Source organism: Vicia villosa, unplaced genomic scaffold (assembly GCF_029867415.1).
Source record: "Vicia villosa cultivar HV-30 ecotype Madison, WI unplaced genomic scaffold, Vvil1.0 ctg.001408F_1_1, whole genome shotgun sequence".
NCBI classification, from domain to species: Eukaryota; Viridiplantae; Streptophyta; class Magnoliopsida; order Fabales; family Fabaceae; genus Vicia; species Vicia villosa.
This window is the reverse complement of record NW_026705606.1, coordinates 314,211-386,299: the sequence shown is the minus strand read 5'-3', so window position 1 is coordinate 386,299 and position 72,089 is coordinate 314,211. Positions and strand designations below refer to the sequence as shown.

At 37.3% G+C, this 72,089-nt stretch overlaps 1 protein-coding gene and 5 non-coding genes across 6 annotated transcripts; 1 reads left to right on the top strand and 5 right to left on the bottom strand.

Moving 5' to 3' along the window:
- Positions 1-19,354: 19,354 nt before the first annotated feature.
- LOC131635001 (small nucleolar RNA R71) lies at positions 19,355-19,461 on the bottom strand. Its single transcript, XR_009293702.1, has one exon. It is a non-coding gene; the product is annotated as a small nucleolar RNA R71 (small nucleolar RNA).
- A 15,168-nt stretch (positions 19,462-34,629) lies between these two features.
- On the bottom strand, positions 34,630-34,711 carry TRNAS-GCU (transfer RNA serine (anticodon GCU)). The gene has a single exon. It is a non-coding gene; the product is annotated as a tRNA-Ser (tRNA).
- Positions 34,712-38,542: 3,831 nt separating this feature from the next.
- Positions 38,543-38,624, bottom strand: TRNAC-GCA (transfer RNA cysteine (anticodon GCA)). Its single transcript has one exon. It is a non-coding gene; the product is annotated as a tRNA-Cys (tRNA).
- A 1,914-nt stretch (positions 38,625-40,538) lies between these two features.
- TRNAN-GUU (transfer RNA asparagine (anticodon GUU)) lies at positions 40,539-40,620 on the bottom strand. Its single transcript has one exon. It is a non-coding gene; the product is annotated as a tRNA-Asn (tRNA).
- A 1,912-nt stretch (positions 40,621-42,532) lies between these two features.
- Positions 42,533-42,614, bottom strand: TRNAN-GUU (transfer RNA asparagine (anticodon GUU)). Its single transcript has one exon. It is a non-coding gene; the product is annotated as a tRNA-Asn (tRNA).
- A 22,971-nt stretch (positions 42,615-65,585) lies between these two features.
- LOC131634999 (uncharacterized) lies at positions 65,586-66,467 on the top strand. Its single transcript, XM_058905622.1, has one exon. The coding sequence runs from the start codon at positions 65,586-65,588 to the stop codon at positions 66,465-66,467; it is 882 nt and encodes a 293-aa protein (XP_058761605.1).
- The last annotated feature ends 5,622 nt before the right edge of the window (positions 66,468-72,089 follow it).

Genomic DNA, 72,089 nt, shown 5'->3' with positions numbered 1-72,089 from the left:
AAACAAAATTTCTAGAATGCAATGTGATAAAAACTTTGTGTAAAGCCCTTAGTTCATAGTCACCTTATAGTCTACAAAGCAACAAAATACTTACCTTGGTATGAACATCATCAAGAATATCATCATCACAATCCAAATTTTTTGATGTTGACACACCTTATCACTTTTTCTTCTTTAGAGCATCACTTCTATTTCAAGACAAACACAAAAAATTATATACACCTTAACATATAATATATGTACACTATTCTACTACTAAAACATAATATTATAACAACAAGGACATAAATTGCCCACACAAACACACATTACTTAAACAAAATACTTAATCAACAAAGGCATAATTTGCCTACAAAATATGTTCGGGTGGCACCCACGGCCACCAAAGTACATCAAACCTCATCCTCATACGGATGGCACAAAAGTAGTTACTAACAAAAGCAATAGGAAATTATGCTACTAGTTCAACAACAAAAAGTAAAATCAAAGTATTATAGAACTAAACATAAACTAAATAAACAACAATAAAAATCGACACTGGATATCCTCAATCCTCCTCATCATCCTGCTCCATGCCATCTCCTTCCTCTTCTTCCTCTTCACCATCCCCCTCTCTGAAAAATGGCCTCTCCGCAGGCCATGCACAATGAGCCTCATACTCCTCATTTGTAGGAAAAGAGGGAACATCCGCCGGATTGACTTGGTGGCGATAGAGCTTGCTGAGAGAACCATGAATCATAGCTTGTGATCTTCTGTTGGCATCAAAATACACCCAATTGTACCTGCAAGCTAATTCCTCATTATACCTACCACCAGCAGGAGAAGCCATGTTCTGTGGCTGAGGATGCTGCTGGACACCTAGCTTAGGAGAGCAATGCATGTGCACATAGCCGGTGTCCACAACACTAGTGGATTTCATACTTGCCACATTAGGAAACTCCACACCTGCTTTCCTGCAAAGTCCCATTATCAAACTTGGAAAACTAAGCTGAGCAGAAGGCTTCGTCCCTGACTTGGTACCACTTGAAGCCACGATCCTCATCTCCTCAGAAATGATTTGAGCCACATCCACCTCTCCACCTGTCATAATCCAAAACAAAAGACAAGACATGTCAATGGTCAGGTCAGAAGTGTGGCTCCTCGGCATGACATTGTTCAGGAGGAAAACTGTGTACAGCTGCGCCATTTGAGTCATGTTCTTCCTGTCCATCTTTTGAATATAACCGGAAGGGTTAAGAGTGAACCCTCGGTGCTCAAAGGATAACAGATCAGCAATCTCCTGCATATACAAGTTTTTGCAGCCTTTTTCCTTGCATACTCACACTTGTCACCTGCAGCACGATGAGAAGGTCTTCCCAAAAAAGTGTTAATTGCATCCCTTGAAAAAGAAATTCCCCTACCTCTCACATAGGAGGTGTAAGTGTACACCCTTCCCTCAATCGAAATCGCATTAGCATAGAACTCACGCACGATGTCCGCATTGATTTGAGAATCAGGAGAGATCAAAGCTTCCCACTTGCGTTCCGCAATGTTTTCCAGAAACTGATAAAAGTTACCGCTTTGTGGGAGGTCAAACACCTTTTCAGGCCAAATCTTTCGACCAACCAACTTCTCAAACCTTGCCTGCTGCTCTGAACCTAGAAACCTATGTGAATCGAAGGGTGGTTGCGGAGCATCTCCTGAGCTTGAACCTGTCAATTGCCTAGCTCGCTTTCCCCAATCACTTCTTGACGACATCTACAAAAAAAACAACACAACATCGAACAAACATCGTCAAAAGAAGCAATTATAGAACATTACATGTTCAGTTGTAGCATTACTTGGGCCCTAAACCATTGCATCAAACACAGGGACAACAGAAATAAAATTCTGCATTCTGCAGGGTCCGCTCAGCGGACCTGCGCAAAAAAACAAAAAAACCAGCAGAGCACAGGTTTGCATCAGAACAACCATGGGGTTTCAAACCCCTTTTCCAGCATAAGTAAGCAAGCAAACAAACAATGAAAGAACGAATATTAACATGCAATTGATGAAACCCTAAAATTTAAAATCTAATATAACCTAAATCTGAAATATAAACAGAGTTTCTTACTAAAGTCAAACATAAAACACACTCTAATCTTAATTCTACTACTAAATCACACTAATTTCTAAGAAGAAACATATCTATGCAACCCTACTATACTATAAACACAAGATTGCAACATTTAACACCACATACCTTGTCTAGAACTGAAGAAAAGTAAAATACAACACTTGATTGAAAAGAAATTGAGACTTGAAGGTTTGAAAATGGTGGAGATGGAGAAGAAAGCAAGTGGAGGCAAGAGAGTTTCACAAGTGTGGTGAGTTAGGGTTCTGAACCCGCTCAGCCACAAACCTCTTTCTTAATTGGGCCTTTGGACCAGCTTGGTCCATTGGGCCCTTTTTTATTTTTCTGGTTTTTAGCAGGTCCGCTCAGCGGAGGGGGGTCCGCTCAGCGGATGACAGAAAACCTGGTTTTTCTGGTTTTTCAGCAGTCTGCTCCACCCGATTTTTTCTCCACCGACTTTTCAAACATCCCAAAACACATAAAACAGAGATTACTTACAACGTTGGGGTGCCTCCCAACTAGCGCTTTGTTTAACGTCGGTTAGCTCGACGGTCCGAGGCGGCTTTACGGATCAAAAATCGGAACGGATTCCGAGCTTCGATCGACTTCACCACCAAGATACGGCTTGAGTCTTTGACCATTCACAGTCCAAATTTCATTTGTTGTCGGATTTTCTAACATAACCGCTCCATAGTCTTTTACTTCCTTGATTCGGAACGGACCCGACCACTTCGACTTCAATTTACCCGGAAACAACTTCAACCTTGAATTAAACAATAGAACCATTTGGCCTTCCTTGAACTCCTTCTCCACAATCTTTTTATCATGATACCCCTTCACTTTCTCCTTGTAGATTTTGTTGGATTCATAGGCTTGTAATCGCAATTCTTCCATTTCAAGCAATTGCAATCTTCTCATTTCACCACTTGCCTTAGGATCAAAATTAAGCAACTTCAAGGCCCAAAATGCCTTATGCTCCAATTCTACAGGTAAATGACAACTCTTCCCGTAAACCATTTGAAACGGAGTAAAACCAATCGATGCCTTGTATGCCGTACGGTAAGCCCATAAAGCATCATCCAACTTGTGTGACCAATCCTTTCTTGATGAAGAAACAGTTTTTTCCAAGATTCTTTTAATTTCTCGGTTGGAAACTTTGGCTTGACCATTAGCTTGCGGATGATAGGCCGTTGTTACTTTGTGCTTCACACCATATTGTTGTAAGACTTTTTCAAGTTGTGTGTTGCAAAAGTGTGAGCCACCATCACTAATGAGAATCCTTGGTGTTCCAAATCTTGTAAAAATGTTTTTCTTCAAGAACTTGATCACGGTTTTTCCATCCGCCTTCGGACATGCTATTGCTTCCACCCATTTTGAAACATAATCAGCCGCAACCAAAATATACTCGCAACCAAAAGATGAAGGAAATGGTCCTACAAAGTCTATTCCCCAACAATTGAACACTTCCACTTCTAACATATTTGTCAATGGAATCTCATTCCTCTTGCTCACTCCACCACTTCTTTGACAATTGTCACAACTTTGTGCATGCAAGTAGGCATCTTTGAAAATCGTCGCCCAATAGAACCCGGATTGGAGAACTTTTTGCGCCGTTCTTTGTCCACCATAGTGCCCACCATAAGGTGAGTTATGACAATGCCACAAAATTCTCATTGCTTCTTCCATTGTCACACATCTCCTTAACACACCATCCACACCAATTTTGAACAAGTATGGATCATCCCACACATAAAATTTGGCATCATGAAGGAACTTCTTTGTTGCACTTTTACTCCAATCTTCCGGTATCCATCCCGATGCCTTGTGATTAGCCATGTCAGCAAACCACGGCCTTTCTTCCACCATGAACAACTTTTCATCAGGGAATGATTCCAAAACCTCTTCTTCTTTGTTTGTTACCTCCTCATTTACCAACCTTGACAAATGATCCGCCACCAAGTTTTCCGCTCCTTTCCTGTTTCTAATCTCTAAGTGGAATTCTTGTAGCAACAATATCCACCTGATTAGCCTTTGCTTTGAATCCGGCTTGGTAAGCAAATACTTTATCGCTGCATGGTCAGTGTAAACAACAACTTTCGAACCAATTAAGTAGGACCTAAATTTTTCTAATGCTTATACAATAGCTAGTAGCTCTTTTTCGGTTGTTGCATAATTAATTTGTGCTTCATTAAGAACCTTACTAGCATAGTGTATAGCATGAAAATTTTTTCCTTTTCTTTGACCCAACACCGCTCCTACCGCATAATCACTAGCGTCACACATTAGTTCAAAATCAAGTTTCCAATCGGGCGCTATGATTATGGGTGCGGTAGTCAATCTTTGTTTCAATTCATTGAAAGCTAAAAGACATGCATTATCAAAAACAAAAGACTTATCTTTGTTGAGCAAGTTGCTCAAAGGCTTTGCAATCTTTAAGAAGTCCTGGATAAACTTTCTATAGAATCCCGCATGGCCTAAGAAGCTTCGAATTCCTTTGACATTTGTTGGCGGTGGCAACTTTTCAATAACCTCCACTTTTGCTCGGTCGACTTCAATTCCTTTGGAAGAAACTTTGTGACCAAGAACTATGCCTTCGGTAACCATGAAATTGCATTTTTCCCAATTGAGGACCAAGTTGGTTTCAACACATCTTTTCAACACGGCATCCAAATTCTTCAAACAAAGATCAAATGAAGCTCCAAAAACGGAGAAGTCATCCATGAAAACTTCCATTGTCTTTTCTATGAATTCCGAGAAGATAGCTTGCATACATCTTTGGAAAGTGGCCGGTGCATTACACAATCCAAACGGCATTCGCCTATAAGCAAAAATTCCAAAGGGACAAGTGAACGCCGTTTTCTCTTGATCTTCCGGATTGACCGAAATTTGGTTGTACCCGGAGTAGCCATCCAAGAAACAATAGAACTCTTGACCCGATAACCTTTCCAACATTTGGTCCATAAAAGGTAAAGGGAAGTGATCTTTCCTAGTAGCTTGGTTAAGCTTTCGAGTTTCAATACACATCCTCCAACCCGTCACGGTCCTTGTCGGAATCAACTCATTCTTTTCATTTATGATCACGGTCATTCCTCCTTTCTTTGGTACCACTTGGACTGGACTCACCCATGCACTATCGGAAATAAGATAAATCATTCCGGCTTCCAATAGTTTCACCACTTCCTTTCTTACAACTTCTTTCATTGTAGGATTCAACCGGCGTTGAGGTTGAGCTACCGGTTTAAAATCCTCCTCCATCATAATTTTATGCATACAATAGGCCGGACTAATCCCTTTTAAATCAGAAAGAACCCATCCTATTGCCTCCTTGTTAGCTTTCAACACATGAATTAATTTCTCTTCCTCTTTGTTAGACAATGAACCACTAATGATCACCGGCTTCTTACCACCTTCTTCAAGAAAAACATATTTCAAATGAGGTGGTAACATCTTCAATTCTAATTTAGTTTCCTCCACCTTTGGCTCATCTTTCAACTCCTCCATCTTTGCTTCAAAAGGACTTATCTCTTCAAAAACATCAAGATCTCGCAAACACTCTTCAATCTCTTTTTCTTCTTCTTCGTTGAGAACATCAAGAGCTTTGGTTAATGTTTTCTCAAGAGGATTGAACACATGAGCTCGACTTTCAACTTGCATGATAACTTCCTCCATAGCATCAATTCTAAAACAATCACTTGTATCATTTGGATATTTCATTGCTTCTGAGAGATCAAAACACACTTCCTCATCTTGGAACCTCAATTTCATCAAACCATCATCAATGTCTATCATCATCCTTGCCGTCTTCATAAAAGGTCTTCCTAGTATCAATGGGGTATCAACATCTTCCTCCATATCAATGACAACAAAATCAACTGGAAAGAAGAACTTGTCAACTTTCACAAGCAAATCTTCCGCTATCCCAAAAGGCATAGTTGTAGACTTATCGGCTAATTGAAGTGTCATTCTTGTATTTTTCATATCAACAATGCCTAACCTCTTGACCATGGATAAAGGAATCAAATTGATACTTGAACTCGTGTCAACCAAGCCTCTTCCAATATGAATGTCACCAATAGTAACCGGCAAAGTCACTCTTCCCGGATCTCTTTCCTTTCTTGGTAAAGTACTTTGAATGATTGCACTACATTTAGCATCTAAGACAACCGTTTCGGGCTCAGTGTAACTTCTTTTCTTTGTGAGGATGTCCTTCATAAACTTGGCATATTTTGGCATTTGCTCTAAAGCTTCACCAAAAGGAATATTAATTTGCAACTGCCGAAATATGTCCAGAAAACGTGCATATTGCCTCTCATTATCTTTCTTTGAGGGAGCATGAGGATAAGGTAGATTCCGAACGGGAGGACTCATAACTTTCTTCTTTCCCTCTTGAATCTTTCTCTTTTTCTCTCTATTTTTTTCTTTTTCTTCCTCACTTTTTCTTCACTCTCATTTTCAACTAAAACTCCCTCATTTTTCTTTGGTTCTACTTCACTTTCTACCTCTTTCTCCTTTTCTATCCTAACTTCCTCCTCCTCAACCTCCTTCTCCACTTCACATTCAAGCACCCTCCCACTCCTAGTTACAACCGCTTTGCAATGCTCCTTAGGATTGGTTTGAGTGTTTGCCGTGATTGTTGATAAGGATTTTGTCTTTGTTGATAATTATCTTGTCTCCACCCTTGGCCATATTGTGGTGCATTAGGCCTTTGTTGGTATCCACCTTGATTTTGGTAAGGAGCTTGTCTTTGTTGATAGCCTCCTTGATTTTGATTCGCCATATAATTCACTTCATTCACCGGTGGACAATATCCGGTAGGATGGTATCCACTACAAAGCTCACACGAAGCGACTTGTTTGTTCTTGTTAGGATCTTGTAGCTCTTTGAGTTGTTGAGGTAACCTTGCCATTTGTTTTGTAAGCTCCTCCACTTGTTGAGAAAGAAGCTTATTCTGAGCAAGAATAGCATCATTGGTTCCTAATTCAATAAGCCCCGGTTTCTTTTGAACAACTCCTCGGTTATGTTGCACCTGATGATCATTTCTGGCCATTTTCTCAATTATCTCTATTGCCTCCTCTGCTGTCTTAGCCATCAAGGAACCTCCAGCAGTAGCATCTAACAGAAGCTTAGGTTGTGGTTGTAAGCCATTACGAAAAATGTGAATCTGAGTAAGTTCATCAAATCCATGACTAGGACACTTTCTCAACATTGACTTATACCTTTCCCATGCCTCATTGAGAGTTTCATTCACACCTTGAGAGAACACTGAAATTGCTGTTTTTGCTTCAAGTAACCGTGACTGAGGGAAGAACCTATCAAGAAACTTTTCTTCTAACTCATTCCAATTTGTCATGGTTTGAGTGGGTTGGTCTAGATACCAATCCTTTGCTTTACCAATTAAGGAGTGAGGGAATAATCTCTTAAACACCTGCTCTTCCTCTCTTTCAGGGGCTCCTACTGCTCCAGCAATTTCATAAAACTTTGTCAAGTGTGTATATGGGTCCTCATGATCAAGACCTGCAAAGGGTCTAGCATAAAGTAGCTGAAGAATGCCAGTCTTCATTTCAGAATTTCTTGCATTGTTGTCATTTCGTGCAAACTGGGCTGCTCTTCTTGGACTGTTAGCACATGGTGCTCTTGGCGGCGGTGGTGGTGGTGGTGGTGGATCTTGTTCTCCATGCCCTGCCATCTCTTCTTCTATAACTTATGGTGCTGATGAAGTAGTAGCTTCTTGGGCTAATCTTCATTCTTTGGCTAGTTTCCTTCTTCTTCTGGTTTTACTGTTCAATCTCCTTGCGGTTCTTTCAATTTCTGGATCAAAAAGAAGCTGATCTGCTGGTACACTCCCACGCATAAACCAGAGTTGAAACACTACCCAAAAAGTGAGCAAAGACTAGGCAATAATAATAATATTTATACTCAAAACACACAAAAACTATTGCTATGCTTATAATATCTTAACGCCAATCCCCGGCAACGGCGCCATTTTGTTAGAAAGTATAGGATAAGTATTTTTAGTATCGTCTCCTCAGGGATTGATGCGATATTATCGCCGTTCTACAGCTTAGTGTATTTTGAGTTAAGGTTTTGGATGTTTTTAGTGTCATGAAAGATAAATAGCATGAGAAGAAATTAAAGACAATAACTTAGGATTTAAAAACGGTTTGGTAAAACTGTGTCAAGATTAGTGTTCATTAGTTTGCTTCATATGTACTCTAATGATTATATATATGAACCTATTCATGATTAATACAATCACGTATGCTCTCGATACCGTTTATCTCTAAAGCAAAATCGTGATTATTATCATATTCACCGTCAGATGATCTCTCATGCCGACAATCAACATGATAATCTTAAAAGCTTGATACTTGTGATTATCAACTCACAAATCTATCTCTAGAGTTTGTTTATTGATAGATGAATATCTTTTAGGTCTAGCTTTGAAACATATCTCTCAATAATGATCCAAAACAACAAGTGAAACATAAATAACAAGATATTCACCATGTATTAATCATTAACCAAGTTCATACATAATAGATCAAAGAAAGTACATATTTACAAACTAACTACCTCTAATCTTGACACAAGATGAAACTTAGCCCTCCATATCCATGGAAGCTTCAACAACAAGCAACAAACCAAGATTTAGTGACATCAAACTCAAGAAGATCAAAGAAAGATGTTTAGAAATCTTGATTTTCTCTTAAGGAAAATGGGTTTTTTTTCTCTTCTTCTCTTGCCCTAGCTTTTTCTCCAAGTGTCTATTATGATAAAAACTATGCTAACCACTCTTAATCATCAATTTTATGTGGCTAAGAACAAAAGTTGAAAAAGTAGGTCCGCTGAGCAGAAAAAATATCTAAATTGTCTTCAAGGTCCGCTGAGCGGACTTGCTGGTGGAAAAAACGCTGCCAATCCCTGCCTGGGTCCACTTGGACTCCGCTGAGCGGACCTTCTTGCACAAAACTCCTTCTTTTTGCATTCCACCCTCATTGCAAGCTTGTTTTGATCATTCTTCTCATTCCATCTTGCCCAAAAGTTGTTAAAACCTAAAGAAAAACATTACAAGAGTTAATAAACTAACTTAATTTAGAAAATAAACACAAAGTTATTTATTTACATACTATTATATCAAAAGGTAATCAAATTTGGCACAAGAGTTTAAGAAATACCACAAAACTTATATACAAAATATGCACAAATGGGATTCTAACAATTATGGAAGACATACACGATGGTGCTTTTGGTACTCATTCAAGTGGACATACAATGGCTAAAAAGATCTTAAGAGCAGGTTATTATTGGTCTACCATGGAGACGGATTGCCATCATCACTCTAGAACTTGTCACAAATGCCAGATATATGCCGACAAAGTGCATGTACCTCCAGTCCCGTTAAACGTCCTGACGGCTCCTTGGCCTTTTGCAATGTGGAGTATTGATATGATTGCAGAAATCAAGCCTACTGCCTCCAACGGACATCGCTTTATCCTGGTAGCTATTGATTACTTCACAAAATGGGTAGAAGCAGCTTCATTTGCTTCTGTCACCAAGAATGTTGTGGCTAGGTTTATCAAGCATAATCTCATTTGTCGGTATGGCATCCCTGAAAGGATCATCACAGACAATGGCACAAATCTAAACAACAGAATGATTACTGAACTCTGCATACAATTCAAGATCAAACATCATAATTCCTCTCCATATCGACCAAAGATGAATGGCACGGTGGAAGCTGCCAATAAGAACATCAAGAAAATCATACAAAAGATGACAGTAACCTACAAAGACTGGCACGAGATGTTACCTTTTTCTCTTCATGGTTATCGCACATCAGCGTGTACTTCAACAGGGGCAACTCCATTCTCCTTAGTCTATGGTATGGAGGCCGTTCTTCCAATTGAAATTCAGATTCCTTCCATAAGGATTATGAAAGAAGCCGATCTAGATGAAGACGATTGGATTCACACTCGGTTGGACCAGATAAACTTGATTGATGAGAAGAGGCTCGCAGCTATGTGTCATGGTCAGTTGTACCAGAAACGTATGATCAAAGCCTTCAACAAGAAAGTCAAAAGTCAGGCATATCAAACCGGTGATTTGGTTGTCAAGCGCATCATCTTACCACAAGGTGACCCCAGGGGCAAGTGGACTCCCAATCATGAGGGACAGTTTGTAATCAAGAGAATATTCTCCGGCGTTGCCATGTTGCTTACCACTATGGATGGAGAGGATTTCCAACACCCTGTAAATGCGGACATAGTCAAAAAGTACTTCGCTTAAAGAAAAGCTCGCTAAGTTGAAAACCTGAAAGGGAAACTTAGACAAAAATGAGCGTCTCGGTGGATTGAAAACCTGAAAAGGCGATCCAGGCAAAAATTAGAGACTAAATAAATATTATCCCGGTAGGCTGAAAACCTGAAAAGGCAGCCTAGGCAAAAGTTAGGGAATAAAGCGTACAACTATGTTCCGTTCTGCTACCTACTCACCTTCAAGGTTCAACACATCCAAGACACCGATCAGTCCAATTACTTTCTTCCAACAAGTGAGGGATGAGATGCTCGAAGACAGATTGGCAATAGCAGAGTTGAAACTTGACTGGATTGTTTTCACATAGCTATTTCTCTTTATATATTTTTTTCAAAGCTTTATGACAATTTCCTACTACTAGGATTTTTGTCTCCTTGTACTAATCAGCCTATCTCGACTCTTTTTCAAAATCAATACAGATCATGCTCGAAATCAACATTTTCACTGTTTCTGTTTTGAATACGTAAATGTCCCAAATGATAATTTTGAATGAACATGTGCATTTGAATATGATTGATGTTTACCAGAAAAACAGGAATAGCATTCCGGTAATGTCCCAATCATTTGGACATCATCCCAAAACCAGCATCAGAAGAAAAATCCCCAACAGAGATGCATTTCTCAGCAAATTCCTCAATGAGATTCGAGAAATCTTATTCCCCAGCAGGGCTGTTCAAGAGTGCTATCCCAAGAAAGTGTGGTCTCCACACCAGGACTTGGTCAAATAGTGCATCGGAGGATTATGTATCTTCCTCATTCCCATTTTAAAGGGTATCAAAATCAGAACTTTCAAATTACCTTTCATCCCCAGGCGGTAGTCAAAGATCCTTTAACGGAGCACCTTGGTCCTCAAAGAAGGTCCCCAGCCGATTGTACTCGAACAAGACGGCAAAGATCTTCAACGATCACAATGCCTTCATTTCCAAATGGCTAGCAGGGATTTATTTTCCCAAACAGAAGCTTGATACGCTCAAAACAGCATACATCATGCATCATACATCATACATCATACGCATATTCATACACGGCATATAATGTTTCATGACATACGCATACATAACATGCATATTTCTCCTTTAGTTCAAAAATCTCATACATTACATCATAACATTGCATGTCACTAACTTGATTTTTTCAGGTGGACGGATATCCTCAGAAAAGTTGTTCTCAACCACATGCGGTGTTCCCCTGAACTCTATTCAGACGAACATTCCTCTCAGATATAGTCAAGCCAAAGATTCATTCTGAAGAGATCTCTTTTCAAATCACATATCAACTCAAAACAAGCAACATAGATCTAAGTCGATACCTTGGACGGTTCCTTAATGATCTACCATCAAAGATCTAAAGCTGATACCTCAGACGGTTCTAGAACGATCTATCATCATAGATCTAAGTCGATACCTTGGACGGTTCCTTAATGATCTACCATCAAAGATCTAAAGATGATACCTCAGACGGTTCCAGAACGATCTACCATCAAAGATCTAAAGCTGATACCTCAGACGGTTCCTTAATGATCTACCATCAAAGATCTAAAGCTGATACCTCAGACGGTTCCTGAACGATCTACCATCAAAAATCTAAAGCGAAAAAAACTTTGGACAGTTCCGTAACGATCAGCCTCCAAGACTTAAAGCGGTAACCTCGGACGGTTCCGAAACGGTCAACGCAGAGGCTTTCAAATCCTTCATCAAGATATAATCAATGGATTCATTCTGATGAACAAACCATCAACACATTTGCCAGATGGCATCTGAAAGCCCATCTCAGGTAATGTTTTGATCTGCCAACAACATTTCTCAGACAACATTCAAATGCAATTTCCAACATCACATCCGGTGGAGGTAAGTACAAATTTTCAGGGCATCTAAAATATTCAATCATCTTCTACCTTCATATTCCAAACAGTCTCTTCAGGTTTAAGAAGATTGAATAGGGGCAACTGTTATACCCCAAAATTTGCCCGCATCTTTTTTCAGAAAGAAGGCAATAGACTTCTGTCTAAAAATTGGGAGTTTCATATGATCTTGGATTTTATTTCATAAATATCCTAATTTATGAACACTCGGTTTTTAGAATTTTTTCTTATACGGTATTTTGGCTCGCTGTTGAATTCATTCTTACGCAAACGCCAATTACTGTTTATCATTTCACACACGCTGTTTATTTGAGACTTATTTGCAGATAAATAGTACTGACGCAGTTGGTACAGAATTAAATCTTTTGCAGGCGCAGAGTCCGGGGATTCAGACTGTACTGACAACAAGTAAATTATTATTAACTTTTGTTTCCCACTAATTTTTGTACTATATTCTATTATTTTCAAAATCTTTTTCTTTCTCTTTCTTTCAAAATCAAATCCTAACTTTATTCTACACATCTATCTTTTCAAACCCTACCATACACTTTCTTTCCAATCCTACTACCACTCAATTTTTCCTTTTTTGTACGGAATCACTTCATTCCCCAACGTCTCTATCCTTCTTTTCACTCTATAAATACCTCTCATTTTTTCCATAAAATCTCACATCAAATTCTAACTCATCTCTCAAATTTCTACATCATATTCATTCTCTCTTCTTCCCCGGCAAAAATGGCGAAGCGGATGGATACGTGTTTTCTTATGGTCATCACCGTCGTGGTGGTAATCATGTCCTTCTTCTGTCTGCATAGTCCTGAAAAATGCGGACCTGGGTTGTTTACACTCCCAATCATCTATATGTCATTATTTATAGCATGGGTTATTAATTGTCATTCTTAAAGTTTGTCATATCTTTTATTTTTAAATAATGTACCGTTTACTCGTCGTACTGTTCATTATATTATGTAATATTTGTACTGTCAGTATTAAATGTCGTACTATCTGTCGTACTGTTGTTTAATTATTAAGATAATATTTTGTGTGTTTTCTGCCAGTTAAATATTTATTTTTTGTGCATTAAATGTTTTTCAGGGTTATTATAGGTAATTTCGCTCGCATACAGTATATATTATTTATTTATTATGTCTGTGTTTTTTCTAACAACTCATGTAAATAAATTTTCACCATTAACACAACAAAAAAACAAAAAAAAGAAAAAATTAACTTTGACTGTTGAATTTTTACTTTAACTGTTACATTAATGCCTGAACAGTCAGTTGACAGTCAAACCCACTGACAGTGCAATTCTCCGTGTTTTGTACCATCAATCAAATCAATATTTTGCATTTCAAAATTCCAAGATTTTTGTTCTAGAAGTCTTTTGAATATCACATGATTAGCAGAGACTCAACACTGCACAAAAATCAGGTACGCTTAACTGTCTCCTACACGAACAGTCCCTAACTAGGGTTTTTTGTTTTTTTTTCAGGAGAACAAGTTTTTGAGACTTCAAATGGATTTCATGAACCTCCATATATCTCAAAGTACCACCATACAAATTTTCAAACTTCAATTCGCTCAGACGCACAGTCAGCAGCTCAAACAGTCAACAGACGACCAGTTTGACCAAAAAGTCAACAGACAGTCAAAAATGAAATTTTTTGTCAACATCCATATTTTGTCAAAAGATTCATCATTTGATCATTGGTTGATCATAATTCATCAAGGAAAGATCAAAAATCAGCAAAACCCTAAGTTTCAAAATTAGGGTTTTCTCCTAAAAAGTCAACTGAAATTTGACTGGTCATAATTCTCTCATCCTTCATCCAAAAAATTCCAACCAAAGCTCATTTTGAAGGAAATTCAATTATCTTTCAAATGAAATTGGTCCCATGGTCATTAGATTCACCATTTGGAAAATATGAACCAAGACATTACAGGTCATTTTCAAAGTCAACAAAATGTGGTTTTTTGTCAAAGGCCATAACATCAAGATAACTTCTCCAAATGAAAAAAAGTTTCTAAAGTGGCTTGTAGAGGACATCTTGAGGTTTCTAAAAAGTAGAAGAACTCCTTCATATGATAAAAAGTACAAGAACTCCTTCAATTATGCCTTGTTGAAGTTGGCTAGTTTTTGGAAAATGCATGAAATCAACATTGATCAAAAGTGTTTTTTTTCCAAAAGAGACCAAGTTTCCATGATTCAAACATGCTTCCAACAATGCTAAGGGCCTCCCACGACCAACCTAAGGCCCATAACATTTTATTTCTTTTTTTGGTTTAATTTTATTACATTTAAGATTAATTTGAAAAAGAAATGGAAGGATAATGTTATGTAGCTTGGATCTTAAGCATGAGTCATCAAGAAACATTCAAATTTCTGCCCCAAAGAGATGGTACAGCAGAAGATTGAAGAAAATTGAGCCATGGTTGCTTGAATTCAAAGCTACATATTATTAAAAAAGTCAAAATTCAACAAAAGCACTTGTTGCTTCTTAGCTTAGTTTTTAAGTGCTTCTCTGCCTATAAATGAAGTAGAACACTTCATCAATGAGAGAGGCCACGAAATCAGAACCAAAATCTTGCTTGTATCACTCTTGAATCTAATTGAAATTTTCAAAGAAACTTGAAATTCGAATTTTTAGTTCAAGTCATTTTTAATCCAAACTAAACACTCAAATACAATCCCCAAGCATCACTGAATCTATTCAAATTAGTTTCAAGCTTTGAAACTCAAAGAATCGAGCATTACACCTCACGGCTTGCTCGAACTAAAACTTACAAAAATCTCATCATACATGCATGTTTAACAAGATGTAGACATATATTTGAGTGTAGTATGAGGTTCTGATCATTTATGGAAGTTTAATTGAGATTTGGATGCGTGTACACGAAACCACCATTTTAGGGTTCTTCATCTTAAAATTAGGGCTTTTCAAATTAGGCAAAATTACAGGTTCAAATAGGTCCCATTGAATTCGTATGGACCAGACGAGTTAAACCATGGCATCGCGCCAAATTTATATTGTGTTTTGCTCGTATTCGCTATTTTTGCAGGTGTAATAGGTTGGAGCTTTTTACACCACCTGCAAATGAACGGTGTAAAAGAGTGGTTCTGATGAAGAAGATGATGCGTGGCTCCTTCCCATTGGTTGGAGGGCGCGCGCGTGTTTTTTTAAAATAACTTTGGATTCAGTGCTTTGCAGGTTCTGTACACATCATGTTCCTCAAAATCTGAACCATCAGATCATGCCAGCTGCTCATCCAACGCACCAAGACACGCTAGTCCATGATATAGACTCTTAAGCCAACCACACATAATCATTTGTTTTATATTTTCTATTTTATTTTATTTTCTTTGCAAAATTAATTAAAAATAGTTCTAAAAATCAAAAAAATATAATAAAAATATTTTTAGGCTTATAAAATAATCTATTATTTTTTGACATAAAAATATTTTCTTTTTCTTTATAATTAGAATATTTTGTTTAATTAATTAGTATATATTTATATATTGGCTTTTTAATTATTTCAACCAATCAAAAAATCAGAAAAAATTTTCTTTTTTTTATTAAATTTAGTTTATATATTATAGACTAATTTTGTACATATTTAGAATATTTTTCTCTTTAAGTTTTTATTATTTGTGTAATTATTTGCATAATTATATGATTATTTAACTTAATAGTTTTCAAAACAATTTTAAAAATTCCAAAAAAATTAGTTTTATTTTAAAATTAATTAATAAGCATTTTGAATATATTTTAGACTTAATTTTTAGGTTTAAATTTTATTTCCACCTTTTTCTCATTTTAATTAAATTAATCATGCATTAATTCTAATTAAAATCAATCATACAAAAAATCCAAAAATATTTATTTTATCTTATTGCAATTTAAATTCTTAGATAAAGTGTATAGGTTGTCAAATTCATGTAAATAGCGTAGTTTACATTTCCCGCACAATCGATGTAATAGCGTAGATTTACTTTCCGCATTTTACATTCCCGCATTTTAAATTTCAGTACATATAAAAACTGCGTGTATGTCAAAAATAAAAACTGAAGCGTTAGGTCACTAACTTCAAAGATAAAAAATCTGAATCAAAACACAATCACACTTGCACCTCTTAGGGTAATCCCTCTGTTACTCTTTTCAAAATCAAATTCTACTGTTTCAAATACAAATTCAAACTTTTGTTTACATCCGGTAAAGGAGAATTTTCTAAAAGAAATAGGAAGGGACCTTATAAACATAGGGTAGATCTCCTAATTGCTTGCTCAAATCAAACAAACAAATGTCTCATATACCGTTGTTTTTCAAAATAAAACTTTCAAAAAAGACAATACATGGTATATATCCAAACAAGGATCATTACGAAGTTAACGTTTTTTTTTTTAAAAACATCTTTCGAAAGATAAAACACTTTGTATACATCCGCACAAGGATCATTACAATGTCAAATTACAATGGTATTTTTGAAACCAAAACAAGTGAGCTAAGTAATTAAGAGCCCATGGATAACCATGGATACAAAGGGTGCTAACACCTTCCCTTTGTATAACCTACCCCCTTACCCAAAATCTCTTAAAGGTCTTTTTCTGTTTCTTTTATAAACCTTTCCTTAATTGGATAAAATAAAAGTCAGTGGCGACTCTCTGATTTTCAAAAACACAAAAGCAAAATGATAACACGATTTTATATCGTATATTTAGCTTGAAATTCATAGATATTTATAGCATTTTCCGTTTATTATGTTGATTTATTATGATATTACGCGAGTTTTTGCTTTGTTTCAGGTTTTACACTCTTATTACGACTAATTGCGAAAAAGAGAAGAAATGGAGCTAAAACGACCCATATCTATGCCTAAAAGACGAAGAATAGGTGCTGAAGTAAAAAGGGAGTGCAAATAAGGCCCAAGTGTGCTGAAAGAGACCCAAAGACCCAATGAAGCAATCCAGCCCACGGAGGAAAGCAGCCCAATGCACACAAGTAAGAGGAGACGCACGTCTCCAACGTCCCTATGCCACATCAGCAAAAGGGAGACGCACGTCTCCATTTCCCTGAAGATTCTCCACTTGAGACGCACGTCTCAAGTCACGCACCCAGTCTCCCTGAAGAGTCGGAGACGCACGTCTCCAAGCCAGTCTGCAGAATCTCCTCTTTTCACGCAAAGCAACTGCAAAGCTTCCCCTATAAATAGAAGCAGTCACTTCAGTCCAAAGTGTCCGATTTCCTGCTAACGAAGTGCTGCCGAAATTGTACCGCGAATCATATTTTTCATTCTGTTTTCATTCAAACACTTATTTTCTCACAACGATTTCTACACCGGAAATTGTTGTGAACTTTTTATAAATCTAGCCTTACGTTAGATTTATCGTTTTTATTTCCTTGTTTTATTTTCTGCCCGTTTAACTTCCGAAGAACGATCCAGCCAACTTGTGGTGGAGGTTCGATACTTGAAGATTTACTTGCCATTTATTTAATTCAGGTTTAATATTTATCGCCTTATTTATATTTTATTTGCATGATATATTGTATGCCTATTAACATGCCTATTATTATAAACCGAATCTATTTATGCATGGTTAACCATATTAATATGTCTGGCTAAATTACTAAGGTGTCGGTATGTAGAGTAAGTTAACCGAGGGATCCGAAATAAATTGGCTTAATTATGTTTTATTAAATATTACTTATTTTTGGTTTATATGTCTAATTTAATTAGTAAGTCTTAAAACCAACAGAGCGAAAGTTTGAGGGGTTAAGACGGTCAAAGGTTAAAATCAATAGAGCGAAAGTTTGAGATCTTTAACCAGATAGTAGACATAGGACATTAGTTTTAAGGACGGCGAAAGCGTATTAAAACTAATTGGAACTTATTTATTTTCAAAAATTGTTTTTACACCCGAGCGGGATGGCGAAAGCGTACGTTAGGGATATTAGCATGTTCCGAGTCAACAGAGCGAAAGTTTGAGATTAGGAGATTTAAATAGATAACAACTTCATAAAATAGGCATTTTATTAATTACGTTGTTTCCAAAAGGCTCTTCTAAAATCTAATGGGATGGAGAAAGCGTACATTAGGATTAGGATAGTAATCTGAATCAACAGAGCGAAAGTTTGAGACGAGGATTTTTAATCAATTGAATTAGTAAAGATTTTTAATTAAATTATGCAAAAGCCAATGGACCTTCGGATTCTCTTAAGTTAAACGAAATACATACTGATACCTGTCTTTTATTATATTCTTTATTTCTCACTATCACTATCCCTTAGGAACAATCAAAATTTCAGTAGCCCTAGCTTTACATAGTAACCTTAGATAACGGTAGATCGATTCATAGTCCCTGTGGATTTGATATCTTTTAAAACTACACGACACGACTTTGCACTTGCAGTCATCAGATTTATAGACACGTAAAGTCGCGATCAAGTTTTTGGCGCCGTTGCCGGGGACTATTTAAGTCGATATCGTAACTCACTGTTACACCGTAGAGACTAGGAAAATCCTTCCTTTTCTTTCTGAACGATTGTATGCCAAATACTCGTTCACAAGGAGGAGATTTAATACAACGAATTAACGAGATCGAACGTTTCATTAACGTCAAACGTCGAGCTCGCAATCTTCCCGAAGTAGCACCAATTCCTATTAATCAGGAATTGACTTTTACTGATCAAATCAATCAAATTATCCCAAAGTTAGAGATGGCTGCTATTCGTCCTCTTAGAGACTATGCCGCTCCTTCGCGCGCTGAACCGCACTCAAGTATCGCACCACCTGCGATTGAGGCAAACAATTTCGAACTGAAACCTTCGCTGGTCCAAGGTGTTCAACAAAATCAATTCTCTGGAAGCCCTGTAGACGACCCTAACCTCCATTTATCTGTGTTCGTGCAATATGCTGACACTGTCCAAGCTAACAACGTCAGTCCCGAAGCTATTCGATTACGTCTCTTTCCTTTCTCCTTGAGAGATAGAGCCAGAGTGTGGCTTCAATCCCTGCCTTCTAATTCCATAACTACGTGGGACGAATTGAAGAGAGTATTCTTAGAGAGATACTTTCCGCCTAGCAAAACTGCTATGCTTAGAGGTCAAATCAACGGATTTACCCAGAAAGATAACGAATTACTCTTCGAAGCTTGGGAACGTTACAAGGACATGCTTAGAATATGCCCTCATCATGGACTCGAACCATGGCTGATCATCCATAATTTCTATGGTGGTCTCTTATATAACACTAAAATGACTATAGATGCCGCTGCTGGCGGAGCATTAATGGACAAACCCCACGATGAAGCATACAAACTCATAGAGAACATGGCACAAAACCATTACCAATGGGGTGGAGAACGAGTCGCTCTAGAGAAAACCCAAACCAAAGGAGGAATGTACGAAGTAAGTGGTATAGACCGCGTTAACGCTAAAGTAGACGCTTTAACTCAAAAGATCGAGAACTTAACCATCACTCCTTCAGCCACCGCTGCTGCTGTAACACCTAACTGCGAGATCTGTGGATTAATTGGACATGTAGTTGCCGAATGTCAACTCTTGACTGGAGTCCCATCTGATCAAGTAAACTATGCTCAAGGAAACCCTTATTCTAACACGTACAACCCTGGATGGAAAAACCACCCGAACTTTTCTTATAAGAACAACAATGCGTTGTACGCACCTGGACAAGCACCTGCTGTACCACCTGGCTACCAAAAGCGCCTGTAGCTGCTCAAAATACCCCTAGGAAGTCGAATCTAGAAATCATGATGGAGAACTTCATAGCTTCCCAACAACAAACCAATAAAGACTTCCTGAACCAAAACATCCACAACAACGAGCAACTAAAATAACTATCGAACAAAGTAGATGCTTTAGCTACTCATAACAAAATGCTAGAAACTCAAATCTCACAAGTAGCCCAACAACAAGCACCTACTGCTGCCCCTGCTGGCACGTTTCCTACTCAACCACAACCTAATCCTAAAGGACATGCGAACGCAATAACACTACGAAGTGGAACGAATTACGATGGACCCATTGATCCTAGAACTCAAAACGTATCCATGTCACAACAAGAGCCAAAGGAAACCCAAAAGACATCAACTGATGACCAAACTGCTAAGACTAATGAGAACAATAACGAAGTGGAACCTGAAAAAGAGAAACCTTATGTTCCACCACCGCCTTATAAGCCACCAATTCCCTATCCTCAGAGATTAGCTAAATCAAAAACCGAAGCGCAATTTAAAAGATTTGTAGAACTTCTGAAACAATTAAACATAACCATACCGTTCGCAGAAGCCATAACTGAAATGCCTTCGTACGCTAAATTCCTAAAAGAAATCTTATCAAACAAAAAGAAACTCGAGGATAACGAAACTGTAACGCTTACCGCTGAATGTAGCGCTATCATCCAAAATAACATGCCTCCAAAACTGAAAGACCCTGGTAGTTTCTCTATACCCTGCGTAATAGGTAAAACCATTATAGAGAAGGCCTTGTGCGATTTAGGAGCTAGTGTTAGTTTGATGCCTCTTTCAACCTGTAAGAAACTAAATCTAGGTGAGCTTAAAGCAACGAGAATGTCTCTTCAACTAGCTGACCGTTCAGTCAAATACCCTGTAGGAATGTTAGAGAATATCCCTGTTCGTGTAGGTCAATTCTACATCCCAACTGACTTCATCATAATGGATATCTAAGAAGATTCTAACATCCCGATCATATTAGGAAGACCATTCTTAGCAACCGCTGGTGCAATTATAGATTTAAAGCGAGGAAAACTTACTTTCGAAGTAGGAGAAGAGAAAATAGAATTTATCCTTTCCCAATTCCTAAAAGCACCTTCTATAATTGACACATGCTGTTCTGCCGACATAATCGACGAGTGTTTCAAAGAAATAAAATCCGAACCAAATAAGGAAACTGAGATCCTAAGAATTCCTATGCCGCCAATTCTTGAAGATGACAACTGGCGTGAGGAATATCAAGATGATCACCTGAGTGAATGCTTAGCTTTAACTCCCGATCTTATACCTGGACCTAAGAAACCTGCTATAGAGCTGAAAACACTTCCTACCGATCTTAGATACGAATTTCTAGACAAAGAACTAAACCGACCAGTTATAGTGAACGTCAACTTAGGACGAACCGAGACTGAAAAATTACTTAATGTCCTAAGAAAATACCCGACCGCTTTAGGATATAACATATCAGATCTGAAAGGTATAAGCCCTTCTCTGTGTATGCACCGCATTTTGCTCGAAGACGATAGTAAAACCTCTAGGGAACATCAAAGGCGGATAAATCCTATTATGAGCGATGTGGTTAAAAAGGAAATCCAAACACTGCTAGAAGCCGGAATAATATATCCTATATCCGATAGTAAATGGGTTAGCCCTGTTCACGTCGTACCAAAGAAAGGAGGAGTTACTGTAATCACTAACGCTAAAGGCGAATCTGTAGCACAACGTACCCAAACTGGATGGAGAATGCGCATTGACTATATGAAGCTAAACAAAGCCACCCGAAAAGACCATTTCCCTTTACCTTTCATAGATCAAATGCTCGAACGCCTAGCTAAACACTCGCATTTCTGTTATCTGGATGGATACTCCGGATTTTTCCAAATTCCTATCCACCCTGACGACCAAGAGAAGACCACGTTTACCTGTCCTTATGGTACATTCGCTTATAGACGAATTCCTTTTGGACTATGCAATGCACCCGCGACCTTCCAAAGATGCATGATGGCAATACTTGCCGACTTCTTAGATGGAATAATGGAGGTCTTTATGGACGACTTCTCTGTCTGTGGAGGAAGTTTCGAAACATGTTTAGAGAACCTTGAACTGGTACTTAAACGATGCGTAAGCGTTAACCTAGTCCTTAATTGGGAAAAATGCCATTTCATGGTTCGACAAGGAATTGTACTTGGACACATCGTATCCGATAGAGGGGTCGAAGTAGATAAAGCTAAAATTGAAATTATCGAAAACTTTCAACCTCCCAAAACCGTTAGAGAAATAAGAAGTTTTCTGGGACACGCTGGTTTTTACCGACGTTTCATTAAGGATTTCTCTAAAATTACAAAACCCTTAACTGAACTACTAATGAAAGATGCCGAATTCATTTTTACCGATAAATGCACTGAAGCATTCCATACGCTTAAACGAGCATTAATCTCTGCGCCAATTATGCAACCTCCCGACTGGAATGAACCTTTCGAAATAATGTGTGACGCGAGTGATTATGCTGTAGGAGCCGTTCTAGGGCAAAGAAAAGATAAGAAACTACATGTCATATACTATGCGAGTAGAACCCTAGACGAAGCTCAGATGAATTATGCCACGACGGAAAAGGAATTATTAGCCGTGGTATTTGCACTAGACAAGTTCCGTTCTTACCTGGTAGGAGCCAAAATAATCATATACACTGACCACGCTGCCATTAGGTACCTCCTAACCAAAAAGGACGCCAAACCAAGACTTTTGAGATGGATCTTGTTACTACAAGAGTTCGACCTGGAAATTAAAGATAAAAAAGGTACTGAAAATGTCGTAGCAGATCACCTCTCTCGATTGGAAAATCTAAAACCCGAACAAGTACCAATTGACGATGATTTCCCTTATGAAAGACTCATCGCTCAATTAGAAGTAAATGAATTCGAACCATACCATCTGAACGCTGAAACCAACAACTTAGCTGAAATAGCTTTAGCACGCTCTGCCACACCTTGGTATGCAGACTTCGTAAACTACCTAGCTGCTGGTGTGCTTCCTCCTGATCTAAGTTACCAACAGAAGAAGAAATTCTTCCATGACCTAAAACATTACTATTGGGACGATCCACTCCTGTTCAAAAGAGGCCCCGATGGAATCTTTAGACGTTGTGTACCCGAGGAAAAAATAAGAAGCATAATAACACACTGCCATTCTGCACCGTGTGGAGGACACCATAGCACATCTAGAACCTGCGCCAAAATCCTTCAATCTGGACTTTTCTAGCCCAACCTGTGGAAAGACGTTTATTTTGCTGTAATAAACTGTGATAGATGCCAACGAACCGGAAACATTTCAAGACGTGATGAAATGCCTCAAAAAGGCATTCTTGAAGTAGAAATATTTGACGTCTGGGGAATAGACTTTATGGGTCCGTTTCCGTCGTCGTTTGGAAATCAATATATACTCGTAGCTGTCGATTACGTTTCAAAATGGATAGAGGCTATCGCTTCTCCTACAAACGATACACGAGTAGTTATCAAACTCTTCAAAAACGTCATCTTCCCTAGGTTCGGTGTGCCAAGATTGGTAATTAGCGATGGTGGTTCCCATTTCATTTCAAGAATACTTGAGAAGCTCCTTCGAAAATATGGAGTAAATCATCGAATAGCTACACCATACCATCCACAAACAAGCGGACAAGTAGAAGTATCTAACCGCGAAATAAAACAAATATTGGAGAAAACTGTTGCTATATCTAGGAAAGATTGGTCAACCAAGCTAAATGAAGCTTTATGGGCTTATAGAACAGCTTTCAAAACTCCAATAGGAACTACCCCATTCAAACTCGTTTATGGAAAATCATGCCACCTACCGGTAGAGTTAGAACATAAAGCCTATTGGGCCATTAAGAACTTAAACCTAAACTACACTGCCGCTGGTGAGAGACGACTTCTAGACATAAACGAATTGGAAGAACTTAGACAAGACGCTTACGAAAACGCCAAAATCTATAAAGAGAGAATGAAAAAATGACACGACAAGCGTATATCTAGGAAAAATTTTAGTATAGGCGATAAAGTACTTTTCTTTAATTCTAGACTAAAATTATTTCTTGGTAAGTTACGATCTAGATGGTCTGGTCCTTTCGAAATAACTAACATATTTCCGAGTGGAGCGATAGAAATCAAAGGAGAAACCGTCAAACCTTTTGTCGTAAATGGGCAACGTCTTAAGTATTACCATCATCTCGAACACGATGAAAACATCGAAGTTTTTAAACTTGACGAACTGCCCGCTCTTTTGAAAAAATAGTTTTCTATTTTTAAAATCGTCGAGCTTACGACATAAAACAAAGCGCTTGGTGGGAGACAACCCACATTTATTTATTATTTTATTCTATTTTATTTTATTTTTATTTATTTTTTAACCTTTTTAATTTTCATTTAAATAATCTATTCTATTTTTAATTATTCTAATTTTAATCATTTTTTACTTTTTTTTTTCATACATCTTATAATAATTATTATAATTATAACTGCTATCTTAATTCGAGAAAATATTTCCTTTTTATAATTATATTTATTATTATAACTTGTTACTTAATTTTATTTCATTTTTCTTTTTAAAATCGACACTAGCCTAGTTCTAACTTAATCTTAATATTTTCAACTTCTAGGTTTTTCTCAACTATTAACTAAGATGCAAGAAGTCGATAATATGGAAGTTGTGTTCCGTGGTAGAGGACAAGAAGCAAGATTTGATAAGTTGGCTGAAAGACAAATGGAATTGACTTGCTACCCTCACCAACCGACTATGGTACGACTTGGTATCGAAGAAAGCGTTTTGCACCTGCTAAACCAAATTGATTGGACTGGTTCTCACCTGTTCCGTTAGTTCAGTACCTACCGGAAGCTCACTCTGGAATTCTTGAGCTCCCTGACCTATCTTCCTAACTGTGGACAAGGACTGAGAAAAGGAGTCATTCTCTTTAGACTCTTTGGTATGGAATTTAATTTTTGCATCCGAGATTTTGCTGAAATGCTAGAGCTACCTCATGGATCAGATGCATACACCACAGTAGCTGAAGACAGTCTTGCCTACTGGGAGTTGGAAAGATACTGGGGCAAGATCACTGGAAACGACAACCCTGAAGAGAACGAATTCCAATCTGAGAACATCCATAACCCCGCTTTCAGATACTTCCATAAGATCATTGCTCACTACATTTTTGGAAAACCTGATAACATCACTGAAGTTTCTAGAGAAGAGTTATTCATCATGTTCTGCTCCTCTCAGAATCGCCCGGTCAACGCCATCGCATTCATGCTAACAAACGTCGGGCGCATCACGCAAGACGAAGTTTCACCTATTAGGATCGACGGATTTGTCACTATGATTGCTAATGCTATAGGAATGAGAGTACCTTTGCTTAGATTGACACCTCTTGGTTCCCACAACTCTATGGACATTCAATTCTACTTTAACCGAGGTATCGTCGGTAACCTTGGACCTGATCAGTTTGATTTTCTCATTGATAACAAAGTATCGGATCAGTTCACTTTACCGAGTCCAAGGACGAGTGTGCACAACCCTGCTAACTGGCTTTACTATGGTCAGATTCCTGAGAGAGAACCCTCACCTGAAACCCCTCAAGCTTATGAACATTTTGATGAGGAAATGCACGTATCAGAATCTGAGCCTGACACTCCTCCTGGATACTATGACCCTAATCCTGAAGATGAACCCATTCCTGATTATGAACCTCTTTCTGAAGATTCTGCTGATGATTACACTGTTGATATGACTGATGTCGAGCTCGAGCAACAACAACCCGCTACATCCACCGCATCAGTAAATCAAAGAATGCCTAATCTGAACACGCACGAGCAAGCCATCACTGCACTGCAACAAGATGTACAACATGTGCGCAACGAGCTTCACACTTTGCAAATGCATTTCTTCGATTTCATCGACACCGTCAATGCTCAATTCGACGAAGTCTTCAAACACATTTATTCTAATGTGAATAACAATAGACGTGGCTAGATGTTACCGTTTAGATTATTAGATTTTATTTCTAGTTTTAGTAATTTCAAATTCCTAGTTTAGAACTTAATTTTCTGCACTTTTACATTCTGTTCCTGTTAACACTCAGTACCGGTTTAATTTTAAATGCAATATTCAATTTATTACTGCTACTGTGTTTTACTGCATTACTATTAACTGCCATATATTCCTGGTTACCATTATTTTTGCTGTTTATAGTATGAAAAAAATGACACTGTTTTGAACTTTTATTCCATACTTAATGTCATCTGTCAGAACCTGTCTTGACCATGGCATGCGTGGAAACCACTTACCTGAGCTAGGAGACGCACGTCTCCATTCATGTGGGACCAGACCTCAGCATGCAAAGGACAGGAGACGCACGTCTCCATGCCCTGTCCCCCAGCAGACTGACTGCCTGAGACGCGCGTCTCCCAAGGCCAGTAGTCTGCACCATTTGACCACGCATAAAGACCATATTTATTCCCTCTTGAATTTGGAATTTGAATTTCAAAATTCATTCTTCCTCATTCTTCCCCTATTTATTCCATTTAAACACCATAAACATCATTCATCCTCCATCATTCACCTCTTAATTCTTCATCATTTCCTAACCTTCTATTCCATTCAAACTTCAAACACCACCATTAATCCATTTTAATTCTCCATTAACCACACCATTCTCAAACCTCACTATAAAACCACACCACCACCACTCTAACTTTTCACAACCTTCATACCATTTTCTACCATTCTACTCTCATTTCTATTTTCCATTTTCAAAATTCACCATGCCTCCACGTTCAATCATCCGTAGTGTTCGTCCTGAGAGACCACCTCCCGACCTTTCAAATATTATTTTCCGAGAAGACGACAATGATGCTCAAAGAACCAAATACCTCGCTTTCTATGAACGTTCGGTTGTTCCCACAAAATTTGTGAACACCGAATGTCTAGAAACTCTAGGCCTCATTGATGGTGTCACCCGTTTACTCACTAAATCTAGCCTACACCATCTTTGCATCGAACCCGTACCCACTTATGAGCCGCTCGTCTTAGAGTTCTTGAGTTCTTTCAACTACGACACTCCTTCTAATCAACCGCTCTCAACCGGTAGCATCCAATTTCGGATGTTCAACCGTGAATATACTTTGGATCAAGAAGTAGTGGCTACGTACTTGCACTTTAATACGTCACCAAATGCTCTCCGCACTATCTTTCAAGAACTCAATGGTCGTTCATGGGAGCAACATGCTTTCGACCTGTGGTTTAATCTCACTGGCGAAGTTCCTACTCGTTGGAGGGCTCTACATGCTTCTCACATTCAAAACCCCGCTATACGTTATTTTCAACGTGTTTTGGGGCACACTATTTTTGCGAGATCCAACAACCATAAGGTAAACCAACACGAACTATTTTTCCTTTACTGTGCGCTTAACAATATCCGCTTCAATGCCGCACCTTTCATGCTCCAACATATCCAAGGCTGTGTCAACGCCCCCGCTACAAACCCCTTTTTGTTTGGCGGACTTATTACCACCTTGGCATGTGCTCTAGGCCTTGGTGATGATCTCCTCTCACTCTCTCATCTCATGCTACCTGCTCAATCACTCGACCTTACTTATTGCCGTGACTCCCACTTGGTTTCACCCCGCCATGATGGCCGATACACTTTGGTCGTCAACAAAGTTCTGATTCCTTATGTCATCCTTCCGTGCCCCGAAAGAATCAACATCCGTTATGTTCAGCGTTGGAGACTCATTGAAGACAATCCTCAAGATAACCAACCTGAACATCCTAATGAACCTGTGGATGCAAATGAAGAAGAACTCAACCAAGGGCAAGCTGATGTCAACCAACCTCCTCAAAACAACCCTCCACCTATCACTCTTGAAGCCATGTATGCTGCAATTCAACGACAAGACCACCTATTTCAAGCTATGCAGACAAATCAAAATGAAACACTAAGGCTTATTCGAGAGATGCAACAGGAGCACCGTGACTATGCTATTAGGAACGAAGACCAATACACTGAAATCGCTACACAATTGCATGATCTTAACATTCGTGTGAATGGCTCTCCTACTGATAGACGTCGCCGTGTTCGTACAAGAGGCGCAAGCAGTTCACGCAACCGCAACACTGAGGAGTAGTTCTCATGCACTGAGGACATTGCATCATCCAAGTCTGGAGGAGTCGTATTACTTGCTTTAGTTTTATTTCCCTTTAGTTTATTTCCTTTCTTTCTAGTGTATTTCCCTTCCCTGTAATGTTTTTTCTAATTCAATAAAGAATATTTATGGAATTTCAAGTCTTATCTTTATAATTCCGTTGTTATTTCAATTTCTTCCATTTTCTTGAGCCATAACAAAAATTTTGCTCTTAAACGATAAACGCAAACCCCACACGTTTGAGAAATACGAAGCTACTCAAACACTCAACGCATATAAATTGATTCAAGTCAATACCCTTATTGTCCCAACACTCTAAAACCCCCAAGTATGCGTAACCGATTTGAATACCTGTTATACCAAAACCATCGACTTTAATTTTTGAAGTAACCCTTAGTAGTTTATTCTAGCAGTCGGCACCGTCTTAGATACAAACTACGCAGAGAGTCGATGAATATAAGTGTATGATCCTCATAATAATAATTATGTGCTTAACCATAATAAGAAATGTGCCTACTAAGTAAGGTGATCCTCACGAGATCATTTAACCTAACGGTCGCAAATCTCAAATACAAAGAAATTAAAAACTCATTGTTGATTGGTTCAGAAGTCATCTGGTACTGAACTTGGTAGGAAGGACTATTGTCCGATTCCCCACAATCTACAAGTGAATGCTAAGGAGTATACCACATATTGTGCCAGAACTCCATAAGAAGGATCATAGTCACTAACCGACTACTCTGCTATGTGCGTGTCAAGATAATGGGCTTAATGTGATTGCGCGCGAATGAAAAGGGTAAAACATGATGACGAGTCAAAAGGTCGAGCTATAATGGCATGATTCAGATTGGTATGCATACTGGGAGTTGTCTAGTGTCGCTACTATAAGTTTATTGTTTGGATCTGCAACATTATTTTCAAACAAGAACACAATGTAGCTGAGTATGACCGAACGATGTGGTGGAAGCGTGTTTCATTTCGCTGTCCTCCCATTTCTATCTTGTTATTTTGCTTGAGGACAAGCAAAGGTTCAAGTCTGGGGGAATTTGATAACACGATTTTATATCGTATATTTAGCTTGAAATTCATAGATATTTATAGCATTTTCCGTTTATTATATTGATTTATTATGATATTACGCGAGTTTTTGCTTTGTTTCAAGTTTTACACTCTTATTATGACTAATTGCGAAAAAGAGAAGAAATGGAGCTAAAACGACCCATATCTATGCCTAAAAGACGAAGAATAGGTGCTGAAGTAAAAAGGGAGTGCAAATAAGGCCCAAGTGTGCTGAAAGAGACCCAAAGACCCAATGAAGCAATCCAGCCCACGGAGGAAAGCAGCCCAATGCACACAAGTAAGAGGAGACGCACGTCTCCAACGTCCCTATGCCACATCAGCAAAAGGGAGACGCACGTCTCCATTTCCCTGAAGATTCTCCACTTGAGACGCACGTCTCAAGTCACGCACCCAGTCTCCCTAAAGAATCGGAGACGCATGTCTCCAAGCCAGTCTGCAGAATCTCCTCTTTTCACGCAAAGCAACTGCAAAGCTTCCCCTGTAAATAGAAGCAGTCACTTCAGTCCAAAGTGTCCGATTTCCTGCTAACGAAGTGCTGCCGAAATTGTACCGCGAATCATATTTTTCATTCTGTTTTCATTCAAACACTTATTTTCTCACAACGATTTCTACACCGGAAATTGTTGTGAACTTTTTATAAATCTAGCCTTACGTTAGATTTATCGTTTTTATTTCCTTGTTTTATTTTCTGCCCGTTTAACTTCCGAAGAACGATCCAGCCAACTTGTGGTGGAGGTTCGATACTTGAAGATTTACTTGCCATTTATTTAATTCAGGTTTAATATTTATCGCCTTATTTATATTTTATTTGCATGATATATTGTATGCCTATTAACATGCTTATTATTATAAACCGAATCTATTTATGCATGGTTAACCATATTAATATGTCTGGCTAAATTACTAAGGTGTCGGTATGTAGAGTAAGTTAACCGAGGGATCCGAAATAAATTGGCTTAATTATGTTTTATTAAATATCACTTATTTTTGGTTTATATGTCTAATTTAATTAGTAAGTCTTAAAACCAACAGAGCGAAAGTTTGAGGGGTTAAGACGGTCAAAGGTTAAAATCAATAGAGCGAAAGTTTGAGATCTTTAACCAGATAGTAGACATAGGACATTAGTTTTAAGGACGGCGAAAGCGTATTAAAACTAATTGGAACTTATTTATTTTCAAAAATTGTTTTTACACCCGAGCGGGATGGCGAAAGCGTACGTTAGGGATATTAGCATGTTCCGAGTCAACAGAGCGAAAGTTTGAGATTAGGAGATTTAAATAGATAACAACTTCATAAAATAGGCATTTTATTAATTACGTTGTTTCCAAAAAGCTCTTCTAAAATCTAATGGGTTGGCGAAAGCGTACATTAGGATTAGGATAGTAATCTGAATCAACAGAGCGAAAGTTTGAGACAAGGATTTTTAATCAATTGAATTAGTAAAGATTTTTAATTAAATTATGCAAAAGCCAATGGACCTTCGGATTCTCTTAAGTTAAACGAAATACATACTGATACCTGTCTTTTATTATATTCTTTATTTCTCACTATCACTATCCCTTAGGAACAATCAAAATTTCAGTAGCCCTAGCTTTACATAGTAACCTAAGATAACGGTAGATCGATTCATAGTCCCTGTGGATTCGATATCTTTTAAAACTACACAACACGACTGTGCACTTGCAGTCATCAGATTTATAGACACGTAAAGTCGCGATCACAAAAAGAAGAGTCAGTTCGTATATCTCTCCCACGAGAGGTATGGTAAAAAACCGAGGGCGACAGATATCATACTACTATATGCTAAACTGTTTAAGATTCATATCTTGTCGCATTGCTTAGTAACACGGATCACAACACTTGTTTTTTGAAATATGAGAGAAACAATGTTGAACTTGAGCCTTCTCTCTTAAGAGCTTATTCAAGGACAAGAGGATTGTTTAGTATGTCTATTCAATTTTAGTTTACTATGGATTGAAAAAAGACTGAACATGATGTTTTGTTCCTTCAAAATGTAATTTCACATGTCAAGGTGGTGGCAAAATCTTCCTTTCCATAACTTAGATAACCCTTTTTCAAAAACAATACCTTCAAAATTGGTTATATTCTTCCTTAACATGAATTTTAGTGCCTTCCATTTTTTAAATACTCTTCGCTGCACATTTTATTTGAATATAATTGTATTAGATTATTTGAAAACAATTTCTACTCTAATTAAGATGTGTTTCTCAACCTGTATTTTGTTTTACAAGCTGAAAAATTTCATCCAATTGGGGCACTCTTCCAAACTTTCATTCCAAAATCATTAAAATAAGAACTGCCCGACCTTTATTTCTTTGTTGTTATACACTTAAATTTTTAGTTTAGGATATCTCGTGGCTCATCATATAAAAACAAAAAGATGGTTTAAATCCAAATAACTTCATCATGAATGCGGTGTTGAGTGTCTTTTAAAACTTAGAAGCTTTGTGACTTGGATAGAAATTTCACACGTCCATAATTAGACTGATGAAAGTAAAATCATTTCATGTACAATTTGTAAACAATGCATAACATTAGTAGTATATGTAAAATCTCTAGATATAGTGATCACTCAAATGCTTGCTTCACTTCCAATAGTAAAGTTAAATCTATGAAGTTTGAGGATACCATTTCAGAGGATTTTGTTGCATTTGTTCTTATTTCAATCACCAAGCACACAAATATGGACTCACATGATCAAAGAAACTTTGTCATTGGCACAACTACAGGAACTCAATCAAAGAGTGACATTAAGTGTTTTGTGGGAGTGTGTTATGGAATGATACAAGACAAAGTTATTTTCAAACTTAATGGATTTGCTCTAGCCGTACCTAAACCTGATGTAGTAAAAAAATCAAATTTCAAAGAAGATTCTAGATAAGAGATTTAAATTGATAGTTCTCAAAGAATTCTGAGTGTAATGAGACTTGTGTAGCCAAAGCACAAAAGAAATCATCAAGACTTTTGGAATTTAGATTAATCTAAACAAAAGGGTATGCAAGTGATACTAGCTCTTCTGAATCATCTCTTTTAAACCATACTTGAGTAGTATGTTTTTAAACAAATGGTAAAATAAAGGATGATTTGAAAAGGATGGGAATTTTATATATGGTATATTTCAGATGGGTGGTTGCTTTTTATGGCACGTAATGACTAATTAAGTTCTACTGAGATTGAGTAGTTGATATAAACAACCACTCCAAGGCTCAAGATAGAAAACCATTGTAATGATAGGATTTAGTCAGTATTTTTCCGATTTTTTGGTTGGTTTGAAAATTGAGATGGCACACTAGCATCAATTTTTATATGTAAGAAAAAGTAATACCCGTCGCCTGAGAGAGTCGAACTCTCGCAGGGAAACCCCATTTACTTTGCATGCACACGCATTAACCACTCGGCCAAAGCGACTGCTTGTATTGTTGTGAAAATCATTTTCTTAAAATTTCTACTCAAAATGATTAAGTTGAACAAATATTATAATTTTATAAAATTTGAGTAAGTTTCACATTCATAAATGATGTCAATTTAAGAAATTGGTTTTTTTTCCATAATATCGTATTAATAGTTCACATCTTGAAATATATTAAAACGTTGCATATTCATAACTTCTTCACGAGAATGTCGTCGAAACCACCTGACTGTAAAAATGTGGTACCACTAAAATTCAATTTTGATATTTTTATAAAAAATCTACATTATTCCCAAAAATTTTGTTCGAAACCAAAGAAAACACCAACACACAAACTTTTACATTTATTTGGATATCATACTACTATATGCTAAACTGTTGAAGATTCATATCTTGTCGCATTGCTTAGTAACACGGATCACAACACTCGTTTTTTTAAATATGAGAGAAACAATGTTGAACTTGAGCCTTCTCTCTTAAGAGCTTATTCAAGGACAAGAGGATTGTTTAGTATGTCTATTCAATTTTAGTTTACTATGGATTGAAGAAAGACTGAACATGATGGTTTGTTCCTTCAAAATGTAATTTCACATGTCAAGGTGGTTGCAAAAACTTCCTTTCCATAACTTATATAACTCTTTTGCAAAAACAATACCTTCAAAATTGGTTATATTCTTCCTTAACATGAATTTTAGTGCCTTCCATTTTTTAAAAACTCTTCTTTGCACATTTTATTTGAATATAATTGTATTAGATTATTTGAAAACAATTTCTACTCTAATTAAGATGTGTTTCTCAACCTGTATTTTGTTTTACAAGCTGAAAAATTTCATCCAATTGGGGCACTCTTCCAAACTTTCATTCCAAAATCATTAAAATAAGAATAGCCCGACCTTTATTTCTTTGTTTTTATACACTTAAATTTTTAGTTTAGGATATCTCGTGGCTCATCAGATAAAAACAAAAAGATGGTTTAAATCCAAATAACTTCATCATGAATGCGGTGTTGAGTGTCTTTAAAACTTAGAAGCTTTGTCACTAGGATAGAAATTTCACACGTACATAATTAGACTGATGAAAGTAAAATCATTTCATGTAAAATTAGTAAACAATGCATAACATTAGTAGTATATGTAAAATCTCTAGATATAGTGATCACTCAAATGCTTGCTTCACTTCCAATAGTAAAGTTAAATCTAAGGAGTTTGAGGATACCATTTCAGAGGATTTTGTTGCATTTGTTCTTATTTCAATCAGCAAGCACACAAATATGGACTCAAATGATCAAAGAAACTTTGTCATTGGCACAACTACAGGAACTCAATCAAAGAGTGACATCAAGTGTTATGTGGGAGTGTGTTTTGGAATGATACAAGACAAAGTTATTTTAAAACTTAATAGATTTTCTCTACCATTACCTAAACCTAATGTACTAAAAAAAATCAGATTTCAAAGAAGATGCTAGATAGTAGATTTAAATTGATAGTTCTCAAACAATTCTAAGTGTAATGAGACTTGTGTAGCCAAAGTACAAAAGAAATCATCAAGACTTTTGGAATTTAGATTAATCTAAGCAGAAGGGTATGCAAGTGATACTGGCTCTTCTGAATCATCTCTTTGAAACCATATTTGAGTAGTATGTTCTTAAACAAATGGTAAAATAAAGGATGATTTGAAAAGGATGGGAATTTTATATATGGTTTATTTCAGATGGGTGGTTGCTTTTTATGGCACGTAATGACTAATTAAGTTCTACTGAGAATGAGTAGTTGATATAAACAACCACTCCAAGGCTCAAGATAGAAAACCATTGTAATGATAGGATTTATTCAATATTTTTGCGATTTTATGTTTGGTTTGAAAATTGAGATGGCACACTAGCGTCAATTTTTATATGTATTAAAAAGTAATACCCGTCGCCTGAGAGATTCGAACTCTCGCGGGGAAACCCCATGTACTTAGCAGGCACACGCCTTAACCACTCGGCCAAAGCGACTTCTTGTATTGTTGTGAAAATCATTTTCTTAAAATTTCTACTCTAAATGATTAAGTTGAACAAATATTATAATTTTATAAAATTTGAGTAAGTTTCACATTCATAAAAGATGTCAATTTAAGAAATTTGTTTTTTTTTTCCATAATATCGTATTAATAGTTCACATCTTGAAATATATTAAAACGTTGCATATTCATAACTTCTTCACGAGAATGTCGTCGAAATCACCTGACTGTAAAAATGTGGTACCATTAAAATTCAATTTTGATATTTTTAGAAAAATCTACTTTATCCTCAAAAATTTTGTTCCAAACCAAAGAAAACACCAACGCATAAACTTTTAAATTTATTTGGATATCGTACTACTATATGCTAAACTTTTGAAGATTCATATCTTGTTGCATTTCTTAGTAACACGGATCACAACACTTGTTTTTTGAAATACGAGAGAAACAATGTTGAACTTGAGCCTTCTCTCTTAAGAGCTTATTCAAGGACAAGAGGATTAATTGGTATGTCTATTCAGTTTTAGTTTACTATGGATTGAAGAAAGACTGAACGTGATGGTTTGTTCTTTCAAAATGTAATTTCACATGTCAAGGTGGTGGCAAAAACTTCCTTTCCCTAACTTAGATAACCCTTTTTCAAAAACAATACCTTGAAAATTGGTTATATTCTACCTTAACATGAATTTTAGTGCCTTCCATTTTTTAAATACTCTTCCCTGCACATTTAATTTGAATAGAGTTGTATTAGAATATTTGAAAACAATTTCTACTCTAATTAAGATGTGTTTCTCAACATGTATTTTGTTTTACAAGCTGAAAATTTTCATCCAATTGGAGCACTCTTCCAAACTTTCATTCCAAAATCATTAAAATAAGAATTGCCCGACATTTAATTCTTTTTTGTTATACACTTAAATTTTTAGTTTAGGATATCTCGTGGCTCATCAGATAAAAAAAAAGATTGTTTAAATCCAAATAACTTCATCATGAATGCGGTGTTGAGTGTCTTTTAAAACTTAGAAGCTTTGTGACTTGGTTAGAAATTTCACACGTCCATAATGAGATTGATGAAAGTAAAATCATTTCATGAACAATTAGTAAACAATGCATAACATTAGTAGTATATGTAAAATCTCTAGATATAGTTATCACTCAAATGCTTGCTTCACTTCCAATAGTAAAGTTAAATCTATAGAGTTTGAGGATACCATTTCAGAGGATTTTGTTGCATTTGTTCTTATTTCAATCAGCAAGCACAGAAATATGGACTCACATGATTAAAGAAACTTTGTCATTGGCACAACTACAGGAACTCATTCAAAGAGTGACATTAAGTGTTATGTGGGAGTGTGTTTTGGAGTGATACAAGACAAAGTTATTTTAAAACTTAATAGATTTGCTCTAGCCGTACCTAAACCTGATGTAGTAAAAAAATCAGATTTCAAAGAAGATTCTAGATAAGAGATTTAAATTGATAGTTCTCAAAGAATTCTGAGTGTAATGAGACTTGTGTAGCCAAAGCACAAAAGAAATCATCAAGAATTTTGGAATTTGGATTAATCTAAACAAAAGGGTATGCAAGTGATACTAGCTCTTCTGAATTATCTCTTTGAAACCATACTTGAGTACTATGTTCTAAAACAAATGGTAAAATAAAGGATGATTTGAAAAGGACGGGAATTTTATATATGGTTTATTTTAGATGGGTGGTTGCTTTTTATGGCACGTAAAGACTAATTTAGTTCTACTGAGATTGAGTAGTTGATATAAACAACCACTCCAAGGCTCAAGATAGAAAACCATTGTAATGATAGGATTTAGTCCGTATTTTTCCGATTAAATGTTTGGTTTGAAAATTGAGATGGCACACTAGCGTTAATTTTTATATGTAATAAAAAGTAATACCCGTCGCCTGAGAGATTCAAACTCTCGCGGGGAAATCCATGTACTTAGCAGGCACACGCCTTAACCACTCGGCCAAAGCGATTGCTTGTATTGTTGTGAAAATCATTTTCTTAAAATTTCTACTCAAAATGATTAAGTTGAACAAATATTATAATTTTATAAAAATTGAGTAAGTTTCACATTCATAAAAGATGTCAATTTAAGAAATTGGTTTTTTTTCCATCATATCGTATTAATAGTTCACATCTTGAAATATATTAAAATGTTGCATATTCATAACATCTTCACGAGAATGTCGTCGAAACCACATGACTGTAAAAATGTGGTACCACTAAAATTCAATTTTGATATTTTTATAAAAATCTACATTATCCACAAAAATTTTGTTCGAAACCAAAGAAAACACCAACGCACAAAATTTTACATTTATTTGGATATCGTACTACTATATGCTAAACTGCTGAAGATTCATATCTTGTCGTATTGCATAATAACACGGATCACAAAACTTATTTTTTGAAATATGAGAGACACAATGTAGAATTTGAGCCTTCTCTCTTAAGAGCTTATTCAAGGACAAGAGGATTGTTTAGTATGTCTATTCAGTTTTAGTTTACTATGGATTGAAGAAAGACTGAACATGATGGTTTGTTCCTTCAAAATGTAGTTTCACATGTCAATGTGGTGGCAAAAACTTCTTTTCCATAACTTAGATAACCCTTTTGCAAAAACAATACCTTCAAAATTGGTTATATTCTTCCTTAACATGAATTTCAGTGTCTTCCATTTTTTAAATACTCTTCCCAGCACATTTTATCAGAATAGAATTGTATTAGAATATTTGAAAACAATTTCTAATCTAATTAAGATGTGTTTCTCAACATGTATTTTGTTTTACAAGCTGAAAAATTTCATCCAATTGGCGCACTCTTCCAAACTTTCATTCCAAAATCATTAAAATAAGAATTGCCCGACCTTTTTTTCTTTGTTGTTATACACTTAAATTTTTAGTTTAACTTATCTCGTCGCTCATCAGATAAAAACAAAAAGATGGTTTAAATCCAAATAACTTCATCATGAATGCCGTGTTGAGTGTCTTTTAAGACTTAGAAGCTTTGTGACTTGGTTAGAAATTTCACACGTCCATAATTAAATTCATGAAAGTAAAATCATTTCATGAACAATTAGTAAACAATGCATAACATTAGTAGTATATGTAAAATCTCTAGATATAGTGATCACTCAAATGCTTGCTTCACTTCCAATAGTAAAGTTAAATCTATGGAGTTTGAGGATACCATTTCAGAGGATTTTGTTGCATTTGTTCTTATTTCAATCAGCAAGCACCCAAATATGGACTCACATGATCAAAGAAACTTTGGCATTGGCACAACTACAGGAACTCAATCAAAGAGTGACATTAAGTGTTATGTGGGAGTGTGTTTTGGAGTGATACAAGAGAAAGTTATTTTAAAACTTAATAGATTTGCTCTAGCCGTACTTAAACCTGATGTACTTAAAAAATCAGATTTCAAAGAAGATGCTAGATAGTAGATTTAAATTGATAGTTCTCAAAGAATTCTGAGTGTAATGAGACTTGTGTAGCCAAAGCACAAAAGAAATCATCAAGAATTTTGTAATTTGGATTAATCTAAGCAGAAGGGTATGTAAGTGATACTAGCTCTTCTGAATCATCTCTTTGAAACCATATTTGAGTAGTATGTTCTTAAACAAATGGTAAAATAAAGGATGATTTGAAAAGGATGGGAGTTTTATATATGGTATATTTCAGATGGGTGGTTGCTTTTTATGGCACGTAATGATAGGATTTAGTTAGTATTTTTCCGATTTTTTGGTTGGTTTGAAAATTGAGATGGCACACTAGCATCAATTTTTATATGTAATAAAAAGTAATACTCGTCGCCTGAGAGAGTCGAACTCTCGCAGGGAAACCCCATTTACTTTGCATGCACACGCCTTAACCACTCGGCCAAAGCGACTGCTTGTATTGTTGTGAAAATCACTTTCTTAAAATTTCTACTCAAAATGATTAAGTTGAACAAATATTATAATTTTATAAAATTTGAGTAAGTTTCACATTCATAAAAGATGTCAATTTAAGAAATTGGCTTTTTTCCATAATATCATATTAATAGTTCACATCTTGAAATATATTAAAACGTTGCATATTCATAACTTCTTCACGAGAATGTCGTCGAAACCACCTCACTGTAAAAATGTGGTACCACTAAAATTCAAATTTGATATTTTTATAAAAATCTACATTACCCACAAAAATTTTGTTCGAAACCAAAGAAAACACCAACGAAAAAACTGTTACATTTATTTGGATATCGTACTACTATATGCTAAACTGTTGAAGATTCATATCTTGTCGTATTGCTTAGTAACACGGATCACAACACTTGTTTTTTGAAACATGAGAGACACAATGTTGAATTTGAGCCTTCTCTCTTAAGATCTTATTCAAGGACAAGAGGATTGTTTAGTATGTCTATTCAGTTTTAGTTTACTATGGATTGAAGAAAGACTGAACATGATGGTTTGTTCCTTCAAAATGTAATTTCACATGTCAAGGTGGTGGCAAAAACTTCCTTTCCATAACTTATATAATTCTTTTGCAAAAACAATACCTTCAAAATTGATTATATTCTTCCTTAACATGAATTTTAGTGCCTTCCATGTTTTAAATACTCTTCCCTGCACATTTTATTTGAATAAAATTATATTATAATATTTGAAAACAATTTCTTCTCTAATTAAGATGTGTTTCTCAACATGTATTTTGTTTTACAAGCTGAAAAATTTCATCCAATTGGGGCACTCTTCCAAACTTTCATTCCAAAATCATTAAAATAAGAATTGCCCGACCTTTATTTCTTTGTTGTTATACACTTAAATTTTTAGTTTAACATATCTCGTGGCTCATCAGATAAAAACAAAAAGATGGTTTAAATCCAAATAACTTCATCATGAATGCGGTGTTGAGTGTCATTTAAAACTTTAGAGCTTTGTGACATGGTTAGAAATTTCACACGTCCATAATTTGATTCATGAAATTAAAATCATTTCATGAACAATTAGTAAACAATGCATAACATTAGTAGTATATGTAAAATCTCTAGATATAGTGATCACTCAAATGCTTGCTTCACTTCCAATATTAAAGTTAAATCTATGGAGTTTGAGGATACCATTTTAGAGGATTTTGTTGCATTTGTTCTTATTTCAATCAGCAAGCACCCAAATATGGACTCACATGATCAAAAAAACTTTGTCATTGGCACAACTACAGGAACTCAATCAAAGAGTGACATTAAGTGTTATGTGAGAGTGTGTTTTGGAGTGATACAAGACAAAGTTATTTTAAAACTTAATAGATTTGCTCTAGCCGTGCCTAAACCTTATGTAGTAAAAAAAATCAGATTTCAAAGAAGATTCTAGATAAGAGATTTTAAATGATAGTTCTCAAAGAATTCTGAGTGTAATGACACTTGTGTAGCCAAAGCACAAAAGAAATCATCAAGAATTTTGGAATTTGGATTAATCTAAACAGAAGGGTATGCAAGTGATACTAGCTCTTCTGAATCATCTCTTTGAAACCATACTTGAGTAGTATGTTCTTAAACAAATGGTAAAATAAAGGATGATTTGAAAAGGATGGGAATTTTATATATGGTATATTTCAGATGGGTGGTTACTTTTTATGGCACGTAATGACTAATTAAGTTCTACTGAGATTGAGTAGTTGATATAAACAACCACTCCAAGGCTCAAGATAGAAAACCATTGTAATGATAGGATTTAGTCAGTATTTTTCTGATTTTATGTTTGGCTTGAAAATTGAGATGGCACACTAGCGTCAATTTTTATATGTAATAAAAAGTAATACCCGACGCCTGAGAGATTCGAACTCTCGCGAGGAAACCCCATGTACTTAACAGGCACACGCCTTAACCACTCAGCCAAAGCGACTGCTTGTATTGTTGTGAAAATCATTTTCTTAAAATTTCTACTCAAAATGATTAAGTTGAACAAATATTATAATTTTATAAAATTTGAGTAAGTCTCACATTCATAAAAGATGTCAATTTAAGAAATTGGTTTTTTTCCATAATATCGTATTAATAGTTCACATCTTGAAATATATTAAAACGTTGCATATTCATCACTTCATCACAAGAATGTCGTCGAAAGCACCTGACTGTAAAAATGTGGTACCACTAAAATTCAATTTTGATATTTTTATAAAAGTCTACATTATCCAAAAAAAGTTTGTTCGAAACCAAAGAAAACACCAAACACACAAAATTTTATATTTATTTGGATATCGGACTACTATATGCTAAACTGTTGAAGATTCATATCTTGATGCATTGCATAGTAACACGGATCACAACACTTGTTTTTTGAAATATGAGAGAAGCAATGTTGAAATGGAGCCTTCTCTCTTAAGATGTTATTCAAGGACAAGAGGATTGTTTAGTATGTATATTCATTTTAGTTTACTATGGATTGAAGATAGACTGAACATGATGGTTTGTTCCTTCAAAATGTAATTTCACATGTCAAAGTGGTGGCAAAAACTTCCTTTCCATAACTTAGATAACCTTTTTGCAAAAACAATACCTTCAAAATTGGTTTTATTTTTCCTTAACATGATTTTTAGTGCCTTCCATTTTTCAAATAATCCTCCCTGCACATTTTATTTGAATAGAATTGTATTAGAATATTTGAAAACAATTTCTACTCTAATTAAGATGTGTTTCTCAACATGTATTTTGTTTTACAAGCTGAAAAATTTCTTCCAATTGGGGCACTCTTGCAAACTTTCATTCCAAAATCATTAAAATAAGAATTGGCCGACCTTTACTTCTTTGTTGTTATACACTTAAATTTTTATTTAAAGATGTCTCGTGGTTCATCAGATAAAAACAAAAAGATGGTTTAAATCAAAATAACTTCATCATGAATGCGGTGTTGAGTGTCTTTTAAAACTCAGAAGCTTTGTGACTTGGTTAGAAATTTCACACGTCCATAATTAGATTCATGAAAGTAAAATCATTTCATTAACATTTAGTAAACAATGCATAACATTAGTAGTATATGTAAAATCTCTAGATATAGAGTGATCACTCAAATGCTTGCTTCACTTCCAATAGTAAAGTTAAATCTATGGAGTTTGAGGATACCATTTTAGAGGATTTTGTTGCATTTGTTCTTATTTCAATTTGCAAGCACACAAATATGGACTCACATGATCAAAGAAACTTTGTCATTGGCACAACTACAGGAACTCAATCAAAGAGTGACATTAAGTGTTATGTGGGAGTGTGTTTTGGAGTGATACAAGACAAAGTTATTTTAAAACTTAATAGATTTGCTCTAGCCGTTCCTAAACCTGATGTACTATAAAAAATCAGATTTCAAAGAAGATTCTAGATAGTAGATTTAAATTGATAGTTCTCAAAGAATTGGGAGTGTAATGGGACTTGTGTAGCCGCACAAAAGAAATCATCAAGACTTTTCGAATTTGGATTAATCTAAACAGAAGGGTATGCAAGTGTTACTAGCTCTTCTGAATCATCTCTTTGAAACCATATTTGAGTAGTATGTTCTTAAACAAATGGTTAAATAAAGGATGATTTGAAAAGGATGGGAATTTTTATATGGTATATTTCAGATGTGTGGTTGCATTTTATGGCACGTAATGACTAATTAAGTTCTACTAAGATTGAGTAGTTGATATAAACAACCAGTCCAGGGCTCAAGATAGAAAACCATTGCAATGATAGGATTTAGTCAGTATTTTTCCGATTTTAAGTCTGGTTTGAAAATTGAGATGGCACACTAGCGTCAATTTTTATATGTAATAAAAATTAAAACCCTTCGCCTGAGAGATTCGAACTCTCGCGGGGAAACCAGATGTACTTAACAGGCACACGCCTTAACCACTCGGCCAAAGCGACTGCTTGTATTGTTGTGAAAATCATTTTCTTAAAATTTCTACTCAAAATGATTAAGTTGAACAAATATTATAATTTTATAAAATTTGAGTAAGTTTCCAATTCATAAAAGATGTCAATTTAAGACATTGGTTTTTTTTCCATAATATCTTATTAATAGTTCACATCTTGAAATATATTAAAACGTTGCATATTCATAACTTCTTCACGAGAATGTCGTCGAAACCACCTGACTGTAAAAATGTGGTACCACTAAAATTCAATTTTGATATTTTTATAAAAGTCTACATTATCCACAAAATTTTTGTTCAAAACCAAAGAAAACACCAAACACACAAACTTTTATATTTATTTGGATATCGGACTACTATATGCTAAATTGTTGAAGATTCATATCTTGATGCATTGCATAGTAACACGGATCACAACACTTGTTTTTTGAAATGTGAGAGAAACAATGTTGAATTTGAGGCTTCTCTCTTAAGATCTTATTAAAGGACAAGAGGATTGTTTAGTATGTCTATTCAGTTTTAGTTTACTATGGATTGAAGAAAGACTGAACATGATGGTTTGTTCCTTCAAAATGTAATTTCACATGTCAAAGTGGTGGCAAAAACTTCCTTTCCATAACTTAGATAACCTTTTAGCGAAAACAATACCTTCAAAATTGGTTATATTCTTCCTTAACATGAATTTTAATGCCTTCCATTTTTTAAATACTCCTCCCTGCACATTCTATTTGAATAGAATAGTATTAGAATATTTGAAAACAATTTCTACCCTAATTAAGATGTGTTTCTCAACATGTATTTTGTTTTACAAGCTGAAAAAGTTCATCCAATTGGGGCACTCTTGCAAACTTTCATTCCAAAATCATTAAAATAAGAATTGGCCGACCTTTATTTCTTTGTTGTTATACACTTAAATTTTTAGCTTAAGATATCTCGTGGCTCATCAGATAAAAACAAAAAGATGGTTTAAATCCAAATAACTTCATCATGAATGTGGTGTTGAGTGTCTTTTAAAACTCAGAAGCTTTGTGACTTGGTTAGAAATTTCACACCTCCATAATTAGATTCATGAAAGTAAAATCATTTCATGAACAATTAGTAAACAATGCATAACATTATTAGTATATGTAAAATCTCTAGATATAGAGTGATCACTCAAATGCTTGCTTCACTTCCAATAGTAAAGTTAAATCTATGAAGTTTGAGGATACCATTTCAGAGGATTTTGTTGCATTTGTTCTTATTTCAATCAGTAAGCACACAAATATGGACTCACATGATCAAAGAAACTTTGTCATTGGCACAACTACCGGAACTCAATCAAAGAGTGACATTAAGTGTTATGTGGGAGTGTGTTTTGGAGTGATACAAGAGAAAGTTATTTTAAAACTTAATAGATTTGCTCTAGCCGTACTTAAACTTGATGTACTAAAAAAATCAGATTTCAAAGAAGATTCTAGATAGTAGATTTAAATCGATAGTTCTCAAAGAATTCTGAGTGTAATGAGACTTGTGTAGCCAAAGCACAAAAGAAATCATCAAGGCTTTTGGAATTTGGATTAATCTAAACAGAAGGGTATGCAAGTGTTACTAGCTCTTCTGAATGATCTCTTTGAAACCATATTTGAGTAGTGTGTTCTTAAACAAATGGTAAAATAAAGGATGATTTGAAAAGGATGTAAATTTTATATATGGTATATTTCAGACGGGTGGTTGCTTTTTATGGCACGTAATGACTAATTAAGTTCTACTAAGACTGAGTAAATGATATAAACAACCATTGATTAATTCTATCAATTTTTTTTGTTAATTCTTTTTTAATTGAAAATTATATGTTATTCTTATAATTGTTTTACCATTTAGGTGTATGGTAGCTTATGAAAAGAGAATTAAATGTATGGCTAAAGTTATAGTACTGAGAAAATATCACAAGATGATTATGGTTTTATGCAGGACCGTGTGTCTAAGGCGGACTACCGCACAGGGTCTCAAATTTTTCAGGGTTAAACTATTATAAGTAAATAGGGCCTCATAAATTATTTGTCGGGTTAAATCGTGATTAAATTGGACCTCTATTTATTTTTTCATAGGTATACTATAGCTAACCTACATAGGACCTCCAAAAATTGGAGACAACTCTGGTTTTATGAACAAGAGGCTCTATTAAAAAAAAAATTTATTTTTGGAAATATAGATATAGAAAATCTATTTGATCCGGATGTACATTATTAATATCTCTTCCAAATTATGCTCTCGGTGCAATTGTTGTAGAAAGATTGGCATCAAAATTTCTTATTTTGTAATGAACTCATGTGCATTTTATCACTAAAACTATTAATATATTATTGTTTCTTTATGAAACAATGAAAGTAATATTTGTTAATTTTATCAACTCCTATGAATTTTATCACTGAAATTCACTATTTTCACGGGACATTATCACCCCAATATCATTTTTATTTTAACCAACAAAATATTTGTACATACTTATAGGTATCAGTGATATTTATAAATATTTATAGTTATTAGTCATATTCGTAAATATTTATAGTTATTAAACATATTAAATTTATCATGTTGATAATTTGATAAATATTTCGTTTTAAATATTTTCAATTATTTGTGATTTTATAATAACAATGGTATATCACCAACAACTCAGCCTTATCGAATGATCTAAGATATGAATGACTATTGTATTTCCATGTTCTTTTTTTTTTTTTACATAGCTACTATATATAAATTCATTTCATATATATATATATATATATATATATATATATATATATATATATATATATATATATATATATATATATATATATATATATATATATATATATTGTAACACCCCACACATATTTGTTTAGAATAATATGCATAAAGTATTAAATATGGTTCATAAGACAACAAGTACATAATATTCGCAGCGGAAATAGAGATACACAATACAAAAGTCGAATGTATCTCGGACTAAGCTTACGCATTTTGAACGGTCCTCCCAATCTCAATCTCGGGGTGACTTTCAAATACACGTGGTCTCCAACTTCAAATTCCAAAGGCCTCCTTCGTTTGTCCGCATAATTCTTTTGTCGATCTTGGGCTTTCCTAAGACTATCTTGAATCACCTTAACTTTCTTAGTGGTTTCTTGTATAATCTCCGGTCCAAGAATACTCTTCTCTCCTACTTCTGCCCAACACACGGGAGATCGACACTTCCTCCCATAAAGGGCCTCATAGGGAGCCATACCTAAACTACCATGGTAACTGTTATTATTGTAGCAACCTGCCCTAAAAATTAAACTTTAGAGTCGCCACCTATTCTACCAAGGCGAATAGGAAACCTCGCGCAGTTAAGAGATCAGGGTAAGATACTATATTCAGGTCGAGGGAAGGTGTTAGGCACCCTCAATCCTTTCCTAGGGTCTCAAGTTAAGGTAAAGGTTTTATGGATAAAATATTAAGGTTAATAGCTAAGGAAATGAATAGTGGAAAAAATTGAGATTTTAAGGAGGGGAACTCGCCTTGGTTATCCAATGCCTACGTATCTCCTTATGGAGGATCAGAGTCAACGTAGTTCGGGGCACAGGGTTGTACGCCTTAGAATTTGATATGGAGGTGTTTGAAGTTGTTTTGTGCTTTGAAAGGCATTTTGAGTTGCCTGATTGAAAAGGATGAAAATCCGTAGTTTGGTACTAGTAGTTTGAAAAAGGTTTGGGAAGTGTTTTAGGATTTGGGCGTACAACCCTGGTATAATATGTTATCGTTAGTTGAGATGATCAATAGGTTTGATCACCATGGTTAACGGATTGAAGGGAGGATTGCTAACCACTATAATCGATAGATTCGATTATCACGAATAGCAAATGTGTGTATTTTAAATAATTAATTTGATCGTTACCCCTCATAATCAATAGATTTGATTACGAATAATAACGAATTGATAAGGGGAAATGCTAATCATCGTAACCAATGGATTTGGTTAAAACCATTTAGCAAAATAATGTTATTTTAATTTATATCTAATTAATTAAATAATTAATTGGTTATTAACCATCGCGACCGATTGATTCGGTCGAAACGAATAATAAATTAAAAAATCCTAACACTTTGGCCAATGGCCAGTGGGATTGGGCAAACCCTAATGCTTTTATAACTATCTAAGGTTTGTTGTGATTTTTATAATTAAAATTAATTAAAATATATTAAATCGATTTAATCGGGAAAATAATCGGGAGCATAATCATGGCCCTAATCCTAATTCACTTCCTAATCCTAATTTAAAGAATTAAATCATATATATATTATTTAAGATAATTAAACAATTATAAATAATACATAAATAAAATATAAAAAGAAACCTGGTGGCGAGATCCTGTGTAATGCACCTGGGAGATCCATGGTATGCCCTCAACCTGATGGACGTTAGATTTGAATTATAAAAGATCTGGTGGTGCATAGCTGAGGATGTATGGTAAGTGTGTGGGGCAGCAGCGCACTAGATCTTGAGGTAGCTTAGTTCAAATAAAATACCAAAATAAACCAAGGCTACCAGGGGTCGAACCCCCTCCTCCTTGGTTATGTAACACCCCAAATCTACCCCTCAATTAATAAGAGAAATCAGAGTATAAAACATCGAAGCAAACAACTAATTTGAGGCGTCACATATTCGACTTAAACAAAACCACAATTCATGCTCAAAGTACATGGATACATAACACTTATGTCGGAGGAAACTCATAATTCATCAAACATTTAAATCCAAACAACTTTATAATATTTCAGCGGAATCCAAACAACAACACATATCTAAATCAACATCTATTCTTGTCAACATGGCACAATGTGTCCCAAACGTCTCCACAAGACATAACATCAAAATTCAAGAAAAGATAATCAACATAAGACAAGACACAAGCAAGTATCGCAAACATCCCCCCCGAGTGCTACGTATCCGAGCATTGACACACCGACTCGAGCTATAAGGTACACGGCTACTCCACGTCGTTACCTGCATGTTACCAACAGAGGGTAACATTCAAACATAAGGGGTGAGATATCATTCATTATAAAGAAACGTATGATAATATTCAAAGCAAGAGAAAAGATCATACATTGGTCACCACTTCTCATCACAATACTCAATACAACGATTTCACATCACATAATCATCTTAAGAATCGGTAACAATGTCATCAATTCAACCATGACAATATATATAATTCATAAGTAAGATTCCAACACAATCACAACAATCATCTCATTATCAAGTCACCACGTCTCAACAAACATATCTTCATCAAGTCACAATGCCATAATCAAATAAGACTCAATGCAATTTACATGTGACTCGACTTATGCAAATGCATGTGGAAACATTTGGAGTAAAACTCCCACGTCTCAAGATTTGCCATTGGGCACACCGTCGCTATTTGCCATTAAGGCCACCGTCGCTTTTTACCATTAAGGCCACCGTCTCTTTATGCAATGGATGTGACTCAATAAATGCAACATCCATACAAACACGACAGTTACAATAAATCACAAATACTTACTAAACATCATTACTTTTATAGTAATTCGCCACTTCACAATCACGTCGCTATGTTGCATCCTCATACAACAACCCACCACTTCACCACACAAATCATAACATCAAACAAATATATTTAAGGAAAACTTCAAAAAAGTTTATAAGGATTCTTAAATCATATTCATTAGAAAGCTCTCAATTATAGATTCACATAGGTTCAAACGGCACTCAAAAACGAGTTACGGATCAAAAGATATGGCCTTTACAAAAATCTGCCAAAAATAGAAATCAGCAGGTCGACGCAAAAGAATGCATAGGTCGACGCAAAATGTTGCTGTCCCCCCTCGGGTATGCGCTTGCCGACCCATGAGTCGACGCAAGGGATGCTATAGGTCGACGCATGCTGAAGAAAAGTGGATTTTCTGCTGTTTTAGGCTGCTCAGGTCGACTCAAGCCTCTGTGTAGGTCGACCTATGCTGCGTAAAACTCAGGAAATCACCATTTTTCTTCCCTAATCCCCTCATACAACAGCCATTAACCCACACATCATTTATACATCAATGAAAGCAATTTACCACACGTGTAAGGTTCCTAAACTTATTTCTACTCATGGGTTTTCATACAAACATCATCAATCATACTTAAATTCTCAATTTCATAGAAATATAGCATGAACCCTAACAATTTCTTTTCAATTTCTCACACAATCATGGATAACAACATACAATCAAAACCCCACCCAAAACAACATCATACATCCCTTTAGCATGAAAGAATCCCACCCTTACCTTAGGTTTTGGATTGAAGCCAACTCTATCTTCAACCTTGAGATTCTCCTCTTCTCTCCTCTCTTCTCTTCTTTCACCAAAAACCCCCAAATGAACTTCTAATTTCCATTTCCTCTAAAACCCTTGTTTTTAGTTAAACCCTTACTATCTTAAATTGCTAATGGGCTCTAACTAACACCCCTCGCTTACTAATACCAACTTAGGCCCAATAATCAACAACACTTACTATCTTATATTATTTACTAATAATTCCCAAATAAAACAACATAAAATCAAATAAGCATATAATTAACACATATTTCGCAATTAATTCACAATTAATTCACATAACTCACATAAATAAATAATTAGAGAAAAAATGGTCGTTACAACTCTCCCCCACTTAGAATATTTTCGTCCTCGAAAATTACCTCAATCGAATAACTCATGATACGACTCGCGCATCTTGCTCTCCAATTCCCACGTCATACATTCACCGGTAGATCCCGACCAAACCACCTTCACCAAAACAATCTCTTTTCCTCTAAGCGCCTTCGTTTCGCGATCCTCAATTCTTATCGGCATAGTCTCCATCGTGAGATTATCCCGCACTTGTACATCATCCATATGAATTACATGCGAAGGATCAGAAATATACTTCCGATGTTGCGACACGTGAAACACATCATGCAAATTCGAAAGATTAGGCGGTAAAGCCACTCTATATGCCATATTACCAACCTTCTCTGAAATCTGATACGGTCCAATAAAACAAGGAGTGAGCTTCTTCGACTTCAAGGCTCTCCCCACTCCGGTAACCGGCGTAACTCTCAAGAATATATGATCACCAGCTTGGAATTCTAAATCTTTCCTCCTCTTGTCATGGTAACTCTTATGCCTACTTTGCGAAGTCTTCATCTTCTCACGGATCAACTTAACCTTCTCGGTAGTCTCTCGTACAATCTCGGGTCCAAGTACTTCACTCTCGCCAGATTCATGCCAACACAATGGAGTCCTACATCTCCGACCATACAACGCTTCAAACGGTGCCATACCGATACTCGAATGGTAACTATTGTTGTATGTGAACTCTATCAATGGAAGATAAGTATCCCAAGTACCTCCTTGCTCCAGAACACAAGATCTCAACAAATCCTCCAAAGATTGAATCGTTCTCTCCGTTTGACCATCTGTCTGAGGATGATATGTCGGACTCAACCTCAACTTAGAACCTAATGCCTCTTGCAAACTCTTCCAAAAATCTGAAGTGAATCTCGGGTCTCTATCTGAAACAATACAAATACGAACACCATGCAACTTCACAATCACACGGACATAAATCTCCGCCAACCTCGCTACTGGATAAGTGATGTTAATAGGTATGAAATGAGCTGACTTCGTAAGCCTATCAACAATCACCCAAATTGAATCATGTCCTCTCATGGTATTCGGCAAACCCCTCACGAAATCCATAGAAATGCTATCCCATTTCCATTCCGGGACTTCCAACGGTTGCATTAAACCAGCAGGCTTCTGATGTTCAACCTTCGAATTCTGACAAGTCAAACATGCATACACAAACTGAGCTATGTCACGCTTCATTCCGGACCACCAAAACAACTTCTTCAAATCTTGATACATCTTTGTAGCTCCTGGATGAATACTCAATTTACTCCTATGACCTTCTTCAAGAATAGCTCTTTTCAAATCCACATCATCAGGAATACAAATCCGATCACGAAACCTCAACACACCGTGCACATCTAACTTAAAATCACCATTCTCAACTTGATCGACTCCAATCATCGAATCAACCAATTTCATATCCAACTTCTGGGCTTCCTTGATACTATCCAAAAAATCATTGTTAATCTTCAACATACCCAATCGAACACTCTTAGGGGTCACTTCACATACCAAACTCATATCTCGAAATTGCTCGATTAATTCTAACTCCTCAACCATCATTGCCGACATATGCAAGGTCTTGCGACTCAAAGCATCGGCAACAATATTAGCCTTTCCTGGATGATAATTCAAACCGAAATCATAATCTTTCAACATCTCTAACCACCTTCGTTGTCTCATATTCAATTCCTTCTGATCAAACAAATACTTTAAGCTCTTATGGTCGCTAAAGACTTCAAATCTAGAACCATAAAGATAATGTCTCCAAATCTTCAATACGAACACTACAGCAGCAAGTTCCAAATCATGTGTAGGATAATTCTTCTCACGAACTCTCAACTGTCTTGATGCATAAGCAACAACTTTACCATTTTGCATAAGCACACCTCCTAAACCCATTTTAGAAGCATCACAATAAACCACAAACAATTCTTCCGGATTAGGCAATATCAAAATCGGTGCCGACGTCAACCTTTTCTTCAACTCGGTAAAACTATCTTCACAAGAAACATCCCACACGAAAGCCTTACCCTTACAAGTCAACTTAGTCAACGGACGTGCTAACTTAGAGAAACCTTCAATGAACCTTCGATAATAGCCATCTAGTCCCAAAAAGCTTCGAATCTCGGTAGCCGACTTAGGAGTTTCCCATCTCAACACGGCATCAACCTTAGACGGATCCACGGCAATGCCATCACTAGAAATGACATGCCCCAGAAAACTAATTTCCTTCAGCCAGAACTCACACTTGGATAACTTAGCATACAACTTCTTCTCTTTCAAGACTTGCAATATCAACTTCAAATGCTCAGCATGATCTGATTCTGATTTAGAGTAAATCAAAATATCATCAATGAACACCACCACAAAACGAACCAGATACTCATGAAAAATACGATTCATGTACTCCATAAATACTCCAGGTGCATTAGTAACACCAAAGGGCATCACGGAATACTCATAATGTCCATAACGGGTTCTGAAAGCCGTCTTCTGCATATCTTCATCTTTTTCTTTAATCTGATGGTAACCCGACCTCAGATCGATCTTGCTAAACACACGAGCACCAACTAATTGATCCATCAAGTCATCAATTCTTGGAAGTGGATACTTGTTCTTGATTGTCACCTTATTCAACGGACGATAATCAATACAAAGTCTCATACTTCCATCTTTCTTCTTAACCAATAACACTAGAGCTCCCCACGGCGATACACTAGGTCTCACAAACCTCTTCTCAAGCAATTCTTCCAACTGCTTCTTCAATTCAGACAATTTAGATGCAGACATCCTATACGGTGCCATAGACACAGGTCTAGTACCAGGTACCAATTCAATAGAGAACTCAACTTCTCTCTCAGGCGGTACATCAGGAATTTCATCGGGGAAAACTTCAGGAAAATCGCACACCACCTTCAATTCTTCTATGATCGCTTGGTTCTCTACAGACATTGATGCAACCAAAGCAAACACTTGAACATCTTCTTTCATCAACAAACGAAACTGTCTGGTCGATAACAACTCTAAGCTTTCCTCTTCAGGAGAAGAAAACCTCACAGACTTATCATAGCAATTGATGTGAACACGGTTATGCTCTAACCAGTTCATCCCCAAGATCACGTCCAAACCTCTCAACGGCAAGCACACAAAATCAACAAGGAAGTCTCTGTCAAAAATCGACACGGGACACTTCAAACACACAAGAGAAGTGGTCACTGAACCCTTAGCCGGAGTATCGACAACCATCTCTCCGTTCATAGCAGACAACACAAGACCTAATCGTTTAACACAATCAGCAGATATAAAGCAATGAGAAGCACCAGTATCAATAATAGTAATTAAAGGAATGCTATTAATGAAACAAGTACCTCTGATGAGTGAATCCTCACTAGTGGTCTGAGTTCCCGACAAGGCAAACACCTTCCACTAGATTGCTCCTTATTTGGCTTCTGACACTTGCTTCCAATATGTCCTTCTTCACCACAGTTGAAACACACCATCTGCTTATGCTTGCAAGCAGGTGACGTATGTCCAATCTCTCCACAACGGTAACACCTCATGGCATCAGTAGTACACACAGTGCTCTTATGGCCAACCTTGCCACACTTGAAGCACGTAACACCAGCAGGTGCATCTCCCCCACTAGTTCTCTTGCCATCAGTGACTTTCTGCTTACCCTTTCCACTCGGAGCGTCATAAGGCTTACCACGACCTTGATAACCCTTTTCCCTCTTCTCACTTATCACACGATAATGAGCATTGTTGTCCTCTTCATAAATCCGACAACAATCAACCAAATCAGTAAAGATGCGAATCTTCTAGTAACTAATTGCTTTCTTAATCTCCGGACGCAACCCATTCTCAAACTTAATACACTTGGAAAACTCACCATTCGGCCCATCATAGTATTGGTAAAACTTAGCCAATTCACCAAACTTAGCAGCATACTCCACAACAGATTTGTTCCCTTGACTTAGCTCAAGGAATTCAATTTCCTTCTTGCCATGGACATCTTAAGGAAAGTACTTCCTTAAGAACTCCATGCGAAACACAATCGAAGAGATCTCCTCACCACTTGCTTCCAATCTCCTACGAGTCTCTAGCCACCAGTCATCCATCTCAACTGCTAGCATATGAGTCCCATACCGAACCTTATATTCAGGAGTGCAATCCATGACACGGAAAATCCTCTCAATCTCCTTAAGCCATGTCAATGCGCCATCGGGGTCATAAGTTCCCTTAAACACAGGAGGGTTATCTCTTTGGAAGGTAGCCAAACTCCGAGAAGCAGCACTCTCTCCACCATTCGGTTGGTTCTCCAAAGCTTGAGCCATTGCTTCCAAAGCAGCAGCTATCGCAGCATCATTCCTTCCTGCCATCTCAACTCTTCATCATAACAAAGAAACAGTCAGCACAAAACAACAATACAAGATTGTTAGACCATACTACGACACGACACTTGGCCGGACAGACCGACCTGCTCTGATACCACTATTGTAACACCCCAAATCTACCCCTCAATTAATAAGAGAAATCAGAGTATAAAACATCGAAGCAAACAACTAATTTGAGGCGTCACATATTCGACTTAAACAAAACCACAATTCATGCTCAAAGTACATGGATACATAACACTTATGTCGGAGGAAACTCATAATTCATCAAACATTTAAATCCAAACAACTTTATAATATTTCAGCGGAATCCAGACAACAACACATAACTAAATCAACATATATTCTTGCCAACATGGCACAATGTGTCCCAAACGTCTCCACAAGACATAACATCAAAATTCAAGAAAAGATAATCAAAATAAGACAAGACACAAGCAAGTATCGCAAACATCCCCCCCGAGTGCTACGTATCAGAGCATTGACACACCGACTCGAGCTATAAGGTACACGGCTACTCCACGTCATTACCTGCACGTTACCAACAGAGGGTAACATTCAAACATAAGGGGTGAGATATCATTCATTATAAAGAAACGTATGATAATATTCAAAGCAAGAGAAAAGATCATACATTGGTCACCACTTCTCATCACAATACTCAATACAACGATTTCACATCACATAATCATCTTAAGAATCGGTAACAATGTCATCAATTCAACCATGACAATATATACAATTCATAAGTAAGATTCCAACACAATCACAACAATCATCTCATTATCAAGTCACCACGTCTCAACAAACATATCTTCATCAAGTCACAATGCCATAATCAAATAAGACTCAATGCAATTTACATGTGACTCGACTTATGCAAATGCATGTGGTACCATTTGGAGTGAAACTCCCACGTCTCAAGATTTGCCATTGGGCACACCGTCGCTATTTGCCATTAAGGCCACTGTCGCTTTTTACCATTAAGGCCACCGTCTCTTTATGCAATGGATGTGACTCAATAAATGCAACATCCATACAAACACGACATTTACAATAAATCACAAATACTGACTAAACATCATTACTTTTATAGTAATTCGCCACTTCACAATCACGTCGCTACGTTGCATCCTCATACAACAACCAACCACTTCACCACACAAATCAGAACATCAAACAAATATATTTAAGGAAAACTTCAAAAAGGTTTATAAGGATTCTTAAATCATATTCATTAGAAAGGTCTCAATTATAGCTTCACATAGGTTCAAACGGCACTCAAAAACGAGTTACGGATCAAAAGATATGGCCTTTACAAAAATCTGCCATAAATAGAAATCAGCAGGTCGACGCAAAAGAATGCATAGGTCGGCGTAAAATGTTGCTGTCCTGCCTCGGGTATGCGCTCGCCGACACATGAGTCGACGCAAGGGATGCTATAGGTCGACACATGCTGAAGAAAAGTGGATTTTCTGCTGTTTTAGGCTGCTCAGGCCGACTCAAGCCTCTGTGTAGGTCGACCTATGCTGCGTAAAACTCAGGAAATCACCATTTTTCTTCCCTAATCCCCTCATACAACACCCATTAACCCACACATCATTTATACATCAATGAAAGCAATTTACCACACGTGTAAGGTTCCTAAACTTATTTCTACTCATGGGTTTTCATACAAACATCATCAATCATACTTAAATTCACAATTTCATTGAAATATAGCATGAACCCTAACCATTTCTTTTCAATTTCTCACACAATCATGGATAACAACATACAATCAAAACCCCACTCAAAACATCATCATACATCCCTTTAGCATGAAAGAATCCCACCCTTACCTTAGGTTTTGGATTGAAGCCAACTCTATCTTCAACCTTGAGATTCTCCTCTTCTCTCCTCTCTTCTCTTCTTTCACCAAAAACCCCCAAATGAACTTCTAATTTCCATTTCCTCTAAAACCCTTGTTTTTAGTTAAACCCTTACTATCTTAAATTGCTAATGGGCTCTAACTAACACCCCTCACTTACTAATACCAACTTAGGCCCAATAATCAACAACACTTACTATCTTATATTATTTACTAATAATTCCCAAATAAAACAACATAAAATCAAATAAGCATATAATTAACACATATTTCGCAATTAATTCACAATTAATTCACATAAATCACATAAATAAATAATTAGAAAAAAACGGTCGTTATAGGTTACATATCCAGTTGCCTTACCAATGATGCTACGCTACATTGGCTGATAAACAATTGTTTGAATAAACTAATATATAAAACAAAAATTATTGATGAAAGTCAGAAACAAATTTCAGACCAGGGCCCACAGTTGCGCGACCAGCCAATCAAGAGAAGAGGGAAATGGCTGGAACTTTGACCGTCGAATTACTGCACGCCACGCGTCTGGATAGAGGAAAGGGAGTTGACCGTCCCATGCGTGTGTGCCACGCGTGCGGTCCAACTTTCAACGTCCCTATTCATCACCATCAACCTCCAGCCCTGTGGAATTTGATGCGGATTTTCTTATGAAGTTACCTGCGGATTTCTCTACCTTCGTTCTTCTCCATGGCAGCACCTTGGATTCTGCAAGAACCAAACTAGAAACGGAAGAAACATGCCCAGATCCTCATTAAATCAACTCCTGAGTTTGAATACGTGATCCTTTTGGTCGAATACGCGTTGTACACATGGGTACGAATGACATGGTCCTCTTTGCCCTAACAATGGCATAACGCGAGCCTTGCGAAAAAACTCAAAACCAGACGTTCTAAACTGCTCTAAACATAATTATAAGAGAGTACATAAGCGTGGAATTAGTTTAAATGACCTGGATGAAGAATCATGGAGTTCGAGAATGACACAAACCGTGAGTTACTTCTGCAAAGCCTTTTCACGTCCTACGAGCTTCCATGACGACGTGGGATGAGTGTTGGGGTCCTTAGGAGCATGATAGACCAATTAGAACTCGCTGAAACTTGCAGGGGAAGACTATAAATCGTGCCCTGGTTTCTTCAAACTTTTTGCAACTTAGGAACCCTTTTTTTTTGCTACCATCATCCCCCTTTTCGTTTGGGATTGTTAGGTTTATATAGCTGAAGAGATTTAGGGTTATAGCCTTTGAAATAATACATGATTGGAGTGAGAAATATTTGATTCAAAATTAAGTTCCAATCTTTCTATTTTTGTCCTAAATCTTCACAAATTCTAAGCCACTCAGAATATTTGGATGTGAGGCTGATTGTATGCTCAAGATTCACTTTAAAAATATATACAAGCATCCCTTAGATATTTTCCCATTATTTATTTATTTTAAATTGAATTTAAGTAAAGATTTCAAAATAAAAGAGTTAAAATAATAGAAATTATAAGAATGGAATTATGGGTCTTATGTGAGATTAGGATCATGTTAAAAACCCGAAATTTAGGCCCATTAGTTTGAAAGATCATGTTTCTTCACTTTTGTACTTCATGCATTTCCTTAACTCTACCCAACTTGCAACTACCATAACTCCTTTTATTTTTATGATATGGAAGTGTTATAGGACTCTTTGGAAAGCTTAAAGAGTCCTCTAAATTATGCCTTTGTTTTCATCTCAATTGGAGTTTCCATGCTCAAGTTATGAGCTTTGACCCAAAAGGTATATTTTATTGACTTTTTGGAGGACCTATAATCTCTTGGACCATATCTCTTGAATGAAGCATTTCTGGCCTTGGCTTGTGAGAGACAAAGTTGTAGAGAATCCAATTTCCTTCAGAATAGGCTTTGGTTGGGTAATTTCTGATAAAGTATGAGAGAGTTATGCCCAGTCAAATTTGAGTTGACTTTTCCTATAAAAAACCCTAATTTGAACCATTTGGATTTGTTCATTTCTGAGTTTTTTTATTGATGGATCATGATCAACCTTTGAACAAATTATGGATGTATCCTCACATACTTGATGTTTGACCAAAAATCTTGAAGTTTGACTGCATTTTGACTATAGTTGATTTTTAGGTCAACATAGTCGATTATTGATCATCCGAGCATTTGAATGGGAAATCCTTGGGATTGAAGCTTGACTTTTGACATGGGGATGCCTTGAGACATATGAGATACCTTGAGGTTCATTTGAGGCCTCAGAGATTCAAACACCTTTTATAAAATGCAAAACCCTAGTTTTGGATATGAGAGAGTGACTTGATAAAACCTTAGAGCCTTGAGTTATTGGAGATGAAATGAAGAACCTTTGATTGAATATAGGAGGGCAAATTTTGGGGCATGAAAATTATATGCGAACTATACTAAGGGTAAATGGTCTTTCCAACTCCCACCTTCTTCCAGAATACAAGCCCTCAACATATCTTCAATCGTCTGGATTGTTCTTTCCGTCTGTCCGTCAGATTGAGGATGATTAGAGGTACTCATATCTAGTCTAGTCCCCATCTCTTTATGGAACATTTTCCAAAATCTCAAAGTGAACTTTGGATCACGATCGGACACTATACTAGATGGCACACCATGCAATCGCACAATCTCTGCTATGAAAAGCCTCGCGAGATGTATCACCTTGTGAGTCGTCTTTACGGGTAAAAAGTGAGCAGACTTAGTCAACCTGTCCACTCTCACCCATATAGAATCATATCCGCCTCGAGTACGAGGTAATCCCACAATGAAATCCATAGAGATAGAATCCCATTTCCACATTGGTATCTCTAGTGGTTGTAACATTCCTCCTGGCCTCTGATGTTCAATCTTAACCTGTTGGCAAACGGAACACTGTGCTACATATTCTGCAATCTCCTTCTTCATTCCTGGCCACCAAAAGTCTTTCTTCAAGTCTTGATACATTTTGGTCGATCCAGGGTGAACGGCAAATTTACTCTTGTGGGCTTCATCGAGAATCAAACATTTTAGTTCACAATCATTTGGTATACACATCCTTCTCTTAAACAAAAGGATTTCGTCCGGTTCTCTAGTAAAGTCGGGCATGTTCTCACTTGCTTGCAATTGCTCATCATATCCTTGAGCCACTCGAATCCTCTCTCGCAGTTCGTTCTGAATACTCAAGTTACTAATCGATACACCATTGGGTGTCCAATCGAACTGAAGGTTGAGGTTTCGAAACTTCTCTAATAGTCCATGCTCTAACATCATCAACTCTGCAATCCGAAATTCCTTCCTACTTAAGGCATCTGCTACTTTATTAGCCTTCCCTGGATGGCATTTCAATTCGAAATCATAATCCTTAAGATACTCCATCCATCTTCTTTGTCGCATGTTCAACTCTTTCTGATCAAAAAGGTACTTCAGGCTCTTATGATCACACTGAACATCTCGAAGTGGACGCCATACAAATAATGTCGGCACACTTTAAGCGCAAAGACTATTGCGGCGCGCTCGAGATCATGAGTTGGGTAATTCTCTTCATGAGATCTCAATTGTCGAGATGCATAAGCCACGACTTGACCGTCTTGCATCAATACTCCGGCCAAACCTTTCTTAGAAGCATCACAAAATACTTCATAAGATCGGTTGGGATCTGGAATCACTAAAACAGGTGCGGTAGTCAACTTCTTCTTAAGTTTCTGAAAACTCTGCTCACATTCGTAATCCCACTCGAATGCAACCTCCTTTCGAGTAAGTCTCGTCATTGGTAATGCTAACTTAGCAAATCCCATGATAAATCTCCGGTAATAACCTGCCAAGCCTAAGAAGCTTTTGACCTCTGCCACACTCTTAGGTCGATCCCAATTCACCACTGCTTCTACTTTAGAAGGATCCACTGCCACGCCTCCCCCAGAGATGACGTGACCAAGGAAACTCACTTCGGATAGCCAAAACTCACACTTACTGAACTTTGCATACAACTGTCCGCAAATGCTCTTCATGTTCTTCGGGAGAACGAGAGTACACCAGGATGTCATCAATGAAGATCACCACAAACTGATCCAGGTACGGTTGGAAAATTCGATTCATGTAATACATGAAAACTGCCGGAGCATTAGTCACACCAAAAGGCATAACTAAAAACTCGTAATGACCATACCGAGTCCTGAATGCAGTCTTAGGTACATCCGAGCTCTTTACCCGAATCTGATGATACCCCGACCTGAGATCAATCTTCGAGAACACATTGGCTCCTTTCAACTGATCTAGGAGGTCATCAATCCGCGGTAAGGGATATTTGTTCTTTATGGTGACTTTATTTAGCTGACGATAGTCGATGCACAAATGCATACTTCTGTCTTTCTTCTTCACCAACAAGACAGGGGCTCCCCATGGAGAAACACTGGGCTGAATAAAATGCTTAGCTAGAAGCTCTTCTAACTGGCTCTTCAGTTCTTTGAGTTCAATAGGAGACATCCTATATGGAGTGATGGAAACTGGGGCAATACCAGGAACAAGATCAATAAGGAATTCCGCTTCCCTTTCCGGAGGAAGAGAAGTGATACCCTCAGGAAACACATCAGAATATTCACACACCACCGGGATCTCAGACAATTCCACACTTACAGAAGGTTCCTTGAAAAGAACTAAAAGAAAAGATCTTTCTTGGGAAAAGAGATATTTGACCACGCTAATCGTACCTTCTATCAACTTGGTAATTGCATCATCGGAAGAAGTCTCTTCAGCAGGAATGAATATGGCCTTCTCCTTGCAACCTATATACACTGAATTAAGAGACAACCAATCCATTCCAAGAATGACGTCGAGCCTCTTGAGGGGTAAACAGATTAGATCAATCAGAAAGTCGCGACCATTAAAAGATACTGAACAATCTTTACAAATTAGTCGAGCTTCCACCGTATCATCCGTTTCCGAAGAAATGACCATCGGATCAGATAAAGGGGTGACTTCCAAACCAAGTCGACAAACACATTCGGTTGAAATAAAGGAATGAGTAGCTCCACAATCAACTAAAACACACAAGGGTTGGTTATTCACATAACAAGTACCTGCGATGAGATTGTTGTTTCCTTTGGCCTTTCTTGCATCCAAGGTGTACACACGACCTGTAGTCTTCTCCTGAGTTCTCTTTTTAGGACAACGCGGAGAGATGTGACCCTGCTCGCCACATTCGAAACAAGTAACTGGAGTGAATCTGCAATCTCCGGTGTGCTTCCTCTTACACTTGTCACAAAAAGGAGGTCGAGAGGATTGGTCACCAGGGCCTTGTTTCTTCTTTGATGGAGAATTGTGGGGCTTTAGGTATTGAGCAGATCTCCCTTGTTCTCTAAAATTAGTCCTGTTTTGGATCCTCTCTTCTTGAACCCTCTTCAAGCTGTTCTCCGCAACATAGCATTGTCTCAAACATTCAGCATATGTAGTGAACTCCCTCTGGGACACACTATGAGCAATGTCGGCCCTCAAACCCATCAAGAACTGATCAATATTCCATAACTCATGAGGAGCATAAACAGCTTGTCGTGAGTAATCAGCCATGTCTTCAAACTTCTAACCATACTCAGAAACAGACAAGTTGCCTTGCTTCAAGTTCTGGAACTCTCTTTCTCTTTGGGTCCGAACACTGTTAGGAATATACTTCTCTAGAAATACCGCTTTGAAATGATGCCAGTCCTTAGGAATCTCCTGGATAGTGAAATAGGTAGACGCGGTATTCCACCACCTAAGAGTCGGTCCTTTCATCGTTTGCGTAGCGAAGATCACTTTCTCTTCTTCATTACACTGGATCCCTTGGAATATCCTCTCCATACTAGCCAACCAATCATGAGCTACCACCGGGTCTAGACCACCTGCAAACTTTGGAGGATCCATTCTGAAAGAAAGCACGGAAATCTGGCCCTGTTGGTGCTTGTGGAACAGGAACTGGAGCAGGAGGTTGTTGTCCTTGCATACCCTGCATCATCTGCATCATCATCTGATTCTGTTGTTGCATCTGTTGCATTATTTGCTGCCAAGGTACGCCTGCATTTCCAGCTTCTTGCTCGGGCTCCACATTCCTAGTTCTGGGCCTTCCGAGACCTCTACGTTGCTCAGCCATCTCCCTAATTGTCCTACACACGGAATTAAGTTGATCAGGCTCAATGCTATAGGTAAGACATACGGAATCATGCCGGTTATACACATATGAGGCAGAATTATATTGCATATTGATGTGTCTTTAGCAAAGCCGAGAATCGACCTGTTCTGATACCAACTGTAACACCCCACACATATTTGTCTAGAATAATATGCCTAAAGTATTAAATATGGTTCATAAGACAACAAGTACATAATATTCACAGCGGAAATAGAGAAACACAATACAAAAGCCGAATGTATCATGGCCAAAATAATAGTACATCACAAGAGTACGTGTCCAAAAATGCAAGAACTAGAAAGCACGATAAAAGAACTAAAAGAAATGTCCAACAAGCATCGTCAAGAGAACTAATCCATCTTGCCCTTACCACGATCTTGCCTCGAACCGCCTGAAAAGAAATAATTGGAATGGGATGAGATTACTAAATCTCAGTGAGTCCGCCTATCCTATTAGTCCACTCGGATCTAAATGGTGCATGTATAATAGATGAATCCACCATGGATTCGGGTTATCCTCACATCCGGTACAGATACGGAGTAAACAAATGATTCATCCACCATTGGACTCATCTTATACAAATACACAAGTATATCAACAAACAAGTATGCCAAAACCCATACCCATGTACGGGGAATCCAGAAGTGTCATAAACCTCGGCTAGATTATAGAATGAATGCACCCTCGATGAGTTCACCCATGCCTATTGTCAAGAGACTCGTACAAGCACACTGCAAGAGTAGTTAAGCGGGTTCGCACAAGCCTATTTGGCCGCGAGATGACATTAGCCTAAATGGCGTCATTGTCCCGGTAACTACCTGTACGCACGTGTGTTCACACCAAGTACCGAACCGCCATCTTGACGCATGAGCCCATCGGGAGAAAGCCTAGTAGTAGTCTACATGACTTCACTAGAGGTGAGTTACCGAAAATGTATTGGCCTACGTGGCCACATAATCCCACCATACCGAGCACGCAAGTGTGTTAACGCCAAGTGAGTAAAAGCCCCGTACGGCACTCACGAGCACACTGCAACGGTAGCTCAGGTGCGCGACCTTTGATCACATCATCGGACTATTCTACGGACTCCATGGTCTAGAAAATACCTTGACTTCATAGTAAGAGGTATATCCCAATCTAGCCCCCGGCCACTTCGATTCAAGCATACGCATACACAACAAGCGTAAGGTCATAAGACAATCCAATCCGAATGTTTAACCAAAACATTGGGATATCGCCACATTTACATGTTCCATCACATTGCATTCATAAAGCATTAAGGAACAATCATTAGTAGTTACACTATCACATTCAATTTATGCATAATATTCAACATAAGTAATCGGACGGAAATAATGACAATGCATGTCATAAGATACCACACATTAAATGTACAAATGTGTACTATTAGTCAAGGAGGAGCTTGGTCACGATTAGAAACCAAAACTGCACTCAGGGGAAGAAAAGATAAAACTCTGCACAGCAACGTCCGCTTAGCGGACTGCTAGCGGGCTTTCCAGTGGCGAAGCTCAAATGTTCTTCCGCTTAGCGGCCTCACGTCTGCTTAGCAGACTCGCGATTTTCTGGAAAAGTAATCAGTATCCGCTAAGCGACCTAAGTCCGCTTAGCGGATCATCACAGATGCAGAAAAACGCATAGCTCACCAGTTCTGCCCTGGGGTACCTTAACCCCTTGAATTGACCTGCATACACGAATTAAGAGTATACCCAGCCAATATATGACATGAACAAGTAATAAACAGCATCAAAACATGTTATTAGCAAGGATTTAGGCATAATCTCTAAAAACCCTTAAACCCCAAAAATCCCAAATGGATCAAAACCCCATTTTCTATCTAGGGACTCACCTTAGATGAACGAAGTAGAGCTGGAGCAAGGGAGATTTGGACGAAAATCAGAACTTCGGGACAGATTCTTGGACATGCAAGGATTGGAGTTCTTGGAGTGGTCTTCTTTCCCTTCCTCTTCCTTCCACGTTTCTATCCTTTTCTTTCTCTAATAAAATCTGTTTTGTTCACAATGAAGAGAGAATTGCCTAAGCCAAACAATCCCTTGTGTCTAATTAAGGGTACAAAGACTAAGATGCCCTTCAACTAAGTCTTAATATCCATTTTGCCATTTAGTTCCATTACAACCAAATAGTATTTTCTCTATTTATACTTATGATAGAAAAATAGGATATTATATATATATATATATATATATATATATATATATATATATATATATATATAAATATATATATATATATATTTATTCTTATTTATTTATATTACCGACAAATTATCTATGTTAAGTGCATACATGAGAGATGCATATGAACTTTTAAGAATGTTTTTAAGAAATTTTTTTCTAATATCCAAGTTTTTTAAAAAAAACAAAAATAACCAACATTTCAAAAATTTTACACAAATGCCTAAAATTTGAAAAATATTACACATTGTTGTCAGATCCAATGACGATAACACTTAAATTTGGGTCAAGTCGCCAGACCCAGTGGCGAATTCAATTAAACTTTGGACCAAGTCGCCAGACCCAGTGGTGACAACGTTCATTTTTTTTTTTTGCCTTTTATTTGCTAACCGTAACTTAAATTATTTTGACCATTATTAATTTTTTTTAACTTAACTTATTTTACATTGTTAAATTTGTTTACTAAGAAAAATGATTATTAATAAAAAAAACTATCATTTTATATTAATTAAAATTAGAATTACATTAATCATAATAGGTTCTACAATTACATTTTTGGTGGACCTAGTGCAGTTGATCCTGGTACGATCCGAATAGCGGAGGTCTAATAACTCGTCTATATGGCTGACGAGTTGGCAGTGCTCCTAGTCGTATCCCTATTCTTACGACGCCCCCTTTTCGGTTTCTGTTGTATTTGGGTCGATGGCTCTCCAATGCATACAAAATTTGGGTCTTACGACTTAGTCCAAATTTAAGTGTTGTCGTCACTGAGCCTGACGACAATGTGTAATATTTTTCAGATTTTGGCTATTTGCGTAATATTTTTGAAATGTTAGTTATTTTTGAATTTTTTAAAAAAAACTTGAATATTAAAGAAAAAAACTAATATAATACATTTTTCTTATTTAATTATTTACACATATTTTACATATTTGTAATGAATAAGTTATTTTCATAAACTTAATAGTTTTTTAAAATAACTTCAAACAAATTAACTTGTATTCTATCAGGTTAGACTATAAACTATCATTTTTTTCTATTTGGTAACGAAATTAATGGAGAATCATAACAGCTCTATAAGTCTTTTCATGATTTCGTAACCATGACTAAAATGAACCGAGGACCGATGTGGTACATTTGTAAATCCCTCAGACTTGCGTGTCGTCCTCGAGCAGGGGTGACATTCAGGCCTACCCGGCTCCATGACATAAACCGACTTCCTTGCCATGGCTCCAATCTCAAATTTCGAGCTTACAAGTGGCCTAAATATTTTTGGTATATACACATAAAAAAAAACATAATAAAATTGAGAAAATTGTATAAATTACTTTTTTATAATTTTATAGTAATTGACCAAATAAGAGATAGAGTGATAGTAAAAAGTTTTTCACGTGTTTTCTAGAGAGAGAAGGTCTCCCCTCTCTCTAAAAACTTAACGTGTTTTTCTCCTCCTCACTCTCTTAGTGTTTGGCGGCTTATCTCTCTTCCAGATTCTCTGGTTCTTCTCTCCAAATCTTATTTTGGCTCTTTCTCCCAACTGAGAGTATTTGCTGTGAGGTCTGCTAAGTGTTAACTCTTTGGTTTCCCTATAGTTTTCTCCTTTGCAATCAAAAAATGGACAAGTGGAAAAACATTTCGTTGTCAAAGGAAGAGGAAGAAGGGATTACAGCTGAGGTTGAAGAAGTCTCTGGCGAGGAGGTTTTTCAACGCACCCTAGCGGTGAAGCTGTGGACAGAAAATAGTTTCAACTCGAGAGCCTTCACAAACACAATGATTGGGGCCTGGAAGTTAAAACATTTGGTGGAATCCCAAGAGCTAAGCAGGAACCTATTCTTGTTCAGGTTTGCGTCGAAGAGGGACTTGGAAGGGGTCCTGAGAAATGGGCCATGGAGCTTTGATCGAAATCTGCTAGTTTTGGCTCGTGTTTCTGGCGAGGAACAACCGTCAAACCTTAATATGCACTTTGGAGTTTTTTGGGTCAGGGTTTATGATCTACCCCTCATGTTAAGATCTGAAGCAATGGCACGAAAGTTGGGAGGGATTTTGGGCACTTTTGAAGAAATGGATCTAAGAGAAGCTCACCGCAATGGGAGGTTTCTGCGCATCAAGGTCTCTCTAGATCTTAAACAACCCCTGAAAAGAGGAACTGTAATGCAATTCAAGGAGAAAAATCTGCGTGTACATTTCAAGTACGAAAGACTACCAACTTTTTGCTTCACATGTGGTCGAGTAGGTCATCAATTGAAGGATTGTGAGGCTGCTAGGGATCTGAGTGAGGAGGGTTTTGAAGAGCTGGAGGAACAAGACTTGTCTTATGGAGCTTGGCTGAGAGCTTCACCGTTGCCAAGGGTCCCAGAGGAGCCAAAGAAAAAGGAGACAAATTCCAGTTCATGTAGTAAAAGCTTGTTTAATATCTCCTCGGGTCAGAGCCACTATGAAATGAAAGGGAAGGGGAAAGAAGTGGAAGAAGGGGAGGTGGAGCAAATTAAAGGCTAAAAGAATGTAGGAAATCACGCGAGTCTTGTGAAGGATAATGTCGTGCCCCCAACAAGCGGAATGCTTGAAATTGAGGCTATAGCGGAGTCACTTGGGGTAGTGGATATCTCAAACACAGGGGCTAACAAAGGAGCTTCCAAGAAAGGATTTATGGTCAAAAAACGTAAGTGGACTCAAAGGAAGCTGGTAAAGAAACTCTCTGATAGTCAAACTGAGAAGCGGGATCTGGAATTTGGGAAGAGGGCCTTGGTGGATGTCATGATAATTGACGGTACTATAGAAAAGAGGAGTGGGGAGAAGAAGCTAAGAGGGCCTAAAGTCTCAACTGTTGTAAAAGAAGTTGTACCAGAGGTGGTGTTGGAAGCCCAACACCGCCTACAACAATGAAAATCCCCGTGCCGTTCGAGCCTTGTTAAGGCTCATCCGTATTGAAAACCCCACGATGGTGTTTGTTATGAAGTCTCGTTTAAAGCAGGAGGAGGCTCAGGTCATCAGAGCTAAATGTGGTTTTGAGTTTGGTTTTAGTGTAGATTGTCGTGGAGATGGGAGAGGATGAGCAGGTGGACTCATGCTGTTATGGAAAGAGAGTTTGAATGTTTCTATTTCTTCTTACTCCTCTAACCATATTGGGGGTACGGTGGTGGACGATTGCGACAACCAGGATTGGTCCTTCAACGGTATCTACGGATACCTTGAAGAACAAAATAAAAAGGAAACTTGGCTGCTTCTTCAAGAGCTGGTTTTGCAGGGGAGTAACAGAATGGTGTGCTTCGGGGATCTTAATTATATATTTTATGACCATGAAAAAAAGGGCGGCATCTGCAGAATAATCAGGCAGCTATCCTGGGGCCGACAAGTTTTGGATAGGTGTGGCTTGGTGGATTTAGGCTTTGAGGGTTATCCGTTTACTTGGAGTAATGGACGGCATGGGAATGAAAACATTCAGGAAAGGTTGGACAGAGCACTTGCTTCCAACGATTTCTCTAACAGATTCGCCCCGCTAAAAGTTTCTCATCTTCCCTGTTATGGCTCCGATCATGCGGTGATAAGGATCGAGTTGGAAGCGGATTCAAATAGTACATGGAGGAAAAGGACTCATATTTTCCGGTTTGAGGAAGTGTGAAGCAAGGATTTAAGGTGTGAAGCAGCTGTTAAACAATTATGGAATAACCAACAGAGTGGGGGTGTGATAAGATTCTGGCTATGAAAGGACTCGAGGATCATTTCAGAGAATATAAGATCGGTTCGGTAAGGAAGGAGTTAGCGAGAATTGAGGAAATGCTTCAGGAGGATTGTCGATGGGATGCGAGCGAGGAAGCCATAAACTCCTACAAAGCGCTGGAAAATCAAACAATAACCTTCCGTAACACGAAGTTTTTTCACAATAAAGCAGACCAGCGACGGAAAGTTAACACAATCAAAAGCTGAGAGATGAGAATGGGCATTGGTGGAGAGGTGACTTCCACTGTGAAAGTCAGTTAATCAAGTATTTTGTGGATATGTTTACAACATCTTCTCCGGTGAATGTTCAGGAGACTTGTTATGTGGTTAGAGGAAGCTTAATCTGAATCAAAGGAATTGGTGTGCTAGTCCTTTCTCTGCTCAGGAGGTCGAAGACGCGTTACTGCAAATGAATCCCATAAAGACTCCTGGACCGGATTGTCTCCCGGCGCTATTTTTCCAGAAGTACTAGCATATTGTTGGCTCGGATGTTAGAAGTGTCTTCTTGGATGTGCTCAACAATGGTAAAGATCCGGCCAGAATAAATAATACCCATATTGCGCTAATTCTGAAATACAAAAATCCAACTAGGCCCAAAGATTTTCGTCCAATAAGTCTCTGTAATGTCATTATGAAGCTGGTGACGAAAACAATTGCGAACAGGATCAAGTCTATTCTCCCGGAGGTTATTGACGAAGAACAAAGCGCCTTTGTCAAAGGATGGCTGACCACGGATAATGCTTTCATTGCAATGGAATGCTTCCACTGGATGAAGAAGAAAACTAAAGGAAAACGGGGTGTCATGGCGTTAAAGCTCGATAGGTCAAAAGCCTACGATAGGATTGAGTGGCCCTTTGTTGTTGAGGTCTTGTCCTCTATGGGCTTCCCTCCTGCTATGGTTAAACTTATAGAGAGATGCATTTCGACGGTAACTTACAAGGTGCTCGTGAATGGCCAGCCCAGTTGTAGCTTCAAACCTGAGAGGGGTCTCCGCCAAGGGGATCCGCTCTCGCCATATTTATTCATATTGTGTGCTGATGTCTTTTCAGGTATTCTAAAGAAGGAGGTGGCTGACTTGAGGATCCATGGAATTAAAGTTGCTAGAAGGGCTCCCGTGATCTCCCATTTACTGTTCGCAGACGATAGCTTAATCTTTGCCCGCGCAAACCCTCAGAAAGCTGACAAGATCCTGGAAATTTTGAAGAAGTATCAAGCTGACTCTGGCCAGATTGTGAACCTTGACAAATCCGAAGTCTCGTTCAGCCGCAATGTAAGCTTGGATGAGAAAAATATGATTCGAAGGAAGATGGGAGTCCAAACAGTCTCTAGTTATTTGAAGTATCTCGGTTTACCGGTGGTCTTCGGGAGATCCAAGAGGGAGGTTTTTGCTCCAGTCATTGAAAAAATATGGAAGAAAATCAAAGGATGGAAAGAAAAGTTTCTTTCAAGGGCGGGGAGAGAGGTTTTTATTAAAGTTGTGGCTTAGGCAATTCCAAGTTACATAATGTGCTGCTACAAACTTCCGGAGACTATCTGTCATGAGATTGAGGCGATGATCGCAAAGTTTTGGTGGGGTTCCAAGAATGGAGAAAGGAAGGTCCATTGGTTAAGTTGGGAGAGGATGGCAAAATCTAAAGGAGCGGGCGGTATGGGTTTTTGTGGCATTAGCGAGTTTAATACAAGTCTGTTGGGAAAAACTTACTGGCGCCTTCTAACTTGTGAAGTGTCCCTTCTTGGGAAGGTCTTCAAGAGTCGGTATTACCCTAGGACATCCATTGAGGATAGCTCTCTTGGCTTTGCGCCTAGTTACTCTTGGAGGAGCATTTGTAGTGCTAAGCAAGTGATTCAGTCTTGTGCTTGCTGGAGGATTGGGAACGGCGAGAGTGTTTTGTTGGGCAAGGATAGGTGGATCCCTGGAAACACGGGGTTTACTATTAAAGGTAGAATAATCAGAGTCGGAGGCGTCGATGGAGGCTCTAAGGTAAGCGAGCTTATTGATGGAGATTTAGGAGTGTAAAAGAGAGATCTGGTATATTCCATGTTTGAAGAGGAGGACGCAATGAACATCATCAGTATTCCCCTATCTTCCCACAGTACTGCAGACAAGCTTATTTGGCATAAAGAAAAATATGGCGTTTACTTTGTGCGTTCGGCCTATCATTTGTGTCAGCATGATAAGGCTAGCAAAGCCCCTGGTCCCTCACGCGCCCCTGATCCAAAGTTATGGAAAGAAATATGGAAGGCACCGGTTAACCCCCGAATTTGAAACTTCCTTTGGTGGGCTGGGAAAGACATCCTGCCCACAAAAAACAACCTCTTAAAGAAAGGGATCCAACTAGACGTATTGTGTCCCTTTTGTCATTCTGCGGCGGAGACGGTGCAACACCTGCTACTTCAGTGTGAGTTCACAAAGCAGGTTTTCTTTTCCTCAATCTTGAGTTATAAAACTCCTGAGAATCTTAATTTCATGGACTGGTTGTTAGGGGTGCTCACTTGCGGGAATCCTCTAAGTGTCCAACTGTTAAGTACCGTGAGTTTCAAAGTTTGGTTGGCGCGAGATCTGCTTCTGTACCAGCAAAAGAGTTCAGATCCGGTTCGTGTGGCGGAGGAGGCGCTCAATAGCGTTATGGAATTCAACGCTTGAAACCCTAAGTTTTCCGCTAAGAAAAGGTTGGTAGTAAATCCAGAATACAATCCCAAGAATGTTCATGTGTTGCAGGTGGATGCTGGCGTCTTTCCTGGGAATTCCATGTCCTTTGGGTGTATCTTTAAAGACCCTGCGGGTGAAATTTTGCTCTCTGCGTGCAAGAAAGAGTCGATGAATGTGGACCCACTGCTGGCGGAAATGTTGGCAGTTAGATGGAGCTTGTCGTTGGCAAGTGATTTTCGCGTGGAGAAACTGGTTGTGCAGGTCCGACTGTCTAAATGCAGCGGATTATATCAATGACTTGGTTCATTTTGCTGCTATTGAGCATATTGCTTTAGAATGTTGAGTTTTATTGAGTAACTTTTGTACTGCCTCTGATATGTTTCTGCCAAGGTTATGTAATTCTGATGCCCATAAACTAGTTGGAGTGGGTTTTGCTTTAGGGTCTAAGACTTGGCTTGGTAACTCTCCCGGTTGAAATTCTATTGTAACTATGCCTCAAGCTGGTTCTTAAATGAGTTTAACATAAAAAAAAGAGATAGAGTGATAGTTGAAAGCTAAATTTAATAGTATTTACTAATTTTCCACTTATTGGCTTCACTGTTGTAGTCTCATAAACTCTAGATTGTCAATTGTCATTGCACTTTTCATGGCAAGTAGAAGCTCACTAGTTATGTTTTTGGGAAGGCAAGTAGTCATTTGAATGGTGTACAATTTTCCATTCTCACCGGCCCTTATAGATAGCTACTAGGTCACAATCAATCCTAGGTAAACTGGTCCTAACTCACTAGGCCCAAAATAACCCATGCAAGTTTGTCACATGGATTTGTTCTCTTTTTTCATGATCCACATTCTAGAATATACAAGTCCTCCACTTACCTGCATGTTGTGATCATGTCAATCCACACTTCCACTTTGAGAGTATAGTTTTTTTTTTTGGTTGCTATAAGTAATTGATTGTCAGAGACATGAAGCATCCTCTAAAATATGTTACTTGCTTTTAGATCACTCACACTAAGTAGACTATATATTGTGGTCTGCCACTTTATTGAAGCATCCTCTAAAATATGTTACATGCTTTTAGCCAATCATGACACATATTCCTGGTTGATATGCAAAGCTTGTGAACCTTATCTGCCTCCCTTTTTTAACTTAGTCAGCCCTGTTATATCTCATCAACAGAAAAAGTCCCCTATCACATGTTTAGTTAATTGAATCCACAATGTCCCTTTCCCTTTTCTTTTGCCAATAGCTCTAAGATACATCATAGTAACATGTCAACTCAAGGGGCAGCACAGACAGAACACTTACATGCCCATTATATATTCTTGTCTCAATTTCAAATTTCAAAAATACGTAAATCCCATCTACTTATTTACTTTTATGGACATAGTATTATTATATGAATAAGTGTGTGTTGGATGAGAATTATATTAGAGGAAGAGAAATAAATTTGAACTTTTAAAATGAATGATGTTTATTTTTTTACAGAATGAATAATGTTTAAGAAGTATTTTGGTAGTGCTATATTTAGAAAATCCTAAATATCATTTAGAAAACAAACATTTAAAGTTTCTTTCTAGTTTTATGAAACATAAATTTTAAATTGATTCTTATTAGGGATGGAATGGGCAGGGTATGGGTAGGGTACTACAGTACCCATCCCCATACCCGCGGTTGGAAAAAATTCTCATATCCGAGCCCATACCCGCTTGGGTAACAACTTTAGCACCCGTACCGTACCCGTGCCCTTT

Bases quoted from the DNA above. Each gene is read 5' to 3' on its own strand.
- LOC131634999 (XM_058905622.1), top strand. From the start codon at position 65,586: ATGGACAAGTGGAAAAACATTTCGTTGTCAAAGGAAGAGGAAGAAGGG.